This window comes from Lactuca virosa, chromosome 1, assembly GCF_052849685.1.
Source record: "Lactuca virosa cultivar CGN04683 chromosome 1, Lactuca_virosa_CGN04683_v6, whole genome shotgun sequence".
Taxonomy (NCBI): Eukaryota; Viridiplantae; Streptophyta; class Magnoliopsida; order Asterales; family Asteraceae; genus Lactuca; species Lactuca virosa.
Genome location: NC_136426.1, coordinates 43,492,116 through 43,564,204, shown reverse-complemented (window position 1 = coordinate 43,564,204; position 72,089 = coordinate 43,492,116). Strand labels below are relative to the sequence as shown.

General features: G+C 36.0%; 3 protein-coding genes, 1 long non-coding RNA gene and 1 pseudogene across 4 annotated transcripts; all 5 read right to left on the bottom strand.

The window, feature by feature from the left end:
• Nucleotides 1–15,250: 15,250 nt before the first annotated feature.
• On the bottom strand, nucleotides 15,251–16,428 carry LOC145115965 (uncharacterized). The gene is made up of 2 exons (XR_013711812.1): nucleotides 15,956–16,428; nucleotides 15,251–15,589 (listed from the first exon to the last, which is right to left on the bottom strand). It is a non-coding gene; the product is annotated as an uncharacterized LOC145115965 (long non-coding RNA).
• Nucleotides 16,429–19,654: 3,226 nt separating this feature from the next.
• Nucleotides 19,655–31,473, bottom strand: LOC145113406 (phospholipase A1-II 5 pseudogene; annotated as a pseudogene).
• Nucleotides 31,474–33,079: 1,606 nt separating this feature from the next.
• LOC145115881 (nucleic acid binding protein) lies at nucleotides 33,080–37,518 on the bottom strand. The gene is made up of 5 exons (XM_079052271.1): nucleotides 37,171–37,518; nucleotides 33,931–36,145; nucleotides 33,758–33,839; nucleotides 33,613–33,660; nucleotides 33,080–33,519 (listed from the first exon to the last, which is right to left on the bottom strand). Exons 1-5 carry the CDS (start codon nucleotides 37,460–37,462, stop codon nucleotides 33,316–33,318), a joined length of 2,841 nt encoding a protein of 946 aa, XP_078908397.1. The 5' UTR covers nucleotides 37,463–37,518; the 3' UTR covers nucleotides 33,080–33,315.
• Nucleotides 37,519–37,928: 410 nt separating this feature from the next.
• On the bottom strand, nucleotides 37,929–40,535 carry LOC145115792 (perakine reductase-like). The gene is made up of 7 exons (XM_079052179.1): nucleotides 40,299–40,535; nucleotides 39,527–39,697; nucleotides 39,205–39,408; nucleotides 38,958–39,130; nucleotides 38,778–38,874; nucleotides 38,548–38,701; nucleotides 37,929–38,418 (listed from the first exon to the last, which is right to left on the bottom strand). Exons 1-7 carry the CDS (start codon nucleotides 40,359–40,361, stop codon nucleotides 38,234–38,236), a joined length of 1,047 nt encoding a protein of 348 aa, XP_078908305.1. The 5' UTR covers nucleotides 40,362–40,535; the 3' UTR covers nucleotides 37,929–38,233.
• Nucleotides 40,536–69,427: 28,892 nt separating this feature from the next.
• Nucleotides 69,428–70,756, bottom strand: LOC145113393 (uncharacterized). The gene has a single exon (XM_079049497.1). It carries the CDS (start codon nucleotides 70,754–70,756, stop codon nucleotides 69,428–69,430), a length of 1,329 nt encoding a protein of 442 aa, XP_078905623.1.
• Nucleotides 70,757–72,089: the final 1,333 nt, after the last annotated feature.

Below are 72,089 nucleotides of genomic sequence, written 5' to 3'. Positions count from 1 at the left end.
ACCATTTCAACCCCTTGAAAATCACATTTTTCGCAATTTCTGGGCCTATGGGCCGAAAAGCCCAAAAATTGGCCCATTAAGCTACAAATCACATTTCTAGTCCTTTGAAGAGCATAATATTCATAAAAACATTTATTTTAACTGTTTTGACTCTTTTGGTCCTTAAGAAAACCGTGAATGACAATTTTTAACCCAACTTTTGTTTATTTGACAAATATAGTCCAAAAATGAGTTTTATGTTGCAATATGTTTATTATAACCTTAGAGGGTAATTTTCTTGACTTGTTTAGTGTAATATATCTTAGATCATGTTTATTTTCCTTCTTGTGCCATAGATCTCGAGATTTCTTTCATTTTTGTTACATATTTACCACATAAACACATGAAATCACACATAACATACACATACACATACACATACACATAGATCTACACATTTTACTTGCATTATCCACCATAAAACTTGTGAAAACCGAAAATAGAGGGGTATGAACTCACCTTTGCTTGTTGTTTTCGATTTCAAGAAGAAAGGGAAGAGTTTGATGCTATTTTTCGGCCCTAGCAAGCTTTCTTGGGTTGATTTCGAACTTAAGAAGTTTCTAAGAAGTAGATCACAAAAATGGTGTGAGTTAGGAAGAAGTTTTGATGAAATAAAGAGACTAGGTTATGGATCTAACCAATAACTTACCAATGATGATGATTATTATGGGATAACCTCCTTGAAGAGCCCTAACTCTCGAAAATTTTGAAGGAGAAGTGAAGAACTTGTTGTGAGTTCTTGAGAGGATTTAGAAGTGAAATAAGTGTGTGTGTGTGTGTGTTGATACTCTCGGCCGAGAGTAGTAGAAGGAGAAGAGAGAGAGGTGAAATGATGGATGCATGGAAGTATGTGACTTGATGCATGGATATCCCATGGATAATTATGAAGTGGCACCATGGAAAGTCAACCCTCCCTTATCCCTTCTTTTCCTATTTTTTTTTGTTTTGTTTAACTTGGGCCGAGAGAGAGAGAGAGAGGGAGAAGAAAAGATTTGGGCCTTGGTGTTAGAGTCCAAAATATGGAGCCCAATTTAATAGCTTTTGGCCCATTTGAGCCTTTGGAGTGGGTTAGGCCCAAATGTGCATGCAAGAATGGATTTGTGGTTTTAGGGCTTATTGGATTGTTATGGCCCAATAAGGCCCATTAAAGGTAACTAGTCCATTTTAGACTTATAAAGCCCAAAAAGGTTAAGTCTTATGATAGTGGGTCCAATTAGAGCCCATTTAAGAGTTCTAAGCCCAAGATAATCACATTGGAGGTTTATTGGCCCATTAGGCCCAATAAAGAAATCCTAGTCCATAATGGACTTAAACCGGGATTTCTAGGGTTTCCAACCTTTTGTTGACTATTTGAGTGTTTTGAATAGAGTGTTTGATGGAATTTGGTTGTCGTTGAATAAGCATTATACATTGCTTTCAAATTTTAGTTACAATGTTATCCTTGTTCAATGTTTACAAAGCATTAGAATTCCTAGTTGTGACAAGAAGTGGGTCTAAGGCACCAATGTCGGCCCATTAGTAAGTGATTATAGTAGAGATGATTGTCTGGTATGCCACTATATGCTATGCTTTATGCGCTAGTATGCTATGATATTATGTGATAGTGGTAGGAGGGGTAGGATCGACCCCGTTACCGGTCGAAAGGACCGAAGGGGTAGGCCAGCACCCTGATATGCTAGGCAGTATGTGACTTATGTGTTTATGTACTAGGATGATATATGGTAGTAATAGGGGGTGAAATAGTCCCCGTTACCGGTCGAAAGGACCGAAGGGGTAGGCCAACACCCTGATATGCTAGGCAGTTACCGGTCGAAAGGACCGAAGAGGTAGGCCAGCACACTGATATGCTAGGCGGTTACCGGTTGAAAGAGACCGAAGGCGTAGGCCAGCACCCTGATATGCTAGGCGGTTACCGGTTGAAAGAGATCGAAGTGGTAGGCCAACACCCAGATATGCTAGGCAGTATGTTATTGTATGGTGTGTGGTATGATGGGGGAACTCACTAAGCTTCGTGCTTACAGTTTTCAGTTTTGGTTTCATGTACTTCTTCTTCAAAAGGAAAGGAGCAGGGATGATCGCAGTGCATCACATTATGTTTTCCGCACATGAGATCTTTGGGATTATACTCTAATGCAATATTGGGACTTGGGGCTTAAATAGAATTGGAATTTGAGATTCCATTTCATCGAGTATTTTGTTGCCAAATGGTTGGAATTCGACTCAATTAGAATTCTTTAAATTGCAAGATTGACGATTTTCTCCATACCTTGGAGAGGGTGGAAATAGCCTTATTATATATATATATATTGAAAATTTACAATTATAAACATTTCAAATATATGTATTTAAAGTAAACAAAGAAGTATTTAGATATGAACAACTAGCATATTTCTTATTCATTAGTTATAACTTTGTGACAAAATTCGTATGAGGCTCTCAACAACTGCAATCTTGCATTATAGGTTCTTTTGCTCACATAAACTTCAAATACATGATCGTATAAAGAGGTGCAACCACTCTCTTACAACTGGATTAAAAATAGAGGTAAAATCTTTGGTCTAGGTTTGGAAGATTGGTGTTTGTCCCCACTTGCTGTTAGTAGTTCAATGTAACAAAAGGGGTGGGGGACTATTATGTTTCTTGATGTAGCTTTGGTGCTATATCCTTATTCACCATGCATGAAACATGCAGGAAAGAGATGGCAGCTAAAAGGAACCTTGAGCTGGTAGAAAAGACCATCACATTCACAAAGAGCTTACATGTACAGTTTATATTCTACAACTTTTACTTTTTGATTTTTTCTTTCTTCTACACTTTTATGGAACATTACTTAATAAAATGTTTATGTTTTTTCCTCTTTTTTTTTCCAAATGACTGATGCAAGAGATAGAAATGCTCAATAAAATCCAATAAAAACAGAGAAAATGGTTGTGACAGTGAACAAGATAGAAGTGCTGATGGATTCTCCATGTTTTTCCTAGTTGTAATTTTAACAAATGAAAGAAGAATTGGCTGAAATGAAAGAGAAAGTGTGTAACATCCCAAAAATCATGACCAAAATTTCGTTTTAAAATCATTAATCAAGTCATACATAATCCTTATATGAAATCAAGTATCATTTCAAACATATTTATTTTATCAGAGTAAACATCCCAGGCTAAAAACTTCTTGGTGTGTGCCATGCGCTCATCCCGAGCTCTTCCCTCCGCTACCAGAAGTACCTGAAACCAAAACTGAAAAACCGTAAGCACGAAGCTTAGTGAGTTCCCCAACCTACCACATACCACATACATAACCACATACTGGGCCCCCGCCCGCTGCATCGGGACTTGCCCGGCATCGGACTAGCTCCGGCATCGGGCCCCGCCCGGCATTAGGCCCTGCCTGCCATCGAGCCCCGCTCGGTATACAGATCTGTTTCTCTTAGGCCCCGCCTGTCTCTGGGCCTCGCCCGCTAAACACATACATGCATATAACATAACACATAACAAATAGCTAAACATAATCTATTATACTCCTGATCTAAGGCCTCGCCTAACTTGGGCCTCGCCCTGTTCTGCTACTGATGAGTCATAAAACCCCGTCCACAGCCCTATTGATAGTGAGATACGGGCCCCCGCCCACACTCACCTCCCTCCTAGAGATACGGAACCCCGTCCATACTCAGCTAGTGATGAGATGTGGTACCTCACCCACACTCACCTCCCTACAAGGCACATACAAGTATCACACAGACAACAAGTATAACTAGCATACTAACATACCTCGGGCCTCGCCCGACTTCGAATCGCACTCCGGAACATATATCATAATAATACCTAGGGATAACCCCCGAGTCATCCTACTATACACAACATAATGGGCCGGCATTGTGGTCGTAGACCCATGCACACAGTGAGGAGACTCACCTCGCACTGCTGAACCCTGCTGATACTCCTCTGGTTGCTCACAGGCAAATTCCCGAACTGCTGACCGTTCGGCTTCCCGAACTACCAATACCAAAGATCAGTTAGTCCAATACAATAATCCTTCTTAGGGTAAAATGACCATTCAACCCCTAGTCAAACTTGGTCCATATCTAAGGCCCAATACTAGGTAAGCTTCCCAAGCCCACTAATGGCCTAATTTGCTAAATCGGGCCCAATCCCTCTAATGGGACTTACCCTAAGCCCAAACATTTCCTTAGCCCATATTATCTGACTTCTGATGGCCCACTAAGGCCCAAGAACCCAAAGCATGGCCCAAACCAAGGCCCAAAAATGCAAAGCCCAAACTGACAGAGTACGGGGGGCGTACATTCACGTACGCTAAGCGTACTAGCCAATGGTGTGTACGCTGGGCGTACCTGTATGTACGCTGAGCGTACTCCCCCTGTTAACCCCTTTTCTTATTAAGTGCTTAATACTCCACTTCAGAAGCTACAATTACAGATCCTGGTCCTTTTCCACGTCTTAAACTATAAAGTCACTGACTTTGTGACTTTACTTGGCCTAAACAAGCCCAAACTCCCGAAATGATATTCCACTTCCATAAAGAGGGCTAGATCTCATGCATGAACCCATTAAGACATTCAAGATGGAGACTTTACTGCTTATGATACCCTTTTAGCTCTTAGGGTGGCAACCCTAAGCTCACAAACGAGATTTCATCATAAAGGTCCATTCTTTGGACTAAAAGAGTCCATAAACTCCTCCTAATAGAGATCTAAGAGAACAATCATCAAGCTCAGAACTTTATACCTTGAAATGGTCTGGAAAGAGGTAAAAGTCCCAGATCTACAACTTCTCCTTTGATCTACCACCTTGCTTTGCTCCTTCCTTGCTTGGAGAATGGTTTTATAACACCAAAATGCTCACTAATGGCCACCAAAGCTTCAAGAACACTCAAGGGAGGATTAGGGTTTCGTGGTGGCTGTCCAAGGGTGAAATGGAGGCTGACCCTTGAGGCTTATCATTCTTTTTATAGTGGCATGCCCTAAAATTTAGGGTTTCTGGACTCTGGACGTACGCTGGGCGTACGCCTAACGCACCCGCAACCTTATGACCTTATACGCTGGGCGTACTCGCGCGCTTACCACCTTGCATGCATGGTCCTTCTTTGTCATCTATTTCCATTAAGGGCCAATAACGTCAATAACTTCAAAGTGTCATAACTCCTTCATTCCAAGTCCGTTTCCGACGAATTTTATACCCACGAAAAGGTGGCGAGAAGCCCTACGCTTCTAGTGACACACCCTGGTCCGAAACCTCTCGAATAAAACTCAAAACCCATAAAAGACCAAAACGCCCCTAGTCTTGGCTTCTGAAATCCATAAACGGATACTTTCAGAATATGGTGTTACAACTCTCCCCCACTTAAACTAGACTTCGTCCTCGAAGTCTCTCCTTACTAACACCCATCTCCCCATGAACTGATCTGCGGAACGCAACCGATGATTCTACGCGCGAAACAACATTCCCAAGACACTGAAAGCCAACTCGGTCTTCCATTCTGAGGAAGACGAACTTCAAACTTCCGCAAACCCCAAGCTACTTCGACACAGGAACTATCATGATAGACACTTCTGACCGAACACCATGCTGCCTCTTGCCTTCTCTCCAAAAGAACGGGGACCTCCCAGGTCCGAACCTTTCTGTCCACCATCCGGAATACCGGTTTCCATTCGGTTACTGATCCTAAGCTCAAACTCTCAGTCACTCCCAGCGACCTCCGAAGAAAATTAGGCTAGCTAAAACTACTCCATCTACCTTGCCACTCTGGCTCCCTAAGTCATGGGATCCTCGATCCCCTAACTTGGCCCTACGGTCTCAACCAGGTCCCACCTACGCTACTATAATCATACGGGCTTCGCCCACGGGTCTCACCTAACTACATCTCAGAGTGGCCTCTCCCACATGTCTCACCTATCTTGGGCTATGCAAGCCCCACTCCATCCTAAAACTCAACGAACTACTCTCTCTATTGATCTTCATCATGCTAACTAGGAGATACGAGCCTCGCCCACACTCCGCTAACTAGGAGATACGGGCCCTCGCCCACACTCCTCTAACTAGCTGCCAACGAAATGCTACGGCTATCCTACAGCCTTACTACTCTTCCCGCTCAGACTAGCTACTGTAGATTGCTACGGCGACCCCCTAGTCTCACATCCTGACTAAACTCACATCCTGCCGAGAAAATCTCCCACCTGGTTCCCACCCAGGTATCATCTACCGCGAATACACAAACTCAATGTTGGGAAGTTTCCCAAACTCCCAACTCGCGCGCTCCTCTATCCCAACAGCCATTGGGGCTGCTTTCCTTTCCAACAAAGTTGCGAACTCATCCCAATTTGCACTTACTCCTACTCCTGACCTCTGAGATAGTTCTCCCCCACTTCGATTCGACTAGATCCATATAGTTCCCAGCTTGGGAAGGATTCCCAATCCTTCTCTCAATCTAAGGGGTCGATCTGCTGACATCCAACGCTTACCACTGCTAGCGCTCCAACCAACCAATACTAAATCTGAACCACTCTTGAAGACTAACAGAACACTTCCCGAGCCCCACTCACACCTGCTACAGTGACTGCATCTTGAGAACCGGTTCAAAAGAGGGTACTACTATGAACTACCGCCCGAAAATCCATGGTATGCAGATGGCATATGATCCGAACACGAACAAAAATAAAATTCTAATATACATTCACTAACATAGATGCAGTACCATAACAATATAATCATGAATAAAAATTGACAGGAAAGCAAAAGATACATACCTGCAACGTCCGGTGCTGCTCGCGCCTCTACTATAGACAACTGAAAAGCCCTCCTCCCCACCGCAGGCGCCTCTGCTCGGCCCTGACGGTTGTCGGTGATCCTCATGGTCGCAGGGGCAGGTACCATCACCTGTCCTGCTGGAAACAAACTCGGACACTGGGCCTTATTGTGGCCCCTCTGACTGCAATGGAAACATATCAGGTCTGATCCCTGGGTGGTGGTAGCAGTACAATCCCTGCTAAAATGGCCAGTCTGGCCGCACTTAAAGCAGCCATAATCACCACCACTACTACTCCTGCACGCACCCTCGTGTGTCCTGCCACACTTGCCACAATGACTGCGGCCCTGATAATACCTCGATCTCACGTACGACCCCTTGGGTCTCTTGCCTGAACCTGCGGCTACCTGAACCTCCTCCGGCTTCCTCTTCCTGAGGTGTTCCAGATCGATCTCCCTCTCCCTGGCCCGAGCAATCATATCCTCCAGCGTCTTGAAGCTAGACCTGCTCACAAACTCCCTGATGTCACTCCTCAGCATCTGGTGATATTGGGCCTTCTTCATCTCCTCGTCCGTGACATACTGTGGAACAAGAAGAGCCCTCTCCCTGAACTTGGCGGTAATCTCCGCCACTGTCTCTATAGTCTGCCGCAAATCCTGAAACTCTCATGCTAACTGTTGCACCTCAATCACTGGTGTAAACTCGGCCCTGAACCTGGTCGAGAAATTACTCCATGTCATCGCGTCCAACGCGACATCATCCCCAATGGCATGGCCAACCTCCTCCCACCAATCTCGTGCTCTGTCCTCCAGAAGACAGGAGGCAAGTCGGACCTTGTCCCCCTCAGGGCAGCGACTCGTACGGAAAGCGTTGGCGACATCAGCCAACCACTTGCTAGTAGCAATGGGGTCCCTAGCCCCATGATAATCCGGAGCTCCACAAGCTCTGAACTCTCGGAATGTCAGCGAACGCGCCCCCATCATGGCCATCATCTCAGTACGAAAAACTCCCAGCTTCTTATTCAGAAGCTCCAAAATACCCTCCTTGACCGAACCAAAGATCACAGGAGTCTGGTCTAGAATACTGCGTGTAACCTCAGCTGAAATAAACTCCCTCATCCGCTCCTCGAGCTGCTCGGCTCCTGAACCCGAGCCTGATCCCTCTCCGGTGCCTGATCCGCCCACTGGTCTCTCACACAACGTCACCATGCTGAAAACATGCCATAACAACCATCATAATACACATCACTACCGAGGGATCACACACGCACTACAAGTTTCCTGGTTTTATCTCAGCCCTTCTTGAATCGAGTACAGATCCTCTGCTTTCAGTAGTATGGGCCCCTACTACCTTCCACATCTATCCGTACTTTCCTCAAGAATTGCCTTGACTACACCAAGTCCCTTTCACTGCTACTAACACTGCTCCCACCACTAGTCTCATCCTAGGCTTGCCCTAGGGTATCCTCTAACTCGCTATCTGCCATCAGCTGCATAAGAAGTTCCTGTTATCTCCCCCTAACTAACTCGCGAATACCATTACATATCACTCAGACTAGATAATTCTTCGAATGAGTGGTCCTACCCTACAACGGTTGGACTCATACAAGAGTTGCGGAATAGGGCTAGACCAAACCTTCTGAAATTATTTGCAATATGTAACTTAACATATTCGTTTACTAGTTAATTAGAGATAACTAGAACTCCGAATAGCACAAAGCAAGCATCATTCAGGCATTGGGAAAACTAACCACATACTCCAATCAAGCTGTTCTATCCTCTAATCAGGAATATGTACTAGCATGCAATTCATAAAGCTCATATAATCAGGCATAACCTAAATAGGCTATCCTACCACTGACTCATCAATACTAGCATGCAGATCAATCAACACATATAACAGGCATACAAGGCATCCTTCCTAGATCCTTAGCCCTAAACTAGCATGATGATCACATAATCATATCATAACATAAACTTGTATGGGTAAGCTCGGCTGATTGCATGCACCACACCCTTTTCTCTTTTTCCCAAAATTCTTATCTTTTCTCAAAGTTCTTTTTTTTAATCTTTTTTCCAAAATTCTTATCTTTTTCTCAAAGTTCCTTTTTATAAAAACGATTTTCTTTGAAAATTTTCATACCAAGTCCTCAGTTTGAGTTCAGACACACCCGAAAGTGTATCCGAATCCCTCAAACCAGGGCTCTGATACCAACTTGTAACATCCCAAAAATCATGACCAAAATTTCGTTTTAAAATCATTAATCAAGTCATACATAATCCTTATATGAAATCAAGTATCATTTTAAACATATTTATTTTATCAGAGTAAACATCCCAGTCTAAAAACTTCTTGGTGTGTGCCATGCGATCATCCCGAGCTCTTCCCTCCGCTACCGGAAGTACCTAAAACCAAAACTGAAAACCGTAAGCACGAAGCTTAGTGAGTTCCCCAACCTACCACATACCACATACATAACCACATACTGGGCCCCCGCCCGCTGCATCGGGACTTGCCCGGCATCGGACTAGCTCCGGCATCGGGCCCCGCCCGGCATCAGGCCCCGCCTGTCTCTGGGCCTCGCCCGCTAAACACATACAAACATATAACATAACACATAACAAATAGCTAAACATAATCTATTATACTCCTGATCTAAGGCCTCGCCTAACTTGGGCCTCGCCCCTGTCCTGCTACTGATGAGTCATGCAACCCCGTCCACTGCCCTACTGATAGTGAGATATGGGCCCCCGCCCACAATCACCTCCCTCCTAACTCGGGCCTCGCCCCTGCTCTGCTAATAATGAGATACGGAACCTCGTCCATACTCAGCTAGTGATGAGATGCGGGACCCCGTCCACACTCACCTCCCTACTAGGCAGATACAAGTATCACACAGACAACAAGTATAACTAGCATACTAACATACCTCGGGCCTCGCCCGACTTCATATCGCAATCCGAAACATATATCATTATAATACGTCGGGCTAACCCCCGGGTCTTCCTACTATACACAACATAATGGGCCGGCATTGTGGCCGTAGACCCATGCACACATTAAGGAGACTCACCTCGCACTGATGAACCCTGCTGATACTCCTCTGGCTGCTGACAGGCAAATTCCCGAACTGCTGAGCCTTCGGCTTCCCGAACTACCAATATCAAACATCACTTAGTCCAATACAATAATCCTTCTTAGGGTAAAATGACCATTCTACCCCTAGTCCAACTTGGTCCATATCTAAGGCCCAAAATTAAGGCCCAATACTAGGTAAGCTTCCCAAGCCCACTAGTGGCCCACTAATGGCCCAATTTGCTAAATCGGGCCCAATCCCTCTAATGGGCCTTACCCAAAGCCTAAACATTTCCTTGGCCCATATTATCTGACTTCTGATGGCCCACTAAGGCCCAAGAACCCAAAGCATGGCCCAAACCGAGGCCCAAAAATGCAAAGCCCAAACTGACAGAGTACGGGGGGCGTACATTCACGTACGCTAAGCGTACTAGCCAATGGTGTGTATTCTGGGCGTACCTGCATGTACGCTCAACGTACTCCCCATGTTAAGCCCTTTTCTTATTAAGTGCTTAATACTCCACTTCAGAAGCTACAATTACAGATCCTGGTCCTTTTCCACGTCTTAAACTATAAAGTCACTGACTTTGTGACTTTACTTGGCCCAAACAAGCCCACACTCCCAAAATTATATTCCACTTCCATAAAGAGGGCTAGATCTCATGCATGAACCCATTAAGACATTCAAGATGGAGACTTTACTACTTATGGTACCCTTTTAGCTCTGAGGGTGGCAACCCTAAGCTCACAAACGAGATTTCATCATAAAGGTCCATTCTTTGGACTAAAAGAGTCCATAAACTCCTCCTAATAGAGATCTAAGAGAACAATCATCAAGCTCAGAACTTTATACCTTGAAAGGGTCTGGAAAGAGGCAAAAGTCCCAGATCTACAACTTCTCCTTTGATCTACCACCTTGATTTGTTCTTTCCTTGCTTGGAGAATGGTTTTATAACACCAAAATGCTCACTAATGGCCACCAAAGCTTCAAGAACACTCAAGGGAGGATTAGGGTTTCGTGGTGGCTGTCCAAGGGTGAAATGGAGGCTGACCCTTGAGGCTTATCATTCTTTTTATAGTGGCATGCCCTAAAATTTAGGGTTTCTGAACTCTGGACGTACGTTGGGCGTACGCCTAACGCACCCGCGACCTTATGACCTTATATGCTGGGCGTAACCCAGCCTTACGTTGGGCGACTCGCGCGCTTACCACCTTGCATGCATGGTCCTTCTTTGTCATCTATTTCCATTAAGGGCCAATAACGTCAATAACTTCAAAGTGTCATAACTCCTTCATTCAAAGTCCGTTTCCGACGAATTTTATACCCACGAAAAGGTGGCGAGAAGCCCTACGCTTCTAGCGACACACCCCGGTCCAAAACCTCTCGAATAAAACTCAAAACCCATAAAATACCAAAACGCCCCTAGCCTTGGCCTCTGAAATCCATAAACGGATACTTTCAGAACAGGGTGTTACAAAGTGGAAGATCTTAAAAAACATGTTGGAATAAGATAAAATCTTGAAGTAAGCAGGAGCTTTAAAAAATGAAATTGATTTTTTCATAACATACTTAATCAAATGAAAAAAATTGGTGGCTGAAAAGGACTTGCTACTATAGTCTACTAAGGCTAATTTATATCAAGGTACGTGTAATCATAATTTACAAAAGTTCATTCATTGGAGGTTTCAAGGTTTAACATCGTCTTTTTTCACAGATTAGACTTCCTAATAACCAAGTAGCTATAGAGACGTAACAGTGGGAAGCAATAACTTCCAAGAACAAGGCGGAAGAGCTTCAAGAATATGGTAATGCCTTTCAAGGAGAGATGTCATCATATACCGTTGCCTTTTAAGGGTATAGATTTGAAAGACATACTTTTTGTGTTGAGATTGAATATTGTTAAGGCAACCATGGTTTTGGTTATGGTTTTTGTAAGCTTTCGTTATTTCATCTCATAGATTTTCATACATATTATCTTTCCGGTATGAGGGTATTCTTTGGTTGTAGTTGCATACTTTTTTAGTTTTATTATGCGATACAAGTCATGGACAATTAAGAAACCGAAGCTGTCATATGCAAATAAAAAAAAAGTGTGAGAGAGAGTATTTTTCAATTCTACAACATATATAGAATTAATGTTAATATGCGATACAACATATATATAATTAATGTTAATTGGTTGATGTCGGTGGAAATAACTTATTTGTATTATCAATTCTACAAAAAATCTGTACTAATTATTTTAAATAAATAACGGTTCAACTTGGGAATTTAGCCATCATTGAAAAACATTTGTGAGACTGGAAATCATATAAGCCCCTAATGCAAATTTTAAATTACTTCGGATTTTTTTTAATTTAAAAAAAATAAAAAATTTATAGATGTCACTTAATGTAACCCAACAATAGCATGTTATGATGAAAATTTGTTTTTAATTTCACTCTTCTAAATTGTAATGGTTATTACAAATAAGATGGTGAGGTTCATGGGGATTTTTATTGACTTTGGATATCATAAAAGTTAACAATTTAATATTAACTAATGATATTGGTAACCCATGATCATTTCAGCACTATTATTAAAAACATATAATCACATTTGATTATATTCGATATATATTTTGAAATCTACTATGATTTTATCTAATTGATATTAGGAGAGATAGTTCGACAACATTGAACAATATACTTTTCTTTTGAACATCAAAAACAAAGTATTTTTTTAACTGAAATAACTTTTGGTCAACATATTGAAAAGAGAGTATTTTTCCAACAATTCTTCTATGTCCCTTTGAAGATAACATGTTTCCATTCAAACTAAATAGAAAACAATTTCCAATTCGATTATGTTTTGCGATAATAATCAAGGGAAAAAAATTCCAAATGCAAATATATACCTTCCAAAATCAATTTTCTCGCATGGCCAACTTTATGTGACATTGTCCAGAAGAATATCATGTGTCAATACAAAAGTATTAGTGAACTCTGAAGAACAATTCAACGCCAGTGAAATCTATACATCAAATCTAGTGTATAAAGAAGTGCTACACGTAATGTACAGTCAATCAGGTGTTCATGTATATTTGTAAAGAATTCAAACTATTTGTACAAAAGAACTAATCGCCTCTAGAAACAAATTTCTAAAAAAATTATTTGCACCCGTCGCTTGGCATATATATATATATATATATATATATATATGCTTAGGTTATTGTATTCTAACTAATTATTTTGTGGATGTAGGAATAATTGTGGGCCAATCATTTTACTTATTTTAAGAAAGTGATTAATACATATTATTAAATTAAAGATAATTGAAAAATATCATCTAATTTCATTGTAAGGGTATTTTAGTCAACTAGCATAAATTTAAAAAAGGAAAATTGTAGATTTTATGGAATAATTAATTCTGTTAACTTTTAAAATATGATTTTTTTGGATAATAAATATATTAATTCGGATATTCTAAAAGAATATGTTTATGATCATTTTGAAAAAAAAAACATTAAATTCTGACAGAATACTATAAACATATATTATCAAGATTAATAATTTTTAATGAATATATATTTTAAATATAAAGAATTTTAATATCTTAAAATCAGTAATTACATTCATTCTGCACAAATACAACTATGAACATACATAAATGACATTCATTCTGAAAGAATACAAGTAATAATTGTTAACAATTACATTTATTCTTAAAGAATAAAACTGAGAATGGTTAAAAATCAAATAAAAACATTGAAATCTAAGTAAAACACTAACACATTCTGATAGAATATTGTTGCTAATCCATTCTGATAGAAAAAATGCTAATTCATTCTGAACGAATATTGTTGCCTTACTTTCGCCTTACTTTCCATTCTTCAGCAAGCTTCAAACCGACATTTCAGTTGTCGCTGCCTTTACACATAGAATGTGTTTGTACTCATCATCTCCAAAATCAACGAAAATCACCAATTGCATCGCATTCAGATGCTTGAAACCACAGTCGCATTCCAAGTGATAACGCAATCAAACAACTTCTTATACATAATTTGATACCTCTTTTCTGAGCAAATCAACCTCATTTGATAAACCATTAATAAATTCAATCATAAAAAACTACTAGCAAAGACCGAAAACCATGATTCCCATTTAGAGGAACCAAAAATTCACACCATAAACATACCATATCAAGTTGTTTGATATCCTCTCTAAAACCAACATTCCAAAGGAAAACCAAAGAATGACTCACTTCATCAGCTACTTTTTTTTAGCAATGTTCACAAATAGCTGATCTGGGAGAATAAGATGAGGTGGGACCTGTTTAATAGGTTTGACCAGATAAACTGACCAATGATACAGATAACCAGAAAAGAGGAAGGAAATTGTTGTTGAGCAATTCAAAAACCACACACAAAAAAAAACACACCAGATATTCACATTAGTTATCAAAAGAAAAAAACCCCATCAATTAGCGTGTTATGTATCACCACAAAAAGGAGAAGAAGAACAACACAGATAAAGAGCTGAGAATATTGGAACGATGATTCGTTGCTATGAAGGCTTATGATATGATTATAAGAACACCACTTTAGTACAATTATTGTTTTTTGTAAAGAAATACCTTAAATGGTATTTTATTATATGAATGTTTGGTTAAATCTTTAATTTTTAGACAAATAATCAACATTAGAAGTTTATAATGGAGCTTTGAGTCCAAATTTGTAAAAAAAAATTATGTCACAATGTCATATATACAAGATTATAGATAAGTTGTATGAATATGTTTTTGGATGTATACAACATTATAGAGATATTGTATATGGTTTTGTTTCAAATATCCAAATTTGTAATGTGGGCATAAGTGAAGCTGCCATGGTAGCATGAGCCTAAATAAAAAGCAAAAGAAAAAAAGGAGTGAAAAAATGATAATGGAAGCCACTTTTATCAAAGCCAGGTTTCGATCCTAGGACCTATGGTTTATGGGCCCACCAAGCTTCCGCTGCGCCACTTTGATTGTTGATTTGTTTTGCCGATAGATTATTTTAATAGTATATAAAAGCTTTGGTTATTATTTAATTGGTGGATGTTTTACTCTCAAACTAACTATTTAACAAAATATAATTATTAAGCTGCTAATGTTAGAAACTCATTCACTCTATAAATTTCGATTTTATCTAACCAAATGCATCATATTTTTTAAGAGGTGATTATTTGAATTCCGAGTAAAGTTTTCTTTTGGTTATCATAATGCTTTGTATAACAAAAACATTCGTAGATGGTTATTACAATTTTAATCTTTAGAATCTCCTACAATTGTCCTTTTCGTCTTTCACTTTCAAACTTCAATTGGTGTTGTTAATCAGGCTTTGTTAAGTCAAACCCAAAATTGATGAAATACATACCAACGTAAAATTGTACCCATTCTATATGAACTTAAAATCTCTAAACGTATACATACAATGGCGGATTTATGTATGTACAAAACAAGAACACGTTGACATCCATTGTCCATTGAGTAGTAGCTAGGATTAGTTGGTTAATTACTATTATACCTATTCAAAATTGGTTTCTTTAGTGGTGTATCAGTGGCAATGGAGAGAAGAGAGCATGTCTCATGCGAGTAAGGAAGAACGAACACAAGTCTTGACAATATGGTTCTAGTAGTCCCAATCTTTATAACTCCAACACACTATCTTTGCTTCAGGTATGATATAAATTCTTGAAGCTGCAATCAAAACAAAATAAAAATAAATAAATAAATAAATAAAATAATAAACATAATACAGCTAAACATGGAAAGTTACAGTGGTAATAAGATCATAAGTTAGTTACCCCTTTTTGGTTAGCAACAAAAGTTGGGAGCAGTTGGCATACCTCTCTCTATATATCATATCGATTATCAAACAAAACACAACAAGTAATACTTATAAATAATCCCATAGATTGCCTTTAATCACAAATTAAATAATATTATATGACCTTGTGTGGTGGGGTGCTAGAAAATGTTGGCATAACATAAAATCAATACAAGTTAGCAATTTATGTATCCAAGTTTATAAAAACAGAATATATGGAATGAAAAAAAAATTACTTTGGCATTTGATCCGTTTCTTTGTTAGATGATCCAAAGCCATCTCAGATGATCTGTTCCTTTGTCACATGCTTCATAAGCCTCAAGTGTTCCATTTAGTTCTAAATGCTCCAAATGCTTCAAATGCTCGAATCACATTTAACACATATAATATCTCATCTTTCTCCAACTGGCTTTGAATGTTTCCAACATACACATGACAACTGCTCCCAACAGCTACAGTGTTGCTACGTTGGGTTTCGTATTGGTTATCCGGTTGTTGCTCTAGCTCGTCTGTCCGTTGGGTGTGCGTCATGGTTGATATCCGACTATAAAACCTCGACAACAGCAAGAAACAAGACCGTAGAACTTCCCCCAGGAAGAAGTTTGGACGATCAAGTTAAATCGCAAGTGTAAAAAGAGTCAACTCCACTTAGTGGGATGGAGCAAAATGTAGGAGACAAATATGTCTCCATAAAAGAGAGAAAGAAGTTTAAGTGAGTAAGAACACTTACCTGTAGTGCAGAACTGAGCTTCTATTTATAGGAAGAGAACGGAAGTCCATGAGAATATTATATTGGCTAGTATGCTAGTCTACCGATATAATATTAAGATATTGTGTCCTTTTCCAGATCTCATTTACTATACATGATCTTTTGAAGATATTTAATAATCTATCCGATTGTGCTTATATCCTTATCTTCTACTTTTCATTTTGGCATGGCCTTGGCAGGCTGGGTAAGCAATTGTTTTTGTGTCAGACTACTTTTGAGTACAGGCTGACACCATACACCATCACACACCATTTATATCGCCTCTTCTGCCTACCCATATATCTAAAAACTTTATCACCCACGGAGAATGCCCCCCTCATAATTTCCATACCCTTTATAGCACCCAAAATATTATTATCCTCAATAACTGCAGACCCTTTAAATGCTACATATATTATTATACTCAATAACTGCAGACCCTCTATGAAGCCAAATCTTTCAAATTGAAACCTTACATGTCCCTCTTATGAGCCGGGCCCACCGAATGACCCTTTCCAAAGCTGTCTCTCGAAGCTATGTAAACATCCATTGCAGTACGGTCCCCATTACCGAACCAACTCGGTTGACCAGTCAATGGATACAGTGAAATTAAATGATGTTTCTTACGTGATTTGAATGTCCTATTATTGCCACTTTGATTCATATAAATTGCTTTTTTAATTTTGTAATTTTTTATTGTCAATGATAAATAATTTTAAATATTTTAGTTTAATTTTAATTAATTTAATTTTAACTATGTAATTAATTTATTTTAATTTGTATAATTTTAATTATATAATACTTTATTAAAATACATATCTTATATTATATTATAAAGCATATTAGTCATATCTTGAATTTTAAGAGGTATAAGATACAAAACTTTTATACAAATAAATTATACATAACAAAATCATTAATACTTGCCAAAATTTTGAAGACTTGAATTAAGGAAGGTTATTAAAAAATTTAATTTGAAGCAAAATTATAATTTTAAAATATTAAATTCATCTATATAAATTAATTAACATTTCTTAAACTAGACAACGATAATAATTAATTTACATCTAATGTATAAACGGACAATATAAATATAAGTATTAAACATAAATATTTTAATTAAAAATGGTAAATTTTTTATTACATAATAAGTATAACTAATAATAAAATATATTAATTATTTCCCCGCAAGAAAACTATTCGCTAAAATAGCTATTTGTTAGGTGATTTGAATGTCCTATTATTGCCACTTTGATTCATATAAATTGTTTTTTTTAATTTTGTAATTTTTATTGTCAATGATAGATAATTTTAAATATTTTAGTTTAATTTTTAATTATATAATTAATTTGTTTTTAATTTATATAATTTTAATTATATAATTATATAATATTTTTTTTAAATACATAATAAATAAAAAGACAATGATGATGTGGAGTATTTCGTAAGTTTAGTAAGAATGTAATAGGTAATGTGTTACTAAGGTTAGCAACGAATCTAGCCCTTTAAGTGGGGTGCGTAGACTCCACTTGGAGGTGTGGCCCATAATTTTTACTAATAAATAGTCATTCAAAAATCTAAGTTTTATCAATGTTTTAAAAATCGGTTTTTTAGTTGAACCGGTATGATGACCGGTTTTCGGTTCAATCGGTTAACCGGTTTCTATAATTTTCATATTTTTCTTATTTTCCTATATATATATATATATATATATATATATATATATATATATATATATATATATATATATATATATATAATGAATTTGACATTACAAGTTCAAACATTAAAAATACATATAAAAATAAGTTGTGGATCAATCCAAATACATTAAAATAACATATAACTATAAGTTTTAGTGTTTTACATCAATCCATATACGTCAAAAAGAAAATAAAGTATAATAGCGAAACAAAATATAATTTTAGATGAATACAAACACATCAAAAAACTTTATAACACTTACCATATGTTTTTATTTAGAGAAAACTAATAGATTTGAAAAAAAAAATCACCAACGTTTATCATGCAAATGATTATTTTCCATGTATTTTTATTCGGTTTAATCGGTTTATTTTGACCGGTTCAACCGAATTTTTCTAAAACCAGTCGGTTCAATTCGGTTCAGAAATCGACGTAAAACCGGTGATAGTTGAACCGCTCCTTCTCCCGGTTACCGGTTCGACCGGCCGGTTCAAACCGGTTTTTAAAACATTGAGTTTGACTAAAAATCCATTTTACTTTTACATTAAATACCCACATTGACATTTTTTTACTTCAAAAACCCAAAAGTACGTTACATTTTCAGAATTTTATAATTTTTCCCGATTAGATTTGGTTCTCGATCCACCACTTACTAAGGTGACACTTTTTAAATAATAAAGTTATGGACCATTCCTTATAGCTTTAACTAATTAGAAGAGGTAAAAGCTAAAAGGAAAACAAGAACCAAAGAAGCCATTGTAGTGTGTATAGAGCTTGAATAGGATGGAGGAAAGAAGATCACGAGCTGGAAAAAAATGGAGAAGCAAGTGCGTCGACACAACCTAGAAGAAGATATAGGCATCGTAAGCCATGTTCGCTCGCTCGGTCAGGGCATCGATAACATTTGAACCGACCTTAGAATGATTACTCTTGGCCTTTAATTTATTGTTGCATTTGACTTCTTTATAATAATCTGGATGCTTTCCTTAAAGTATTTAACCTTTCAATCATCTAGCTAGTAAAAAAAAACTTTTGATAACGACTCTTTTTTGTCCCCTGTTACCATCTGTTTTCCCTTGTTTTTCCAATTTTCCAAGCCTCCATAATCAGTGTTTCTCTATTGCTTTGATCACTAAACTACAACATACATACTGATTATATAGTTCCAACAACGGTAAAGTTAGTAATACCAAGAGTTAGAATCACAACAAAAAAAATATTTGTTAAAACAGAAAACTAAACTACCCAAACTTACCTAGAAATGTGAAAATTTTAAACTTGAAATAACAATTTTAACTTTTTAATTCATATACTTATCTTTAAGTTCACACACTTGCACCACCATATATCTCTTTGGCCATATGCCAAGCAGAACATTTATTTAGTAAAATACAACATTATTAATCATTAAAAGGAGTTCAATTATAAAAATCCAGATATTGCACTAAAGACATTCGGTTTAGAGGGTAAAGATTGGAATTCGTTAGTACACTGGTAGATCTTGATCATCAAGATCTATTAGTGACAAAACCCAATGGCCATCGTCCTTAAGCACCATTCCTTTGTTCTTCGCAGCCCACCAAGTCCGTGTATCTTCAACTCTTCCTTCAGAAAATCAGTTGACATGTTGACCAAACCTAAATCCCTCTTCTCCAAACTCCAATCAAATTCTCCATTCATTCCAGTCCAACCACCCAAAGTATGCAAAACACCCTCCAAGTTATGGAAAACCAGAGGATGAAGCATGCCCTTCAACCCATTTTCCTGCTTCAAGTATGGTGACTTCTTGGTATCAATCAGTATCTCGATCCCAACATCAACGTAGTCCAACAAATCACTTGGCACACTCACCCAATGCTCATCGTCAACCCATTTCAGTAGCTTGCTGGGCCAAAACGGGATAATATCGGGAACATTTTTTACCCTCAACACTTTAAGGTTACCCATTTCCTTCATCTTTTCTTTGAAAGCCTCGTTACCCACTTGAGGAGACTGGAAAACAAACGCAGATACGTTGATACCAGGCGTTGCAACGTTGGCAGCAAGGTCAACAGCAGATAATGTTGCTAGGCATCCATTGTGCCCAGTGCATGTTATGCTTACCTTTTCATTATTATAATTGACTATCAAATCATTGATTCGTCCTAAGAGCTGCGTTCTAGCACTTGTTTTAAGGAATTTAGAATCTATTTTTTAACGTCGGTTAGTTGAGATTAAAAAATATTATTTAACAAGAAACAAACGTTAAGGATTATAATAGGATTTAACTGACCACAATAGGTTCCAATAACTCTTATGCTTTAAGACTATCATACCATTAAATTTCTAACAAAAAAAGATATATATATATATATATATATATATATATATATATATATATATATATATATATACACACACACACACTGAACTCCCAATATTTTCAACCATTTGATAAAAAAGTCTTAAACTTTATTTTTTTGACAGTAAAGTCGTAATTCACGATTTGACAAGAAAGTCTTAAGCTTTATTTTTTTAACAGTAAAGTCCTAATTACCGGCTAACCGGCAAAAAGGGTAAGCGTGTCAAAAACTGCCGGTAGTTAAGACTTTATTGTCAAAAAAAATAAAGTTTATGACATTCTTATCAAATCGTTGAAAATATCGGGACTTTAGTGTATAGATCCCTCAGAAAAAAGGATAAAACCGAACATTTCTATCAAACGTAAGGGATTTAATAAACCAGGGGTAAAATTGAAAAAAAAAGTTTTGAATTTGAGGCATTAATTGACATAAAATACGACTATATTAAAATCGACAAAAACTTGCAAACTTAAGGGTTTTTATGTCATTATCCCCATTGGTAAATACTAACTAATATATAAAAAACATACCATTTAAAATCTTTAAACTTTTTCTAATACACATAATCATATATACTTATAAAGCTAGCATTTTTTTTATTGAATTTCATGCATTTGAAACCCCCTTTTTTAACTTCCTTTCACCACATTCATTTGAAACTCACATGACTTTTCAATTTCTTTACAATAATATTATAAATAAGTTAAATAATGTTCTATAAACAATAAAGGGTGTTTTATTACAATGTCTTCATCCCACATCGATGGTGAGAGTAAACAAGAGAATGTTTCATCTTCTATAAATAGGAAAGGTTGTGAAATGTTTCAAAGGGACCAAACCATGAGAACTTCCTCGTGCCTACGTTTGTAGGATTTTGAAGGTATTATTTGGTGAGATTGTCTATATTGGCAAGTGTCCAGTTAACTTTTAGAATTCCAAAAATGGTTTTGAACCGAATTTTTTCAGGTTTAAACCGTGTTTCAGTTAGAAAAAAAATTATGTAGTTGGGTATATTGAGTTGAACCGGAGCTGGATCAATTTGGACCGATAAAGGAATAATTTTCCTTTCACAACAAACATTTGAAACTCCCATGATTTTTCAAATTATTTATAATAATATTATAAATAAGTTACATAATTTTATATAAATATAAAAAAGCATCTACCTAAACCTAAAATTATAACTGTTTGAAAAATCACTTTGATTCAAAAGCACGAAATATATACCAACCGGGTTTCACTAGAAAAAAAAATATGTAGTTTGGTATATTTAGTTGAATCGGTCCGAGTTTGATCTATTTGGACCATAAAAGAAGCATTTTCCTTTCACTACATACATTTGAAACTCCCATGATTTTTCAAATTGTTTCCAATGATATTTTAAAAAAGTTACATAATGTTATATAAATATAAAAAAACATCTACCTAAACATAAAATTATAATTGTTTGAAAATTCGATTTGATTAAAAGCACGAAATATATACGCAGATTATATTTTATAAATGAATTCTTTTTATAATGAACTTTTGAATCTTGAAAATACATATAAACAAACTTTCTATATTAAGTATCTAACTGAATTTATGATTTTAGAATTGAACAAAAAGTTATTAAATAAAAACTTACTTTTTTGGATAGCAACTTACGAGATTATAGAAAAATGGAACTATTGAACAATAAAGAAAGGGTAAACAAGAGAAAATGTGTTTTACTAAATAAGTTGAATAATGTTTTATAAACAAGAAAGCGTGTTTTATTACAATGTCTTCATCCCACATCGATGGTGAGAGTAAACAAGAGAACATTTCCTCTTCTATAAATAGGAAAGGTTGTGAAATGTTTCAAAGGGACCAAACCATGAGAGCTTCCTTATGCCTACCTTTTTAGGATGTTGAGGGTATTCTTTGGTGAGATTGTCTTTATTGGCAACTGTCCATTTAAGTTTTAGAATCCCGAAAATGGTTTTTAACAAGTTTTTTTAGGTTCAAACAGAGTTTCAGTTGAAAAACCGTTATGTAGTTTGGTATATTGAGTTGAATCGTTCTGAGTTTGATCAATTTGGACCGATAAAGGAAGCATTTTCCTTTCAGCACATACATTTGAAACTCCCATGATTTTTCAAATTGTTTCTAATAATATTATAAATATGTTACCTAAACATAAAATTATAATTGTTTGAAAAATAAATTTGATTCAAAAACACAAAATATAAACAAACCGGGTTTCAATAGAAAAAACGTTATGTAGTTTGGTATATTAAGCTGAATCGGTCTGAGTTTGATCAATTTGGACCGATAAATGAAACATTTTCCTTTCACCACATACATTTGAAACTCCCATGATTATTCAAAATTTTTATAATAATATTATAAGTTACATAATGTTATATAAATATAAAAAAATATACCTAAACATAAAATTATAATTGTTTGAAAAATCACTTTGATTCAAAAGCACGAAATATATACTCGATTATATTTTATAAATGAATTCATTTTATAATGACCTTTTGAATCATGAAAATACATATAAACAAACTTTCTATATTAAGTACCTAACTGAATTTATGATTTTAGGATTTAACAAAAAGTTATTCAATAAAAACTTAATTTTTTATAGCAACTTACGAGATTACTGAAAAATGGAACTATTGAACAATAAATTTTCTGGATAACGTTTTATTTTTATTATTTAATATTTTATTTAACAAAATGAAATTATTGGCAAATAAAGAAACGAGTTTAATTAAAATGTCTTCATCCCACATTGATCGTGAGAGTAAACAAGAGAATGTATTCTCCTCTATAAATAGGAAAGGTTGTGAAATATTTCAAAGGGACTAAGCCATGAGATCTTCCTTGCATCTAACTTTGTAGGACGTTGAGTGTATTCTTTGGTGAGATTGTCTTTGTCGACAAGTGACCAATTAAATTTCAGAATTTCGAAAATGATTTTGGACTGTATTTTTTAGATTTGGATCGAGTTTAATAAGGATCCGAGTGTCTTCTGGCTGAGTTAGGCAAACTCGCTTCCATTGGAGGCCGAGTTTAAGTAACATGCCGAGTATTTGGTTGTGTAGCCAAGTTTTACAACCCTGTATGTAATACAATTTAAAGTTTTAACCTTATAAAAGACGTCACTATTATCATATGTTCTACATAATTATGGTAATATTTATGATACAAAACATTTTTTTTACTATTTAAGATAAAAAGATGTCTCTATTATCATATGTTGTACAGAATGATAAAATTTAAGATAGATAAAAAGATGTCTATATTATCGTATTTTCTACATTATGATAATATTTAATATAAATGTTTTAATTTAATATGAAATTATTATTTAATAGATAACAATAACGATTTATTTTTTTTTCTATTTTAATCATATAACTTTGTATATGCAAAACAACTTCAAGTTCCAACCTTATCTCTTATAATATAGTTCAACATAATAACAATACTAAAAATCATTTTTTATGAAATTATTATTTAATTGTTAATAACAATGATTTAGTTATTTTTAATATAAAATATTTTTTTATATCGCACGCAATGCGCGGGCATTCGCCTAGTATTTATATACTTTTACTCGGCGGGACATAGTTAATCATCATCGGTGAAAGGTAAAGAGTTTTTCATTTAAACTTTTAGATTAAAATGAAAAAAGAATTTCCATAACAACAAAGTTCAATTATTTATTTTTTGTTAACAAAAATTTGCATACATAGTCGTTATTTAGTTGTGGAGACTAATTTTCTTTTGAAATCAATATTACTACTAAGACAAAGCATGAGGTGACAAGGTATGCGCTGCTGGTTCAAATTAATCGTTGATGTGTTGATGTGTTGGGTGGTTCAAATTAATCGTTGATGTGTTGGGCTTGTAGGCCCTAACCCGCGTATAGTTTTAAGTCAACATATGTTTATAAATAGATCTCCATGTATCTCTTGTAATCCGAAGCAAAAAACAAGTTTAGTCGACTACGATGAATAAAATTTTAGTTCGTCAACAGATTAGCCGATCGCTCTAATTATGTAAACCACGTTAATTCCTTAGTCTTTTATTTTATTTGCATCTTTATCTTGTGTTTGTGTGTTTTCTTGGTTCCTTATACCCAACAATCTCTACATCAACATAAATACTTTGTCACCAAAGAAGAATGAGAATTGATAAAGTTTTATTGGACTTTAATAGCAGAAGCAAAGAATTCAAATCAATGCAGCTTTCGTGCACAGCCTAAAGATCATATCCTCAAGCAGCTGGAGCTTTTGATGGCACGTTCAAGCAATTTTATGAATGAATGAAATCAGTTGAAGGATAGATATAGGCATTTTATTGAGAATGTAAAAATTCCGCCTTACCTTAAAAAATAGTGGACGGGGAAAAGCTAGCTATATAAACAAGACATGGATCGACTATTCGTAATGCTACCTTGGGGAGGGACCAGCTTATCATAGTGATTAGAGGAAACCTCTGACCGTTCACCTCTAATGAGACACGTTCCCTACCAATTTGATCAACAAGATTAGTCGGCTAGAGAGCAGGGATATTCTTCTTCCAAGGAGACAAAGCGGTCTTTTGTACTGACTGAACCCATAGTTATTTGTTTTCATCAGTTATTTTACAATATATAAACAAAATCTTAAACTTTATCAACATTGCATGTATAAAAAGTACTTTATGGATGTTAAAAAAAGATTTTTTTTAAATATAGTTGGTTGTTATTTAAACGTGTTAACTCTAAGAACAAACACTACTAGAAAACTCGGTATTACCATGATATTTTATTGATGAAAAAATCCGTCGAAAACAACGACGAAATACCGACGGATAAATAATTAGGATATTGGTGACGATATTGCAACGGTTTTGCAAAAAAAATAAATTTTGTTAGTGATCCGTTACAATATACCGACGGTTTACCGACAGAAATCAGTATATTTGCTAAAATTAATATTTCATTTTTTTACTATTATTTATAATTGTAAGGGCAATTTGGTAAATAACAAATTTAAGGGTTTAAGCCCACTGCACATCGACTTAAACTAATAGCTCAAAGTGGGGCTTCTTGTTTTCTCTGTGAACGACAGACCAACTCCATCATTTGTTTGAAGAACGATAGAACCCTAGCCCCCTTTCAACATTGTTCGTGTTTCAGTTTCGTCGAAACCAAAAACCTAGACGTTGTCGCTCACTGACATCGATTACACCGTCAATTCTCTTCCATCACTCGACTGAGTGATTGCCTTCTTTTTGCCTCCTATTTGACATTCCCCTATTCCAAATCCACTTTATGTCGTTGATGATTGCTTTCGTTTCACAAACACTCACATCCGAAAACAGTCAATCTTACCCTAACATATAGGGTTCATACTAGTCGTTTACCCTCTCTTCTCCCCTTCTGCCCTTTCCTTCCTCATACACCATGATGAGTTATTGGAGTAAAATCTTGTTTACGATGCATATACACAACAAAGTAGAGAGAAATAGGCTTGTAAAGGTTTTTTGTTCATCATATGAATCACTTGTATCGTGGTATAAAAATATATAAATATTTATTTGTATGTATTTCTTATATTTATACGGATTTTTTCGTATAAAAGGGTTTATATATATATATATATATATATATATATATATATATATATATATATATTTAATAACATTAATAATAACGAATCTAAAAATATATATATTTATTTACCTTTTTAATATAATAATAAAAATAATAAAAAATAATAAAAACATAAGGTTTTTTTCATAGAAATGTTTCAATATTTTGGGTGGGTTTACGAAATAGTCCCAAATTAATTGGTTACTGTTTCTAACCGGAAGAAAATGGTCAGAATGCAATATTTTACCAGTTTTTAATATTTTTTATAAAAAAATTATTTTATGACCAAAACGTAAACTGACCCAAAATTTTAGGATTTTACTGGAGATTTCTCTAAAAAAAGATCTTTGTAAATTTTACTATTTTATTATAAATTAGATGGACTTTGTATCTTGGACATAAATAAAAATTTATAGTAAAACATAGACAAATATATGTTATTAAAAATATGGTTAGTATTATAAAAGGTTTTAAATCTTTGTATTTTTTTATGTTAAACCTAACATTTTTCTTTTTTTTTCTATGCAAACATCCACCTAGTCTCACATATAATTATCAGTAACAAGGCGAATGTCCGCGCGTTGCGCAGAAACACTTATATAGTTGAAATCTTTACAAATATATGTTTTTTTTAATATAACAATAATGTTGTTAAATTTGATATAATAATTTGTATAATAAATTGATATATTATATGTTTTAACGTTATTTATAGTTGCTGTTATTGTTAATTAATTTTTTAGAATTTATTTGATTAACATTTTAATTTATATCATTATAATTATTTAAATTTTAAAACATCAAACATTCTTTTTTGATTTTAAAGGTAACAATATAATCATTTATATAGAGTTATTTTAACTATTGTTATTGTAAGTTATTTTAAGCTATTTATTTGAAAACTTTTAACGATTACAAAAATATCTTTAGGAAATATTTTAGTTAAATTGAGATTAAAATTTAGTTTTTGCATTTAGCACTACAATTTATCACTTTTAACTATTTACAAAATATTCTTTGGATTTTTTAACTGGAACTGAAATTTATATTTAAGTTGACACTGCAATATTATATTTAAATTAACAATTTAAGTATTTTTCAAACTGTTTAAAAGTTGTAGCTTTAAACTGATAATGGTTTACATACAACTACATATTTAATCTAATAAATTAGGTATAATATGTTAAAAGTTAAAGACATAACTTTATAAGTAAAAGTAAAGATATTATTTTAATATTAAAATTTACTTTATTTATGATTACACTTTAAGTTTGATATTTTTTTAACCTTATTAACCAACTTATAATCATTATTAGAAAGACACTACAATTTATCACTTTCAAATATTTACAAAATATTCTTTGGGTTGTTTAAGTTAAACTAAAATTTATATTTAAGTTGACCTTGTAATGTTATATTTAAATTAATAATTTAAGTATTTTATACAAATTGTTCAAAAATTATAGCTTTAAAATGATAATGGTTTACATCGAACAATATATTAAAAGTAATAAATTAAGTATAATATGTTAAAAGTTAAAAAACATAAGTTTATAAGTAGAAGTAAAATATATTGTTTTAATATTGAAATTTAGTTTATATATAATTACACATTAGGTTTGATATTTATTTAATTTTATTAACCAACTTATAATCATTATTCGAAAGAAATTAAAAAGTCATGAGAATTTCAAATGAATGTGGTGAAAGAAAAAATGCATGAGAGTTTCAAATGAATGTGGTGTCCGTGCGTTGCGCACAAACACCTATATAGTTGAAGTCTTTACAAATATATGTTTTTTTTAAATATAACAATAACGTTGTTGTTAAATTTGATGTAATAATTCGTATACTAAATTGATATAATATATTGATTATTTTGAATTATATGATACATCTATTATAACTATATAATCTCAATCGTTTGGATGATTTCTACCCGCGAGTTACACATGAATAAAATTAAATATAACATATGGTTTAATGTTATTTATAGTTTTTGTTATTGTTAATTAATTTTTTAAAATTTATTTGTTTAATGTTTTAATTTCTATCATTATAATTATTTAAAATATCAAACATTGTTTTTTGATTTTAAAGGTAACAATATAATCATTTATATAGAGTTATTATTAACTATTGTTATTGTAAGTTATTTTATGCTACTTATTTGAAAACTTTTAACGATTATAAAAATATCTTTAGGAAATATTTTAGTTAAATTGAGATTACAATTTAGTTTTTGCATTTATCACTACAATTTATCACTTTTAACTATTTACAAAATATTCTTTGGTTTTTAAGTAAAATTGAAATTTATATTTAAGTTGACACTGTAATGTTATATTTAAATTAACAATTTAAGTATTTTGTCCAAACCGTTCAAAAGTTGTAGCTTTAAACTGATAATGGTTTACATACAACAACATTTTAAATCTAATAAATTAAGTATAATATGTTAAAAGTTAAAGACGTAACTTTATAAGTAGAAGTAAATATATTATTTTAAAATTGAAATTTAGTTTATTTATGATTACACTTTAGGTTTGATATTTATTTAACCTTATTAACCAACTTATAATCATTATTAGAAAGACACTACAATTTATCACTTTTAACTATTTACAAAATATGTTTTGGATTGTTTAAGTTAAACTAAAATTTATATTTAAGTTGACCCTGTAATGTTCTATTTAAATTAATAATTTAAGTATTTTATACAAATTGTTCCAAAATTGTACCTTTAAAATGATAATGGTTTACATCGAACAATATATTAAAACTAATAAATTAAGTATAATATGTTAAAAGTTAAAAAACATAACTTTATAAGTAGAAGTAAACATATTATTTTAATATTGAAATTTAGTTTATATATGATTACACTTTAGGTTTGATATTTATTTAACCTTATTAACCAACTTATAATTATTATTAGAAAAAAAATTGAAATTTTATGGGAGTTTCAAATGAATGTGGTGAAAGGAAAAATACATGGGAGTTTCAAATGCATGAGGTTCAAAGAAAAATGCTAGCTTTATAAGATATATAGATATAGATAGATAGATAGATAGATAGATAGATGTAATTTGTTTATACCTTGCAAACTATTTCCAACACATAAAGCAAAATTTCAACATTTTAATTGCAACGAATGGTGTTCATCTCCTACCAATGCTTGTAACGTGTAATGATGTCCTCGTTATTAATCAAACTTATTCTTCTTATCAGGAGGATTTATTTTTCTTCTCATGGTAAACTTTGCATGTGTTAGGTGTTGTACCAGTTTCGCAAGGGAGTATCATATGTGTGCTTGGTGTGAGTCTTCTTTCTAGGGAAATATTAGTCTCGGTATGACAATTATTTTTGAAATCTGCAAAGGTTATCTGACAATGTTATTTTCCTTTTCGTGTCTTTACCCATTATGTGTATACAAGTGTTTTTGATGTTGTGCTCCTTTGAACCTTTCCTTATGTGTGGTTTCATGGTTGAAATTAAAGGATATCAAGAATTGATTACCTTTCTCGTTGATACAGGATACAATATACAAGTACAATACATAATAAACCTACCTTAAATACAATGGATAATACAGGAAATTATATACAACAATAATATAAAATATATCGTCTAATAGAAATGACTTCTTTATCAGATGGGTTGATGATAAGCTATGAGATTTTTATTTGGCAGGTCTTTCTTGACCCAATTAAGTTGCGGTTAGATGTTTACGGATACATGAACTACACCATAGTCGTTCAAGATAACCAGAAGTGTGTAGCTTTATTCGTTGTATAGATTATTGCTTTTTCTTCATATGCACATGAGGTCGCAAAAATCGTTAGGCATAGAGACTAATTGGTTTAGTCGGACTAGTTGGCGACTAGTCGGAGACTCTTAATGTAAAACAATTAACTATATATATATATATATATATATATATATATATATATATATATATATATATATATATATATATATATATATATATATATATATATATATAGGTTCTATGGAAAACAAAAAACCCTAAAAATCATAAAAATGCATAAAAAAATACTTAGAGATCACAAATCTTTTTTTTGACTTTTTATTCTTAAAATTCGCAACTTTTTATATAAACGCTGAAATTTTTTTTGAAAAAAAACTAAAAAAAAAAAAAATTGATTTTTTAATTTTTTTTTAGCGAAAATCTTGAAATAGCTGCGATTTTTGGATAAAAAAAGCCAAAAAAAAAAAATTTTGTTATCTCTAAGTATTTTTTTTATGCATTTTGATGATTTTTAGGGTTTTTTTTGTTTTCCATATCCCTTCCCTATATATATATATATATATATATATATATATATATATATATATATATATATATATATATATATATATATATATATATATATATATCATTACAAAATAAGTAAATATGACTAATACAACGATGATTATTTCTAAAAAAGTTTTTATTGATGTTAAACATTCATCTGCCACGTACAGCTTTATTAATTGCCTAATCAGCTTTTAAGTGCCTATATAACACCTAGTTGGCTGCCTACCACCTTACGAGTGATTAGAGACTAGTCACGATTTTGTACAACATTTTGTGAACATAGATGCGGCTTATTCACCAAGTTCTTATTCTTATAATATATCCTTGCCATTCCGAAATAACATTCGATTACAAACGCCCTAAATCAAAGGCAAAGAGGCTCAAAATTAAAAGCATGAAACCTCACGCTATTTTATAGTAAATGATCGGGTAAATTACACGAATCGTCCCTCGTGCAGGTGCCGAAAAACACGTTTAGCCCCTATTTTCAAAAATTAACTCGGACGGTCCCTCGTTTGGTTTAAAGTTGCATGTTTCATCCCTAAAAGACGATTTTGTTGGAGGTTTAGTCCATACCAGATTTAAAATGACAATAATGCCCCTGTGTATTTTTTTTCAATTAATCTAATATTATTTATCATTTAAAAAAGGAAATTGGGCCCACTTTCACCCATCCTCTACATTTCCCCTTTCTCTTTTCTTTCAGTATTGTAGAACCCGCCGGCAAAATCATATGCTTCTGACAAGCTTCAAGATACCCATGAAGTCGATATGCACCTCAAAAGCTACCATGAATTCGAAACCTAAATCAGACACCATAGGAGCAAGGTTACCTCCTCTCTATCTGATTTTGTGATGGGGGGAAGCCATCACCAGAAAGATATGAAGAATAATCAATCTCTTTCCCTCTTCTCCGTTCTCAATGTAGAACTGTCACTCTTTCTTAATTCTCTATTCGAATCAGAGGCGAAGGCATTATAATCGGAGGCGGAAGCGGACACTATCTCCGACGCCATGGTTATACAGGGTTGCAGATGGGTTGAAACCCATTTTAGATCCGTTCAAATCGGTACCAAGTGCCTTTCAGATATGGTCGAATTGGAATGCTGGTCTCTCTCTTTTTTTATTTTGTTTATAATTGTACTTGTTTATTAGAAAACAATCGATGTATGGGAAATTTTACAATCGATGATTGTCAGATTTTAACCTAGATTGATTTTTTGGATCTCTTTTACATCTGGATTTTTGGATGCACCATGTAAGGAAATCATACAAACCATAAGTCTGATTGAATGGAGAGCACACATGGATAATTGATGAAGAAGACGAGTGCAAGGTTGAGATCGAGGAAGAAGTTGTCGGCATATGTTTAGATTGATTTCCTTCTTCACATATGTCCAGATCGATTTCTGCTTAAGGTTTCAGATCAAGGAAGAAACCAGGTGCAAGGTTTTCAGATTATGATTTGGTTGGAGGAGGACATGGCAGTGATAGGTGGTGGTGTCAGAGGTGCTAGCGGTGATAGGTGGTGTTGGGCAATCTGTGGTAAATCTTGAGATGGGGAAACTCAAATGGTTCCATTTCCAAATCTGAAATTGGAGAGACGCAAGTATGAGATCAGAATAGGGGAAACAGGAGAAGAGAGTAAAATAGAGATTGGACTTGGCCGGTGTCTTGGAGTCGATCTCTTCTGTATGAAACCGGAGATGTCTAGGACTTTTCGAAGGAGTTGTCGGAGCATTGAAGTCGGTCGTTGTGGGTGGTAATGGTAGATATGAGATGCATTGAAGAAGAAGAAGAAGAAGGGGAGGGGGAGACGAGTGATTAAATGTACCGACCCATTTTTTTTTTTTAAATGCAATAATATTTATTTTGTATAATAAACAAATCAATAAATAATTAATAAATAACAAGTAAATAGAAAATAAACCAAAAAATAAATAAATAAGGGTAAAATGGTATTTTTATGTGCGGAGGGACTAAGCAAGCAAGAAAAAAACAAAACAAGGGACGGTCCGAGTTAATTTTTGAATATAGGGACTAAACACGCTTTCTGGCATATGTACGAGGGACGATTGGTGTAATTTACCCTAAATGATTTTTAGTCTCCAAATGCTTCATTAAATGGATACCACAATACGAACCGATTACTTTGTATACGACAAATTTCCAAATTTGTACCAATGTGGACTCCTAGAAACTAAAGCTGCAATGTGGGCATGAGACTAAAAAGCAAAAGAGAAAAAATTAATAATTACAACGTAAGCTTCTTTTTATCAAAGCCAGGTTTCGATCCTGGGACCTGTGGGTTATGGGCCCACCACGCTTCCGCTGCGCCACTTTGATTGATGATATTGTTTTTCACAGTAAAAGATATATAATACTGTTTAGACGATTTTGTTATTTTTTAAGTGCTGTATGCTTTACTCTCGTAATAACTGTTTAACAAGATACAATTATTAAGCTGCAATTGTTAAAAACTCATTCAATCTATAAATTTTGATTTTATTGCACTAAATACTAATGCTCTTATTTCTCTTACTTTAAAAGGTGATTATTTGAATTCCGATGCTTTGTATAACAAAAGCATTCTCTAAGTGGTTATTACAATTTTAATCTCTAGAATCTCTTACAACTGTCTTTTTTGTCTTTCACTTTCAAACTTCAGTAGGTGTTGTTAAGTCAAATTAACCCAAAATCGATAAAATACATACCAACGTAAAATTGTACCCATTCTATTTGAACTTAAAATCTCTAAACATATACATACAATGGCGGCTTTACCTATATACAAAACAAGAACATAATGACATCCATTGTCAATCGAGTAGTAGCTAGAATTTGTTGGTTAATTACTATTATACCCATTCAAAATTGGTTTCTTTAGGTAGAACAAGAGCAATGAGGCAGTCTGGTGTATCAGGGGCAATGGAGAGAAGAGAGCATGTCTCATGCGAGTAAGGGAGAATGAACACAAGTCTTGACCATATGGTTCTAGTAGTCCCAATCTTTATAACTCCTGCACACTCCCTTTGCTTCAGGTATGATATAAAATCTTGAAACTGCAATTTAAAAAAAAAAAAAAAAAAAATCATAAACATAATACAGATAAACATAGAAAGTTACAGTGGTAGTTAAGATCATAAGTTTGTTACCCCTTTTTGGTCAGCAGCAGAACTTGGGAGGAGTTGGCATACCTCTCTCTGTATATCACGTCAATCATCAAACAGCACACAAGTATTAATAAATAATTTTATAGCCTTTAATCAAAAGTTATATAGAATTATATAATATTATGACCTTGTGTGGTGGGGTGCTAGAAAATGTTGACATCACATGTCTAAAGTCAGTCCGCTTTGTTATATCTAATTTAGCAGGCCATCTAAAAACCACCAACATAAATCAATACAAGTTAGTAATTTATATATCCAAAAAGAGAATATATAGAAAGAAAAATAAATAAATAAAATTACTCTGTAGGCTCTGAGATATTATTATCGGAATAATTGCAGACGTCTGAATGCAGTTTACGTGCATGTATTGTAGAGTAATGAACCCCGCTTTTACTCAATGTCCCCTGCCAGTGATTTCCCATCATCGGAGACTCAACCGCTGGTGGTGGCGGAGGTGGTGGTTGAGACTCAAACGAAGGAGGTGGAGACGGCGGCAATGGTGGCGGTAATTCCGGATGAATAGGTAACGGAGGCGGCATATTTGGTTGTGGTGGTAATGGTAATGGTGGTGGCAAGGTTAACTGAGGTGGTCCCACTCCCACATCAGGCTGAGGTGGCACATAATACATCTGATCATGATGTGGCGGTGGCAATGCATTATGAGTGAGTGGAGTTACAGAAGCAGCAGGAGGCAAGAAAGGAGGAGGCGCTGCCACATGATGATGAATCATCCCGTGTGGCTGTGGGTCCCCCCACGAGCTATTCGGAGGAGGAGGAGGATAATACATAGGTCTCATTTGTATCGGCTGTGAGTGTGATGGTGGACCATAATGCCCCTGCATGTGTGATAGCAATACACTTTCCGGATTATTTCTATACGTCCAATTTTGGTATTGCATATTGTTTGATTGGAAAGAAACAGAATCCCTTTGGCTTTTATCTTTACGATAATGTCTAAGATGTCCAATAACTGTGGCAACCTCTTCAGGAGACCCAAATTCCATCAACAAAGCACCTTCACTCATAAGCTCATTAACTGCAAGTGGGCCCTTAAAAACTACTTTTCTTACTTCATACAATATCTCATCTTTCTCCAACTGGCTTTGAATGTTTCCAACATACACATGACAGCTACACCCAACAGCCACACCATTTATATCGCCTCTTGTGCCTATGCCTATATCTAAAAACTTTATCACCCAAGGAGAACGCCCCCTCATAACTTCCCTACCCTTTATAGCATCCAAAATGTTATTATACTCAATAACTGCAAACCCTTTAAATCCCACGTATAAAAACTTATCTATAGGGCCAAATCTTTCAAATTGAAACCTTACATGTCCCTCAGATGAGTCGGGCCCACCCAATGACCCCACCCAAAGCTGTCTTGAAGCTGTGTAAACATCCATTGCAGCTCGATCCCCGTCACCGAGCCAACTCGGTTGACCGGTCAACGGATACGGTGAAGTTAAATGATGTTTGTTAGGTGATTCGAATGTTCTATTATTGCCATTTTGATTTCTTCCAACGAATGGGTCCCGGGGAGTTGATGAGCTGGCATGGGGTAACTCTTTGTGATCTACAGAGTCTAGGTCCATAGATTTTGGGCCTCCACTGTTGTTAGAGCTTGTGTTGGATGTTATTGATCCTTCTCTAACAGAAGCTTCTGAGGTTCTAGGAACTAAAAACTGCCTAGGGGTAAATTTGGAAGAATTTGTATCGTCTCCATCGCTGTCCACTTGCTTTTCCCCTGACTTCACCTCTTCTAATATTTTCTCAAAAGCAGAGGTGATGTCAGACACAATGTGAGATGAAGCTGATTTACTAATGCTTTTGACTGTTGAAAGTATCCATTTTTTTAATGATGGGTCCTTCTCAAGAACCAGACTCAATAAGCAGTTTTTGTCTGTTGAAACTTTATCATCACATGTGTCAAGTCCAGCTGTCACCTGATTAAGAAAATACTGTCCCCCATTGGGAACAGGAACAGCATCTGTTGACATTAAACTAGAAGTACAGAGCTCAAAGCATGCTGCAAGTGAATTTCTAGGACACCTGAAGAAAATCCATAGCATACATAATGCACGAAACTTGGATAATATGACAGATGGAGCTTCATTTTCATTAGAAAACTTTTCTTTGAGCTCAGAGAATGTTTTTGGAGAATCAAAGATGTTTGTAACATCTTTGTTTACAATCTGGAAGATTCCTTGTCCCTCAAATGATGAAATAAAGAAGGTTAGAACATTGAGAAAGACAGCTGAACAGATGCCTTGAATAACAGAGGATGTTGGTGTCTCTGATGAAGCAGCTTGACAGATAGTAGATAGACCAAATATACAGATTTTAGCAGTTCCAAATGAAAAACCATCAGCATCTTCACCTCTGTTTATGATTGCCATGCTCCAGTTATGTACATTGATACAAACTTTTGCTGCTGCTTCAAGAGCAGTAGGACAACATGATGCATATTTGGGGACAAACTCTGCTACAAGCCGTTGAACACTCGTGCAACCTGTGTTAAAAACATTTTTTAAATGATAATCAAATGAGTTCTCTTACACTTCAAAACTGGTACCATTGGGATTTTGTAGAAGATTATTACAATAAAAAAAAAAACGAAGTGCTGTGGCTTTATCTTATGTAGAAGCAGAATACATGTCTTTGTTCATTGGTGGGTGTCAAGTTCTTTAAGGGCTATTCTAAAAAGAATTGAAGTGGCCTCAAGCAGCACCAACAAAGATATATTGTGATAATAAATCAATCATAGCTCTGACCAAAAATCCAGTATTTTATGGAGAAAGAAACACATCTGAAATGAATTATTAAAATTAAATATCATTTCATTCGAGAACTTGTCAAGTGTCAACAACGAATAGATTGAATTTGATTTCTGCAAGACTACAAACACCAAGGATCTAGTGGCTGATATGTTTATCAAAGCCTTACAAATTGGTAATTTCAATCAATTAAAGGAAGATTTGGGCATATTTAAAGTCTAGCTTAAGGGGGAATGTTAAGTATAAGCTAGACTAAGTAAATCGGTTTGATGGGTAGTTATAGTTATCGGTAGTTAAGGTAATTACTTCCTAACCATCATCTTGAAAGGGTACAATGGTTAGTGAAAATGTTTTATATATATGTTTGTAAATGTAAACCTCAAATTATTTTGTTGTCTTTGAATAAAACTAAGAGGTTATAAGATAACTTTGTTTGTCTTTCTTCTTTCTAAATCCAACAATATAAGTACCAAAACATCAATAAGGTTGGTGGTATACAGGTTCATTTGAAGAGTGCTAGGTGAAATGGATAAATCTTATTGCTTTCTTTGGATCAGAGGAGCACCTATTGCACATCAAATAAACAAATTCACGCACAGATTACATATACTGATAACTAGAATTTTTAGAGCCCGAGTAAATAACGAATCGGATAACTCTTGGTAGCAATTGTACCATGAATTATTAATATAGTCTCATTTTCATCATCTTAATAGTTAATTTTAGGGTTTATAAATAGTTTTCTGTAAGAAATGTGTACCTCTGGAGGCGGTGATGAGGGAGAGATAAGCCTGTTCAAGTTCGGGCATGAGACGAGCATCCTTCTGAGAAATACAATACTTAAGACGCTTGTAAGACTCGTAGAAGTTGGCAATCTCCTCTTGATTTCTCCGCTTTCGGGCAATTTCTTCCTGCGATAGGGTTGTAGTAGGTACATTCGCACTCGTCTGAGGCGCCGGTGGCTGTGGCTGTGGCTGTGGCTCCGCTGTTGATGGCGGTTGCGACAGGTCGTACAGTTTTCGTTTCTTCGGAGGCTGCTCCGTCGAAGCCATGGCAGTGGGGGGTGGACCTTCTTTCGTCAGACAGTTGCTTCTGGAACAGTACGAAAGTGTTGCATAAAAACAAAAGAATGGTCAAGATTTTCTTTCAGCACCTCCAACTTTCAACTAATGTCATTAAAACTTCACACTAAAAATTGGGTTGCAAATAACACCTTGGTTAATCGATAAAAATAACAACCTACTTTTTATTTATTTTTTCCTCTTTTTAAAAAGCCTGCTTTTTTTTTTTTTTTTTTTTTTTTTTTTTTATTAATCGTAGCAATATATGTATATCAAAGAGGGTAAATATGTATAGTAGGCCATGGCATTTAGAGGTTCATCACTCGTTCAAACGTAGTATTTTGTATTTGCAGGGCACATTTTGCGAGGGTTTAGACTTAAGAATTACAAAACACATTATTAAAGATGCAAAGAAAAATAATGAGCACAATAATTAATCTGGTTCACACAATCAAGATAACCGTGCTACATCCACATAAGAGATGTATTATTCATTTTCTCAACAATACAAAACTTTCTCCACACATATAACCATATTCTACAATTTAGGATCCACATATATCGAAACACCTTTGAAGAAAAACATAGCTTAAAACATGTGTTTACATAATACCGCTAACCAACCAATCTCACTGCCTGTTTACCACAACAACAACAATACCTAATTCCCACAACTGCTAACATGAGGAAGATAAATCACAATGTCCCCAGAGCACAGGGTCACAAAAAGGTATATAGTGGAGCATGGGTACATGAAGATGATCAAGTGTTGTTCTTAGGGGGCGAATTTGCAAATTTCCACGAGATACGTAGAAGAGCTTCACCAGTTCTACAACCAGCAACTTCATCGATAGGCACCGCATTAGAAATTTCTCCAACGTCTTCTTTTGTAAGTTTCACTTTAACTGTACCAACATTCTCATCAAGATTCTTAATCTTAGTTGTCCCTATGTCAAAAAAAGAACCAACAACCAACCAATCAGAAATAGTAACGTACTTTACTCAATATACTCTAATATATTTCTTCTTCTTTACAATGATAACAACTTTGAAAAAGCAAATTATTGTAAACTTACCAGGAATAGGCACTACATCCTCCCCCTGATGAAGAACCCACGCAAGAGCAAGCTGAATAGGGGTACATCTGTGATTTTTTGCCATTGCTTCTACACGATCATAAACAACCTTGTTCTTTGTAAAGTTTTCTCCAGTAAACCTCGGATGTGAACCCTAAGAGAGAATCTTTGATATCAAAAGCTTTTTATACTCCTAACTTTAATACAAAGATATGTAGTTGATCAATTACCAATATACTGTTTTCGGGTACACTTTCTTTAATTGCTTTGCCCCCAAAAAATCCACGCCCAACAGGACTGTATGGAACTATGCCTATTCCAAGTTCCCTTTGCAACAAACAAATTCAGGGCAACATACAAAAACCCAAATGGGAAATAAATCAATAGATTGAATAAAAATAGAAATACACCTGCACAATGGAATCAGTTCTTCCTCAATATCATGGGTCCAAAGGGAATATTCCATTTGTAAAGCAGTGATTGGATGAATGGCATGTGCTCTCCTGATTGTGTCTGCGTTAGCTTCAGATAGCCCGATGTACTTTATCTTACCTTCTTCCACCATCTTTTTAAGTTCTTCCATCTGTATTTCAAAAAAATATATGTAATGCCTGTATGTGAAACTCAAGAAATCAAGGTCCACAAGTGTAAACTTACAGTGTCTTCAATAGGAACAGTTGTGTCAATTCTATGTATATAATAAAGATCAATGTAGTCCACACCCAACCTCTTTAGGCTACCCTCACAACACAAACGGGCATATTCAGGGGTACCTTTGACTTTAATACCAGTGGTTTCAATCTTGAAAATACCAAATTTTGTGGCTAATTGGATCTTGTCTCGAGGTAATTCCTTTAATGCCTGCAGCATTCCAGTTTAATCAACTAGGATAAATGTTTGGCAATGTGATTACATTGGCAAGAATTTCATGAAGATTATGTATATAGCTTTGTTGTTTTGTATAAGGAAATCCAATTACCTTCCCAACTAGTATCTCATTAGCATGCTGAACCCCATATACATCAGCAGTATCAAAGAATGTAATTCCTCTATTAAAAGCTTCCTTGAGCACTTTGATGCCTTCTTTCTCAGGGAGAGGATTGTTATAGATACCTGTAAGCCCCATGCAGCCATACCCTAATCTTGAGACCTGTATAAAGGAAAATGCGGTTGAATGTCTAACAGATCCATATCTAATTTGCAACTTAGAACCATTCTCTCTGTCAGACAATCAGGGTTGATCTTTTGCAGAAAATGTTAAATCAAGGTACATGTTAAGTAGGCTAAGAGCTTATAGAGTTTTATGGATCATAGTTCCAGATTTAACATACTCTCTAGCAATGATCTGATCCGAAAAATGAGATTTGTTTAAAACAGATGAACAGGGTAGCGCTAGGGTTTGAATGTTTGATAGAAGTGTGTGTGTGTGTGTGTGTGTTTTTTTTTTCTCTAAATCGCTTCACAGGAATCTCTGCACCGAGGAGGCAGATCCTATTAATCAAACCAAACGATCACACAAGTTTGGGAATGCACGTAGCAACTAGATAGGAACTTAATCAGAGAATCGGATATGCAAGCAACATAATCCGACAAAATGCAAACAAGATAAATACCAATTAGAATTATGCTACGATCAATGAAAGAGACCAAACTATCGTTTCTGATTTGTGCCAATGAACTAGAATGTGGTGAAACAATGCTGGCTGATCATATATGAAACAGAAAAGGAAAAGATAAATCCAGACTCTGACCTCAAGCCCCTGATTCCCAAGCTTCACTCTAGGCATCTCGAAGGTTGAATTACGCTCCCCCATTCTTGCAATGCTCAAGTCGAGAGTCGAGACTATCGAATGTGGTAGGTGAACTCAGTGATCTTCACCACGTTTCATGGAAGCACGCGAGAGGATCGACTAAGGTAGGTGACCTCAATGCTCGCGTCGCGTCGATAGTCTAGACTGTGGTTGGTAAACTGTAGGAACTGAATTCACTCAATTTCTATGTTGGATTCTCTCTCGTCTGTCAAACGTGGAGTTTTTTTTTTTTTTTTTTTTTTTTTTTTTTTTTGAAAATAGGGTTATTGAAAAAACTATTTATTTATTAGTGTATTTGAAAAATATTTATTGAGATTGATTTTCTAACTCTCTCTTTTATTTTGTCTTTTTACCATTTTATTGGGTCATAGAGATTGATTTTCTGACTCTCTCTTTTATTTCGTCTTTTTACCATTTTATTGGGTCATAGAGATTGATTTTCTTCTTTTCTCTTTTATTTTACTTTTTTGTTGTTCTTTTTTTGTTTTTATAAATAGCAATTTTTTTTTATATTTTCTATCTCTAGAGAAAAAAAAAAACAAACATTTTGATGTTCGGTTCCTACTTGTTTTGCCATCACTTGTTGATGTTTCGGGAGAACTTCTTAAAAGTTAAAACACCAATTTCTATGGTTTTCGTTTGGTAGTATTCGATTTTCATTTATTATATTTAATAATTTTCTAACTTAACTATTAGGCTGAAAGGAGTGGAGGCTCGCTATCGGGTCGCTACTCTCGCTAAGAGGAAGAGAACACCGCCCCCTAGCGCTCGCTAGGGAGCTCGCTAAGGGATGCTCGTCGACTCCATGGCGAGAAGAAAGAGAAAGGGTTGGAAGGATGTGATTGGTGCAAACGATTTCTGGTTCTTCTCCTGCGATTTCATCAACATGAGGTACTGATTTCTCCTTCTTCTTGCTATAATTTCTTCTTTTCTTTTGTAAGTTTTAATGCTCTGTTACTATATTTTATTATGTGATTTACTATGTTTTAAGGTGTTTAAGGCCCTCAAAGTGGGTTTTTACGTTTTGTAAATAGATTAATTTCTCTTTAAAGTTGAAGGAACCGTGTGAACAAAGCTGATTTGCCTTCAAGTTTGTGTTAATGTTGAAGAATTACAATTATAGATTCTCACAGTGTTGTGTTTTTTGTAGCTAAGGTCATTGAAACAAACATGAAGACAAGGTGTTTGATGAAATGCTCAAATGAAAAAAAAAACATTTTATAGTGGTATTGAACTACATTTTCCAAATTTGTAATGCATTGGTATATTTGGACTAAATCCTCTTTGAAGTTTCTCCAAAAGACTTAATCCTTTCTGAATTTTGGAATCATATCTTTAATTTTGCATCTTTAATTTCTCATTTTTATATTCAGGTATATTTTTCTAATCTAATTTTTCTAAATATCTACAGACCAGGTATAATTTTTATGTATTGATATTTGATTTTCTATAATGTTTATGCTTCAGCTAGTAAGGCTTTTGATCCAATAATTTTATGTTTTGTGCTATCTTAATTGCTTATCTGATTGTTTCTTATCTCAAGTCTCCTATTCATGATTAGGATGCTCTTGGTTTGTATTTGGTCTATTGTAATGCACAAACGGATGTTGCATTTTTGTTATATGTGCTTCTAAATGTAAAATATATTGCAGTTTTGTTTTTTGTTTTTGTTTTTTTTTTGTATATGGGTTTGGTCTAAATGTGAAATATATTGCACTTTTGTTAATTAATCTTGAAAATGAAAAAAAAATAGAGTGTTAGGAGTGTTACCACTCTCTTCCAAATGCTAAGAATAAATTGTTAAGAGAGAAAAATGACGTGACACACAAAAAGATGATGTGGCAAGGTGTTAGGAGTGTTACCATTCCCCTTAGTCTTACAATAAAGTTAAAAGGAAATTTTACTTATAAAATAAATAGAAAAGGAAAAGATAGGAGTGTTACCATTCCCCTTAGTCTTACAATAAAGTTAAAAGGAAATTTTACTTATAAAATAAATAAAGGTGTTAGGAGTGTTACCATTCCCCTTAGTCTTACAATAAAGTTAAAAGGAAATTTTACTTATTAAATTTGAAAATGAAAAAAAAATGGAGTGTTAGGAGTGTTACCACTCTCTTCACTCTAGGCATCTCGAAGGTTGAATCCAGACTCTGACCTCAAGCCCCTGATTCCCAAAGATAAATCCAGACTCTGACCTCAAGCCCCTGATTCCCAAGCTTCACTCTAGGCATCTCGAAGGTTGAATTACGCTCCCCCATTGTTGCAATGCTCAAGTCGAGAGTCGAGACTATCGAATGTGGTAGGTGAACTCAGTGATCTTCACCACGTTTCATGGAAGCACGCGAGACGATCGACTAAGGTAGGTGACCTCAATGCTCGCGTCGCGTCGATAGTCTAGACTGTGGTAGGTAAACTGTAGGAACTGAATTCACTCAATTTCTATGTTGGATTCTCTCTCGTCTGTCAAACGTGGAGTTTTTTTTTTTTTTTTTTTTTTTTTTTTTTTTTTTTTTAAAAATAGGGTTATTGAAAAAACTATTTATTTATTAGTGTATTTGAAAAATATTTATTGAGATTGATTTTCTCACTTTCTCTTTTATTTCGTCTTTTTACCATTTTATTGGGTCATAGAGATTGATTTTCTTCTTTTCTCTTTTATTTTACTTTTTTGTTGTTCTTTTTTTGTTTTTATAAATAGCAATTTTTTTTATATTTTCTATCTCTAGAGAAAAAAAAACAAACATTTTGATGTTCGGTTCCTACTTGTTTTGCCATCACTTGTTGATGTTTCGGGAGAACTTCTTAAAAGTTAAAACACCAATTTCTATGGTTTTCGTTTGGTAGTATTCGATTTTCATTTATTATATTTAATAATTTTCTAACTTAACTATTAGGCTGAAAGGAGTGGAGGCTCGCTACCGGGTCACTACTCTCGCTAAGAGGAAGAGAACACCGCCCCCTAGCGCTCGCTAGGGAGCTCGCTAAGGGATGCTCGTCGACTCCATGGCGAGAAGAAAGAGAAAGGGTTGGAAGGATGTGATTGGTGCAAACGATTTCTGGTTCTTCTCCTGCGATTTCATCAACATGAGGTACTGATTTCTCCTTCTTCTTGCTATAATTTCTTCTTTTCTTTTGTAAGTTTTAATGCTCTGTTACTATATTTTATTATGTGATTTACTATATTTTAAGGTGTTTAAGGCCCTCAAAGTGGGTTTTTACGTTTTGTAAATAGATTAATTTCTTTTTAAAGTTGAAGGAACCGTGTGAACAAAGCTGATTTGCCTTCAAGTTTGTGTTAATGTTGAAGAATTACAATTATAGATTCTCACAGTGTTGTGTTTTTTGTAGCTAAGGTCATTGAAACAAACATGAAGACAAGGTGTTTGATGAAATGCTCAAATGAAAAAAAAAACATTTTATAGTGGTATTGAACTACATTTTCCAAATTTGTAATGCATTGGTATATTTGGACTAAATCCTCTTTGAAGTTTCTCCAAAAGACTTAATCCTTTCTGAATTTTGGAATCATATCTTTAATTTTGCATCTTTAATTTCTCATTTTTATGTTCAGGTATATTTTTCTAATCTAATTTTTCTAAATATCTACAGACCAATGGTATAATTTTTATGTATTGATATTTGATTTTCTATAATGTTTATGCTTCAGCTAGTAAGGCTTTTGATCCAATAATTTTATGTTTTGTGCTATCTTAATTGCTTATCTGATTGTTTCTTATCTCAAGTCTCCTATTCATGATTAGGATGCTCTTGGTTTGTATTTGGTCTATTGTAATGCACAAACGGATGTTGCATTTTTGTTATATGTGCTTCTAAATGTAAAATATATTGCAGTTTTGTTTTTTGTTTTTGTTTTTTTTTTTTGTATATGGGTTTGGTCTAAATGTGAAATATATTGCACTTTTGTTAATTAAATTTGAAAATGAAAAAAAAATGGAGTGTTAGGAGTGTTACCACTCTCTTCCAAATGCTAAGAATAAATTGTTAAGAGAGAAAAATGACGTGACACACAAAAAGATGATGTGGCAAGGTGTTAGGAGTGTTACCATTCCCCTTAATCTTACAATAAAGTTAAAAGAAAATTTTACTTATAAAATAAATAGATAATTAAAACCACATGCATGTTGCAAAATTACAATTTCAAAATCCAAAAAAGACACCAAATAAACATCACATAGGTCTAGTTGCCACAATGTGTTACCAAATTCATACACCTTAATACAACACTTTTATACAATTAAAATGTATTTCAGTATTTTTGTGACAGCAACAAAGTGTCACAAATGTAACAAATCAGCAACAATATAAATAAGATAAATACTCATTAGCTTTAACAACAACTTCAAAGTGTCTCTATAACCCAGTAAACACTATTTTAGCTTTTTAATAAACTTCATCGTCATGTTGTGTCATAAAAACATATTTTTTTAACAATGTTTTGATTAAGATCAATTTCATACACTTTGACACTTTAAAATTGATATTTATTATACATGTTATATTGTCATTAAAAAACTAATTTGACAAAATATTAACATATTAAATATAATTATTTTTATAGTTTTCATATCAAAACCGTCTAAACAATATATTTAATAATGAATCTAATTAAGCATCGGTTTTTATTTTTACTAAAATCAAACTATTTAATTTAAATTGATTTAAGAATAATATTTAAATATACTATATACATATATGTTTATCTTGATAAAAAGAATTTTGGACACCTTTTTTCCGTCCAATTCTTGAACAATAAAAAAGTTTACCTCCCTTTTTTTATGTGAATAATAACAGATTAAGATGTTGAAAAAGAAAATCTTTTATTGTGTCGAAATGATGATATCCAAAAAAAAACGGACAAAAGAATATTGTTATTTAAAAAAAACAGCACACAAAAAATGTTATTTAAAATTAAAAAAAACAATAAAAATGTGAAATAAAAGAGAAAGACAGAAAAAACAGATATTTAAAATAGGAAAACATTAAGAAAAACTAAAAAATAAAGAAAAAATGTTATGCTATTGGACTTTTGATATGGTTAGTCCATATTGTTTTCTTTTGTTGGATTCGTAGTTCCTCGTCATATGAAAAGATCTAGGGGTGAGCAAAAACCGATCCGACAAAAGAAAAACCGACAAAACCGCAATAAACCGCAACCGAAAAACCGAAACCGATGCAAAAACCATTGGTGCGGATTTAATTTTTGCAAAAACCGAAAGTCAACGGTGCGGTGCGGTTTTTATCCAAAAAACCGGTCCACCAAAACCGAACCGCACCGCAAGCGTGTATAGTAATAAATCAATTAATATATTATAATGTAAAATACTTATAAACGATAATATACTTTTATATGTATACTGGGGTGCAAAAAAAATTTCTATTGTTAGCCAAATGTACTAATCGACATGTGTAATAAGCTTGTAACAAATTAAGTCATATTCAACCAACCTTCGATTATTAATTATTTTAAGCTACTTATAATTTTTGATTATGTATTTTTGTTTTAGGCTGGAAATGAATGGTTTCAAAAATGAAAAAAAATCACAATACAAGCTTACATGCTCATGGTTTTCAGTTCTTACGCTTTTAGAAAACCGCTCCAATAAACATAAAAAACTGCACCAAAGTCTAGACACTATTTAAAACCGAAACCGCACCAATACAAACCGAAACCGCATTTAAAAACCGTAAAACCGAACCGTTGCAAAACCGCACCCAACGGTTTTAAGAATGAAAAAACCGCACCATACGGTTTGCGGTTTGGTTTGGCCTTAAAACCGCACCAAACCGCACCATGCTCACCCCTAAAAATATCATCTTCCCTTTTAATATGTTTTTCTTTTTCCTTTTTAGTTATTAATATATTCTAATAATAATATAAAAAAATACCCCATACCTTATCCTCTCTCCCTTTCTCTCAAACGTATGGTGGTGGCTTAGTGTTTTAGTTTTAGTTGCTCCGGTGATGATGGAAGGATGAAAGATATTGGTAGCTCTGGTCTCCATGTCATCTCGGGACGGTGTTTCATGGTGTTCGTTTGCCGTCTCATCATGTCAGTTGTCGGGGCTACTTACATATTTATTATATACTCTAGGGACATCAAATCCTCCCTTGGGTATGATCAAAGCACCCTTAATCTCCTTAGCACTTTCAAAGACTAGGTGGCAATATCGGTATCATCTTCGGGTTAATTAATGAAATCTCACCAACATGGGTGGTCCTCCTCCTTGGCATCGACATGAACTTCTTTGGGTACTTTCATGATTTGGATGGTAGTAACCATAAATATTGCACAACTACATGTTTGAAAAATGTTTTTGTTCATTTTCATAGGTGCAAATTCACAAATGTTTGCTAATACATGTGTAACACCCATAAAAAATCAAGCAAATTTAAAACTTTTCAACCATTCAAAACCATTAAGTTATTACAAAGCGTTTTCAAAATAGTTTAGACATCAGAGTATCCCAGAAATCAAGATCATAAAAATGTGAGGAGGTGCACGATCACGCCTTCACCTTCCCGCGGTCATCTGAGGTACCTGAAACAAATCCAACAACTGTAAGCCTGAAGCTTAATGAGTTTCCCCCAACATACCCGCACAACAAGTAACACACATATAATAACAGCATACTATGGGCCCAATCAACCATCGGGTTGGAATGCCCCAGGCCCTTAACCATCAGGTTGGAATGCCAACATACTACGGGTCCAATCATCCTCGGGATGGTATACCCTCGGCCCATAACCATCGGGTTAGAATGCCCACATACTATGAGTCCAATCATCCTCGGGATGGAATACTCCCGGCCCACAACCATCGGGTTGGAATGCCCTGGTCTGTTGGCCCTCGCACAAAGTAGATAAGCCTCAACCCACAATCAATCATGTGCACATATATCAGATAATCACATAACAGTCTACAGACAGACAAACCGATCTACAGATCACTAAGCATAGCAACATCCTATCTACCAGGATACCAATCTAACTGATCATAACCACATATAACATCCTATCTACCAGGATATCGATCTAACAGATCACACTAGCAATAAAGCAGGATAACAATCCAAATGGCCGACCTTGGTGCCTTCGACCCTTGAGTATAGTGAGGAAAACTCACCTCACAAGTAGCTCGGGATGATAATGTCAAACTCCCCAAATACAACTCCAAACTCAAAAACCTACATCCACCAATAGTCTGTTGGATTAGTGTCTAAGTCCATAACTATAATTGGTATGACTTGACCCGACCTGGCATGGTTCATTTGGGTTGCACTTCACCAGAACAATTTGTATGGATAGACTTATGAGAAAAGGATATTTATGATTTATTAATATATTATAAGTTATAATATATTAATATGAAATCATATTATTTAATTAGTAATTGATCAAGAATTAATTTGGAATTAATTTAGTGATCAAAAGAGACTAATTAAATATGGACTCTTATATATATATATATATATATATATATATATATATATATATATATATATATATATATATATATATATATGGAATGGGCCAAGGTTTATTTAGGATGGGCTAAAAGTGTATGGAAGTCCATGGATAGTCCATGGAGCTTTTAACTCATGGATCCTATGTAAATGAAAGGTCATGGGTATTAGGGTTTACATGGATGTAACTCTAATCCTCCATAATATATAAAGGGGTTATTGGCTCACAAAATTGGCACTAGAGTGTGTGAAAGAAAAGGTGGCCGATTTTAGTGAGCTCCATATTCTCTCAAGTTCTTCCAAGTTATATTCTCTCAAGTTCTTCCAAGTTGTTGATGGTGATTTGTGATTCCACTTGAGGCTTCCACACTATTGGGGCTAAACTCTTAAGGCCAAATGCATCAAGACTTCCAGCCATATGATAAGGTATGCATTCTATCTAGTTTTGTTAACCTAGTATATATGATTGTATGCTAGTTAGTGCAATACCTTGGAAAAATGATATTTGCATGTATAATTAGTGAAAACATAGATCCAAGGTATTTAGGGTTGCATGAACACCTTAGGAGTGTTAGAATGCTCAAAACCCAACAGTGGTATCGGAGCCTAGGCTTGTTTTCAATTATACTTGATGCAAATTGCTGAAAAAGCTGAAAAAAAAAACGATTTTCTGGCTGTCTGGGCACTGGACTCGCCGAGTCCATGAAGAAAATCATCCTACTCGTCGAGTAGGTTCATACACTCGACGAGTAGGAGCCCCTGACAGCATATTTTCAACTTTCAAGGCTGGAATTGGTCTAGAATCATTACCTTAAACTGTTTTGGACTTATAAAACCTGTTTTTGATGTGGTAATGATCATTCTAATCCAATTCAAAAGATAATTGTCAAAAGTTTCATGTTTTGTATTAGTTTAATGATTAGGCTAATTACATGAAAAATTGTTTGATTTGAATTGTCTTGTTCATATGAGTTTAATCAAAATTATGAATATTGCTAGACATGTTTGTGATAGTTGTTTTCAATCCAAATTAATCTAAAAGTTATTCATAATATGTGTTTTTGTAACTTGTCCTCAAGTTATATGAAAAGTCACATTAAAAAGGTTATTAAAACCATAGGTTAAGAAACTTGAAGAGTCTTTTCCTCATAAATAGTTTTATGAACTCCATAACTTGTCCTCAAGTTATGGATGTTCAAGAGTCTCTTCATTAAAAGTTTTAAAATCCTACATTAAACTCATATGTTATGAAAATGAAAGGTTTTGAATAGTTTCAAAACTTTCCCTCAAGTTTTGGAATTTGTAAGGTCTCACACACATTAATGCTTTAATTCCAAACCCTAGAATTTTAAAAGTTAAAATTCAAACTTTATGGACTTCGTTAAATTAATTAAAGTGTTTAATTAAAAAAGTTAATAGTTCCATAATGACATGGTTTAAGTTTAATTAAATTAAGAGTATAGTTTAATTAATAAGATTAAACCACCAAGTATTTTAAATGTGTAAAATACACTCTTATACTATTATAATATTAAAAGTTAATACTTATATATATGTATAAGAGTAAAGTCAATCTTACCGTTAGTAGGCCTCATTCACGAAGCCAATCTCTAAGGGGAGTATAAGGTTACTGCCTATAAAATGGCAGTTTAATGGGTTTCCACTCTCACCCACCGCTTCCTTGACTGGTGGAGGGTCGTTAGCCGAACGGGTAGGAAAGGACTATAATTCTCCCTTCATTAAAAGTATAATGATAAATACTAAGTAACTAAACACTTATAAATTCCCAATCTTAGTTACTTAGGAAAATGTGAAATGGTGCTAACCCATGAAATTACACTTTGCACTTTTGTTAAGTCGTTAGTGGAGCGTGTGTGGTTAACCGGCACACTAACATGGGACTGACAATGTGTGGTAAAGGGCGACTTAAGTTTTATCATAGATCGGTGGAGCGTGTGTGGTTAACCGGCACATCGATTAGGTGATAAAATTAAGGGTACCAAGTCAATTTGCACGGTATTTCACACCTTGTTTGTGATCCTCGGCATCCCAGTCACAAACTTGAGAGGGCACAATCGAGATTCAAACATGCCATTGAAAGTTCAATGTATCTCAAAAGATCTAGGAGTTTCAATCCAATTAAAACTTAATTATATTTTGTTTTTCATGGTGGAAATTGGTAAATCGTCATTTACCTACCTTCAAATATTTTGTAGCTTGGATTACGGCATCCCCCTTCCAAGTTATAAAATAGTTTGTTGGGTCCTAGCCTTAATATTTCATATTGGGTGTTATGTTAAGGACTTAAATCAACTGAAACTTGAATTTCTCCCATTATAGATGTCTAGTTAAGACAACTATGGTCTTCCTAAATCTTTAGGAACAAGCCTTCCTAATGAAGATGATATCCCACATGGGAATCAAGGTGAAAGATTAATCCCTTTGTTGTGCATTAATGGGATTGGAAATCATGCTTCACTTCCTCCACCTCCTCCAATTATTCTCCCTATCCCACAAGTTCAAATACTTGAAAAGTTCATGGTCACTCAATCCCTATTGGCAAGCCGGGAGAGTCGGGTGTCGAAGTCTCGAGGTAGCTGGCTGTTGACTTGGTTCTTCAGTCACACCCTGATGACAGATCGGACATGACCCTTAATGATCTTACATATTTGCTTGATGCTGCTAAATCAACAATGATTTGGAGCAATGGTAAAGCAAATTTGATTGGAATATCTACTTCCCATGCTTCCATGGACATTGGTAATGGTAATATTGAAAGTGCATAAAAACTTTCTCTTCCCAATGGAAAGGGATTAGCCATGGTCAAGTAATTTGACCTAATGGTAAAGAGAAAGGCTAAGTCTGAGATAGTCTCGTGTACCATTTCCAAAAGAGTCCATATATTTAGTTTGCCAAAAGAAGGGCATTGGTTGCGAAGCTGCCAGATTTACCTAAAAGATATGGTAAAGTCCATTATCTAACTCTATTAAGTATCTTTTGGAAGATTCTTAATACATAATGTAATCTAATTACAGTTTGATGTGTTAGAGAATCGAAGGAAGCTTAAAGAAAGAGTATGTTGATTCTGATCGCGAAGATGGTTCGGTGATCAGAATTTTGAGCAACTGCTTAAGAGTTACGCTAGATTGCTTAGGAATAGATATCAACATAGTTTTCATATGTATTTGCATTGTAACGATAAGATTTTTCCGCAAGTTTTAAAATAAAAGAAAAAGAAAAATTTTGATTTATTTTAAGTATCCTTACAATGGCATTTGTGAAAAATTGTTGTTTATATGTTTCCATTGATAGCAATATTGGAAAAATGGATTTGATTCTTTCATTTGTGGTAATGTCATAATTTATCAAATAAGGAAAGGTTCTCATCACCCAAGTTTCAGTTAGACAGAAACTTGGAATCATGCAAGTTGTATTGTGTGTTGAATGAGAATTTTCATATTTGGGAAATTAAGACTAAGTCCTTGTTCACATGTATGTGTGAGTCAAGTGAAGGACTAAAGGATTGGGTACACTTGGTTGTGCGCTGGTCAAGTCCACCACAAGGAATGATAAGATTATTCGTCATGATTTACTAAAGTTTAGTAAATACAGTTATGCTTACAAGTTTAAGTATAATTTTGAACATTGGAAAAGTTTCAATGTATGGCAGGACGAATAAGAAGAATCAAATTAGGCAGAAAGATAAAAGTTTCTCCATTCTGAAAAGATGGGAGAGTACTTGAGTATCTTGTTTTATGATTATCTTAGTGATTATGAAACCATATCACAATTGTTTCTCTAAGGACACCTTAGTGCATTTGTTTGGCTAAGGAGTGGAATCATGTATTGTTGAAATGGTTAAATCAAAAGATAAATCATACTTCGTTCCAAAAAATCAAGTCTTAGAGTCATACTCTAAGATTGTGACTTGAGTGACATAATCTTTAGAAAGTTTATAACACTTATCAAATGTAGAGTAACATGGTTCTTACTCTTGTACATTTGAAATTGGTAAGTTGTGATGTTTTAGATAAGACAAAGACCAACTAAGACCAATTGTAAGAAGTGTTTAACTTGATAAGAATCCACACTAACTCTTGAATATTTGTTTTGTCAAGGAATGGTTCTTGACAAAAATAATCTTATATGTCAAGAGGACAGTGGGAGTCTTAAAGATCTTGAATAGTTTCAAGAACTAATCAAGAGTAAACCTATTGTTAATCACTAGCACACAACTTGAGGTTTGTAACCCATTGTCTTGACATATTTATGTTTATGTGCCCATTCCAGTTTAAGTTGACTATGCTTGTGAGTTCTGTAAGTTCTCAATTGTTTGCATAACAACCTGGAAGGGATGGTAGGCCCTTGTGCTGCCGGGTGGCAAGAAAAATGAGATTGAATAAGTTCAGTCCATATGAGTTTGGATTTGTCACTAACCTTGTCTTGTGATTAAGGTTATGACAAATTCACATGGATAGGAACACTTACACCATAAAAAAAATCTAAGTGTCATAAGGTTTCTCTCCGATTCATGAAAATGATGGTGAGGAAACTCTTTCACTAAGTAGATTTTAAGTAGATAGCAATTGTGATATTTGCATTCTCAAAGTCATTAGTGGAGCGCGTGTGGTTAACCGACACACTAGCATGGACTTGTGAGAATGGAAGAAGTTCTAAACATTATGATTACGGCATCCCTCTTGTTTAGACAAACATGTGAGCTATCCAAGGAAAGGTGTATGATTTTGATAAAGTTTTATCAAAGCATCTCGTATCAGAAATCAGAATTTTGGTAAGAAAGTCAATAAAGTATTGATTTCAAGAAGTCCAACTGATTTCTGGATACATGTCAGAGTTAGTGGGATCATAAGTGTTATGCTAATAATCATCATGTTAGTGGGAGCATGATTATTATGTTAAGTGTTGCAAGTTATCAATGTTAATTATAGAAAACAAAAGTTTCAATTCGGGTTTGAAAAGTTGTTTTGCTATAATTAAGGGAGAGGATTTTATACTTCATTCCAATTCTACAAGCTTAGATTGAGATTTTAATCAGCTTTAGTCAAGGATATATATGAATGTTATGTTGGAATGGTTCAACATAAGGAAATTCTATATATGTGGCGTTTTCAAAATTCAATTATGATTACGGCATCCCTCTTCATAGTTCGAATTGTGAGAACATGGCAAATAAAATTTTTATAGCATGAATCGTGTCCCATATGCTTCGGGTATAGGATCGATTACATCCATTCTAAAATTTCAAAATGATTAGGGCATTAAGAGGGAAAAAGGAATAGAACCGGATATGACTAAAATGATTAAGCAATTGTCGAGGACAATCTGAGGTTTACCAAAGATTGGCTGCTCGTGGACAATTGGAAGTATAGTGTTAAACTTTGGAAAGGACCATATTAACATATTCTGAAAAGAGGCAACTCTTGTTTAGAAGTGATAGTCACAATGGTAATATGGAATTATTTCCATAGGTGGAAGTTATTCTCTGAATCTGTGTAAGATTAGAAAACTTAATGCAAAGAAGGATGTTCAAAGGAATGTACTTTTAATATGAGACTTCGTTTCATGGAATTGATCTCCATTGGAATACTTTGTAATGTCTGTTGCCAAGTCTTTGTGACTTTTGTGCATAGTCATTACAAGATAATCATTGCATATAAGTTTAGGATCTAACAGATTACGGTAAATGGCAAGAATTTGATATTCTTACATTTACAAAGTAAGGATTGGGATTGTGAAATGAGAATCATTGAAATATTGTCAATCGATATGTTTCATAAAGTAAGGATCATAGACAAACATAGTGTGCATACTTGGAGTATGACATAACTATTGTCTGGACAAACATAGTGTGCATGCTTGGAGCATGGCATAACTATTGTTTTAATTCAAGTATTAAGTTGATGAATCAAAACATTGAATAATGAGTAATCAATATGGTGCTTAGATAAAAGGTGTTTTATTTACTCTCAAAGTGTTGGGGCCATATAGTATTAGTATTATTCTTGTGTTTCACTTTGCATGTTTTGACTTCCAGAATAACTAGGTCGTTCTTCCCGAATGACTAAGTTATTCAAACCATCCACAGTCGGTCATATGTTGGAAGTAGATATGAATCAAGACTGTCATGAATCTGGCTTGTAAGATTTGTCTAAGGTGCATTAGACATAGCAATGGTTGCTACAACATTCATGAGTGCTCATAAGTTCTGAGTATTGGATTAAACCCACGCTCATTTGACTCACTTCATGGATTTTATCACGAGTGAATCATGAGACGATAATATCTTATATTCTTCAAACCTAGAGATATGAGTTGTTGACTATGAGTTGGTTATATATTGATTGTACGAAAACGCATCAGTAACTTGATGTTATAAAACGTGCCTTTGTGTATGATTCAACAAGTAGTTAGTATAAGCATATGAGTCAAAGTTTATCCATTCCTTTTAACTCATAAGGATAAAAGCGATATCTGTGGGCCCCTCGATGATTTAGTGATGACACCCTAAGTGCTTGGCCAAGCCTGGACTGATTTGATTTGTTCAATTAGTCAGTTGTCATAAATCGAAAATCAGGAAACAACAAATGGACAGAGAGAATGATTATAATCCATGTCTCAGTCCATATGATATCTAGAATGGAGGAATATATGATCACTTATCAAATGGACGCGTCATTTGATTTGTTCAGAGTTCGACAGCGGCTTTAAGAGCTACAATTTCTAGTCAGATTATGAAGTCGTACTTACAATAATAGTTATTAGACTTATCCAAGTGGGAGATTGTTGGATTAGTGTCTAAGTCCATAACTATAATTGGTATGACTTGACCCGACCCGGCATGGTCCATTTGGGTTGCACTTCACCAGAACAATTTGTATGGATAGACTTATGAGAAAAGGATATTTATGATTTATTAATATATTATAAGTTATAATATATTAATAAGAAATCATATTATTTAATTAGTAATTGATCAAGAATTAATTTGGAATTAATTTAGTGATCAAAAGAGGCTAATTAAATATGGACTCTTATATATATATATATATATATATATATATATATATATATATATATATATATATATATATATATATATATGGAATGGGCCAAGGTTTATTTAGGATGAGCTAAAAGTGTATGGAAGTCCATGGATAGTCCATGGAGCTTTTAACCTATGGATCTTATGTAAATGAAAGGTCATGGGTATTAGAGTTTACATGGATGTAACCCTAATCCTCCATAATATATAAAGGGGTTCTTGGCTCACAAAATTGGCACTAGAGTGTGTGAAAGAAAAGGTGGCCGATTTTAGTGAGCTCCATATTCTCTCAAGTTCTTCCAAGTTGTTGATGGTGATTTGTGATTCCACTTGAGGCTTCCACACTATTGGGGCTAAGCTCTTAAGGCCAAATGCATCAAGACTTCCAGCCATATGATAAGGTATGTATTCTATCTAGTTTTGTTAACCTAGTACAAATGATTGTATGCTAGTTAGTGCAATACCTTGGAAAAATGATATTTGCATGTATAATTAGTGAAAACATAGATCCAAGGTATTTAGGGTTGCATGAACACCTTAGGAGTGTTAGAATGCTCAAAACCCAACATAGTCCACTTCCATAAATTTCCAAATTACTAAAATACCCCCAGAAGTCAAACTGGTCAACCCTTGGTCAAAGTCAAAGTCAACGATCAAGGTCAACAGTCCATGCTGACCCAACTCATCGAGTGTAGCTAACTGACTCGTCGAGTTCCTTCAGAACTCAATAAGTCGTGAAAAACCTAGTCGACTCGCCGAGTTTCCAGACAACTCGTCGAGTCCATGTGGTGTCCAAATGTCGGGAAAAACCCTGACTAACTCGTCGAGTCATCTTACTGACTTGCCGAGTCCGTGCAGAAACCAAAAACGGTCAATCTTCATCCTACTCGTCGAGTTGACCATGCAACTCATCGAGTTCCTTCAGTCCATTTCTCATTCAGATGCTTTTACGTAAAACCAAAGCTCCAAACTGTAGATCTAGGTTCCTAGGGTGTTGTTATTGTTGGGTTTTAGGTACTATAACACTCTTATGGTGCACATACAACCCTAGTAGCTTTGGATCTAAGTTTTCTCTAGTTATACATGCAACAATAATTTCAAAAGCATAAAGCCTACAACTAGCATACAGTTTGACATATGAATCACAAAAGTAAGTTAGAAGATTACCTCTTGTTGTAGCTTGTTGAATTTGGCCTTTCAAGAGCTTAGCACCCCAAGTGTTGTGCCTCAAACAAGTCACAAACATCATGAACAATTGGAGAATATTGAGAGAGAGGTTAGGCACCAAGAAATCCTCCACACTCTTGTAATGTCACTCTTAGGACCGATTTTGGCTAAAGGGGTTACACATATATAGTGTAGAATTCCAAGAGTTATGTGTAACCCTAATTCTTACACTTAGGCTTATGATCCATAACCTACATGGACTAATAATTTATGGACTTTCACATAAGCTTAGCCCATTACAAATTAATCATGGATCACTAGCCCAAACCATATGTCTCACTGATTTACATAATCAGCCCCCGCTAATTTAATTAGTCTCTTTTGACCACTAAATTAATTCCAAATTAATTCTTGATCAATACTAATTAAATAATATGATTTCTCAATTAATATATTATACTTATAATATATTAATAAATCACAAATAACCTCTTACTCAAATATCCATCCTATCAAATTGTCCTGATGAAGGCAACCCGAAATGGATCATGCTACTATCGGGTCAAGTACATACCAATTATAGTTATGGGCTTAGACACCTAATCCAACAGTCTCCCACTTGGATAAGTCTAATAACTATTATTGCAAGTACGACTCCAAAATCCGATTAGCAATCGTAACTCTCAAAAGTCGTTGTCGAACTCTGATCTTATTAGATAAGGGATCATATATTCCTCCATTCTAGATATCGTATGAACTGAGACATGGATTATAATCATTCTCTCTGTTCATGTGTTGTTTCCCGATTTCCGATTTATGACGACTGACTAATTGAACAAATCAAATCAGTCCAGGCTTGGCCAAGCGCTTAGGGTGTCATCACTAAATCATCAAGGGGCCCATAGATATCGTTTTTATCCCTCTTAGGGTAAAAGGAATGGATAAATTCGACTCATGTGCTTGGTCTATTTACTTATCAAATCACACACAATAATATGTTTTATAACACCAAGTTACTGGTGTGTTTACATATGTCAATGTGTAACCGAATTGTAAACTACAACTCATATCTCTCAGTTTCAAGAATATAAGATATTATCGTCTCACAATCACTCGTGATAAAATCCATGAAGTGATTCACATGAGCGTGAGTTTAATCCAATACTCAAATCTTATTACAGGAGTACTCATGAATACTGCAGCAAACTTGTGCTATGTCTAACACTTTAGACAATCTACAGACGGATTCATGACAGTGTAGCTTCAATACCTACTTCCAAAGTATGATCGATTGTGGATAGTTTGAATAATCTTATTATTCGGGAAGTCAAAACATGCGAAGTGAAACACAAGAATAATCGAATCCAATATGGTCTCAAAACTTTTGAATATAAATAAAACACTTTTTATTTAATCACCATATTGATTACACATTATTCATTGTATAATGTTTCGATTAATCAACTTAATACTTGAATCAAAACAATAGTTATCCCATGCTCCAAGCATGCACACTATGTTTACCTATGGTCCTTACTTTGTGAAATAAATCAATTGTAAACATTTCCAATGACACTCATTTCACAATTCCAAATCCTTATCGTAAGTGTGAGAATACCAAGTCCTTGCCACGTACTTACTTTAATCTATTAGATTCTAAGCTTATATGCAGTGATCCTTTTGTAATGACTATGTACACAAGTAACAGAGACTTTGCCAATTACAAAACTTTCCATTGGAGATTGTTACAGGACAATTCCATAGATACGGAGTACCATATTCAAAGTACATTTCTTTGAACATTTCTTGCATAAAAGTTTCTAACTTACTCATAGATTCTTGATATCCAACTCCCATTATGGAAATTTTCCCATAATTGCCATATGACTATCGATTCTTAATAGAATCACATCTATTCAAAATCATATTAATATGGTCCATTCATTACTATACTTCCAACTATCCTTAAGCAACCAATCCTTAGCGAACCTCAGATCGTCCTTGACAGTTGTTTAGTAACTTTAGTCATATACAGTTCTGGTCCATTTTCCCCCTTAATACCCTATGCATTTGGAAAATTCAGAACACATGAATATTATAGCACATGTAATCGATCCTATACCTGAAGCATATGGGATACGATACATAATGTTTTACATAAAGACGCGATACTTTAGCAGTCTCTTGCTATAACATTCCCATATATAGAATTTCCTTATGTCGAATCTTTTCAACATAACATTCATATATGTCCTTGACTAAATTTGATTAAAATCTCAATCTAAACTTTTAGAATTGAAATAAAGTATAAGTTCCTCTCCCTTAATTATAGCAAAACAACTTTTCAAACCCTGCAACTTTGCGAATTGAAACCTTTGTTTTCTATAATTAATATTGCTAACTCGCAACACTTACCATAATAATTATGCTCCCACTAGCATAATAATTATTATCTTACTAGAATAACACTTATGCTCCCACTAGCTTTGACATGTACCCAGAAATAAGTTGGACTTCTAGAAATCAATACTTTATTGACTTTCTTACCAAAGTTCAGCTTTCTGATACAAGATGCTTCGATAAGCCTTTATCTAGGCTTCTCAAACTCATACACCTTTCCTTAGATAGCTCACATGTGTGTCTAAACAATTTTAGAACTTACAACAATAAGTCTCAAATGTTTAGACCTTTTGCCATTTCTCACAATTCGAACTATGAAGAGGGATGTCGTAATCATAATCGAATTTGAGAATGCAAATATCACAATTGCTATTTCCTTAAAATCTACTTAGTGAAAGCGTTTCCTCAAAATCATTTTCATGAATTGGAGAGAAACCTTATGACACTTAGATTTTATGGTGTATGTGTTCCTATCCATGTGAATTTGTCATAACCATAATCACAAGACATGGTTAGTGACACATCCAAACTCATATGGACTGAACTTGTTCAATCTTAATTTCTTGCCATTTGGAATGGTCACAAAAACAAGAATATGTCAACACGATAGGTTACAAACCTCAAGTCGTGCGCTAGTGATTAACAATATGTTTACTCTTGATTAGTTCTTGAAACTTTTCAAGATCTTTAAGACTCCCACTAACCTATTGACATATAAGATTCTCTTTGTCAAGAAACCTTACTTGACAAAAAAATATTCAAGAGTTAGTGCGGTTTCTTATCAAGACAAACACTTCTGACAATTGGTATTAGTTGGTCTTTGTTTTATCCAAAACATCACAACTTACCAATTTCAAATGTACAAGAGTAAGTAGCATTTTACTCTACATTTGATGAGTGTTATAAACCTATTTAAGATATGTCACTCAAGTTACAATCTTGGAGTACGACTCTAAGACTCGATTTTGGAACGAAGTATGATTCACCTTTTGATTTAACCATTTCAACAATTCACGATTCCTCTTTTTAGCCATACAAATGCACTAATATGTCCTTAGATGATCAATTGTGATAAGGTTCCATAATCACTAAGATGATCATAAAACACGATACTCAAGTACTCTCTCTTCCTTTCAGATTGGAGAAACTTTTATCTTTCTGCCTAATTTGATTCTTCTTATTCGTTTTGCCACACATTGAAACTTTTACAATGATTCAAGATTACACTTAATCTTGTAAGTATAACCATGTTTACTAAACTTTTAGTAAATCATAACGAATAGTTTTGTCGTTCTTTGTGGTGGACCTGACCTGTGCACAACCAGGTGTACCCGATCCCCTAGTCCTTCACTTGACTCACATATACATGTGAACAAGGAATTAGTCTTAATTTCCCAAAGACGAAGGTTCTCATTCATCATACAATACAAGTTGCATGATTCCAAGTTTCTATCCAATTGAGACTTGGTGATGAGACTCTTTCCTTATTTGGTAAATTTAGACACTACCACAAATGAAAGAATCAAATCCATATCGCTAAAAATAGAAACATAAAAACATCAATTTTCACAAATGCCATTGCAAGGAAATATAAATAAGATAAAATCAAAATTCTTTATTTATTTATAAAACGCGGAAAATCTTGTCCTTACAATGCAAGTACATATGAAAACTATGTCGCTACATATTTCTAAGCAATCTATCATAACTCCTAAGCAGCAGCTCAAAATTCTGAACATCGAACTATGCGATCGAAATCCATCTCTTCGCGATCAGAATCAGCTTACTCTTCTGTCAAGCTTCCTTTCTCTTCTTTGATCCTTCAAAACATCAAAATGCAATCTTATCACATCATGTATTAAGAATCTATAAGTAGGAACTTAATAGAGTTAGATAGTGAACTTACCTAAAACAGAGTCATAGACTTTGACTTTACCATCTCTTAGATCTCTCAGGTAGTCTAGGCATCTTTGCAACCAATGCCCCTTCTCTTGGCAATAGAAACAAACAAACTCTTTTGGAATGGTACACGGGACAATCTCAGACTTAGCCTTTACTTTTCCCAATGAAAGACAAATCTTTTCTGGAGTTACAATGTTTCCATTGTCAATGTCCATGGAAGTTTGGGAAGTAGATCTTCCAATCAAAATTGCATTACCAGTGCGCCAAATCATTGCTGATTCAACAGCAATTAGCAAATAGGTAAGATCAATAAGGGACATGTTGTGGTCTGTCATATAGTAGTATTTAATGAACTCACCATATGACTTAGGAAGTGATTGAATAACCAAGTCAACAACCAACTTCCTTGACACAACGACTCCTAACATTCCCAGACTGTTAATGTGTGACTTCATCTCCAAGACTGTACACACACAGATCTTCAATCTTGGTGTTTGCTAGCCAATAGGGACCTTGAACTTTTCAAGTCGACGAACATGTGGGTTAGGGAGAATTATTGGAGGAGGTGGAGGAAGTGAAGTATGATTTCTGGGAACATCATCTTCATGAGAAAAGCTTTTTCCAAATGGTTCGGGAGGACCATAGTTGTCAACACTAGACATCTACAAGGGAGAAATTAAAGTTAGTTGATTTAGTCCTTAATATAACACCCAAATGAAATATTAAGGCTAGGAACCAACACAATATTCTACAATTCGGAAGAGGGATGCCGTAATCCAATTGTAAAATATTTGAAGGTAGGTAAATGACGATTTACCAATTTCCACCATGAAAAACAAAAATGAATTTTAGGTTTTAAATTAATTGAAATTACTAGATTCTTTGAGATTTATTGAACTTTTCAATGGCACGTTTAAATCTCGATTCCGCCCTTCAAGTTTGTGACTGAGATGCCGAGGATCACAAACAAGGTGTGAATAACCATGCAAATTAGCTTGGTACTCTCGATGTTACATATCACCTAATCAATGTGCCGGTTAACCACACACGCTCCATTGATCCATGATTAACACCAAGCTACCCTTTTCCACACATTGTTAGTCCCAAATTAGTGTGTCGGTTAACCACACACGCTCCACTAACGACTTAACAAGGTGCAAAGGGCAATTTCATGGGTTAGCACCAAATTCACATTTTTCCTAAGTAACTAATATTGGGAATTTATAATTGTTTAGTTACTTTGTATTTCATTATACTTATAGTGGGAGGTTGTGTCCTATCCTACCCGTTCGGCTAACGACCATCCACCAATCAAGGAAGCGGTGGGTGAGAGTGGACACCCATTCAACTACCATTTTATAGGTAGTTTCCTTATACCCCCTTATAGATTGGCTTCGTGAATGAGGCCTACTAACGGTAAAACTGACCTTTTAATTATACATATATAATATAGTAGACTTTTAATTTTATATAGTATAAGGGTGTATTTTAAACTTTTAAAATACTTGATGGTTTAATCTATTAATAAATTGTACTCTTAATTTAATTAAACTTAAACCATATGATTATTGATTTAATAATACTCTTTTAATTAAACATTTAATTAACTATTAATAAAGTCCATAAGAGTTAATTGAACTATTCAAAGAACATCAAGATGCTAAATCAAATTAAAATTATTTAATTAATTTTCAGTTATGAACCCACGAGTTACATTTTTGAAAACTTTTCAAATTAGTAGGGTTTCTATGAATTCAATGTTTCTTAATTGAGACTTTTCAACTTTTAAAACTTGAGGGCAAGTTTTGTAATTCTTGAAAAACTTTTGAACTTCATAACTTAATGAGTTAATTTGTTTTATGAAGATGAGATTTTTCAAGTTCCATAAATTATGGAACTCTTCAAAAACATTAAGATCAATTTAACTAATATTTATTTGGAACTCCTTAAAAAACATTGTGAGTTCCAAATTTGATGACAAAATTTGTAACTCCTTACAAAACCTTTTAGAATTCCAAAACTTAAAACAAGTATTCTAACTCTCCAAAAAAACATTTAGATCAAATTTTAAACTTAAAAAATAACAATTTTTATCTTTTACCAATTTGATCATTATACAATTCTTGTAGAAAGATAATTTCAAATAAAAAATTACAAATAATTAGCTTTATCATTTAAACTAGTAATTATCTTAAAATTTGACAATTTATCTTTTAATTGGATGAGAATAATCACTATCATATCAGAAAAACAAATTTTATGATACAAAACAGTTTGTGTTAATGATTCTAATCCAATTGAGGCCAAAAAAAACCCGAAAAACTGCCAACAGATGATCCAACTCGTCGAGTCGGATAATGGACTCGACAAGTTCATCATTTATGAGCATAGACTCGACGAGTTCATGTATGGACTCGTCGATTCCTCCTGTCAGAGTGTAGTTTTTCGACTTTTCCAACTTTGAACAATTAGGTATGCATCAATATAACAGAAAACTACACATGGCTCTGATACCACTGTTGGGTTTTAGGTACTATAACACTCCTATGGTGCGCATACAACCCTAATAGCTTTGGATCTAAGTTCTCTCTAGTTATACATGCAACCAAAATTTCCAAAGCATAAAGACCACAACTAGCATACAATTTGACATATGAATCACAAAAGTAAGTTAGAAGATTACCTCTTGCTGTAGCTTGTTGAATTTGGCCTTTCAAGAGCTTAGCACCCCAAGTGTTGTGCCTCAAACAAGTAACAAACATCATGAACAATTGGAGAATATTAAGAGAGAGGTTAGGCACCAAGAAATCGTCCATACTCTTGTAATGTCACTCTTAGGACCGATTTTGGCTAAAAGGGTTACACATATATAGTGTAGAATTCCAAGAGTTATGTGTAACCCTAATTCTTACACTTAGGCTTATGATCCATAACCTACATGGACTAATAATTTATGGACTTTCACATAAGCTTAGCCCATTACAAATTAATCATGGATCACTAACCCAAACCATATGTCTCACTGATTTACATAATCAGTCCCCGCTAATTTAATTAGTCTCTTTTGACCACTAAATTAATTCTTGATCAATACTAATTAAATAATATGATTTCTCAATTAATATATTATACTTATAATATATTAATAAATCACAAATAACCTCTTACTCAAATATCCATCCTATCAAATTGTCCTGATGAAGGCAACCCGAAATGGACCATGCTACTATCGGGTCAAGTACATACCAATTATAGTTATGGGCTTAGACATCTAATCCAACAGTTATCACGTAAAGTTGCTAACTTTACGTGCATGCATGGCTCTATGAAGCTAAAACACTCATAACTAGCATTAAAAGAAGGTTTTGGACATGAAGGAGAGCCAAAGCTTCATAAAGCTTGAGGCCTTATGTCCATAAGGGCCTAGAGGAGTCCAGATCTGAAACTATGCCCTTGTGACAAGCTCAAATCCGAAAGTAACTCCATTTTTGCACCAAAATGCCCATATTCTCACTTAAGAAGAGATCTAACAAATAGAAGGCCAAGGTAAAGGCTTTTTCACCTTCAAATGCAAGCCAAGACAATATAGATACTGGATCTACCCTCTTCTTTTCGTTCCAAGCTTCTAAAACTCCAAGCTTCTTCAACAAAAGCACCAAAAACACACTTTAGCCTCTCAAACACTCAAGAATAAGGTTTAGACTGATTAAGGTTTCTTATGGCCGTCAAAAGCTGGTAAGGGGCTGGAGGAAAGGACTTAAGGTCCTTTAAATAGGGTGCAAACCCTAAAAATTAGGGTTTCCATGCACAACCTCTACTCGTCAAGTCGGGGTCCTCTGACTCATCGAGTAGGAGTCAAAAACCATGCGGGCTAACTAGGTTCGACATGACGAGTTAGGGCCTCTAACTCGTCAAGTTCCCTCAATAAAATGAACATCAAGCTTTCGAAAATTATACCTGGGAGTCGGGATGTTACAATTCTCCCCCACTTGAACTAGACTTCATGCTCGAAGTCTGCTGTGGTAAATAACTCGGGGTAATGCTCCCGCATCTCTGCCTTCGGCTCCCAAGTCCACTCGGATCCCCTCCGATGGTGCCATTGTACCTTTACCAAAGGTACTTTCTTGTTCCGTAGAACCTTCACTTTCCTCTCCAGAACGGCCACTGGCCTCTCCACGTAATTCAGGCGCTCGTCGACCTGTATATCGTCCAATGACACCACTGCCTCCTCATCTAATATGCATTTTCGCAACTGTGACACATGGAAAGTGTTGTGGATCTGACTAAGCTCCTACGGGAGATCTAGTCTATACGCCACTTTGCCAACTGATGTGACCTGACTTTTTCGTGGATTAACACTAATGGATCAGGTTACTCATTATCCCTGCAAGATCACAAGAAAGAGAAGCCGTCAGCCGCTTCCCGGGAGGGTGCTCCCGGAAGAACGCTCCGACGGTCAAGTTAGGAGATATCTAGGGTTTTTGGTGTCTTCTTTTAGGAGAGAAGAGCTTACCTCGTGAGTCCGAGGGTGCATGCTTTTATACCTAGCGCTCCTGCCCAGTCCGTACCAGACAGGATCGCTTTTTGGGGAGACAGGATCAGAGGCGCTGATTGGAGGATTGTGCGCCTTCAACCGTCAGGGCGCTCCTATTGGCTCTGGCGGTAATGGTCTGATCCACTGTTTTTCCCCTGATTGTCTCTTTTGTCTTGGAGCTGGGAGCGTTCTTCAGCGGACGCGAGCCCTTCGCCTGGGCATCCTGTCCCCAGAGGCGCTGGCGGGCGCTGAGCCCGCTGGGCTTAGCCCGACTGGAACACTTAGCGTTTTGGCTAGGCGCGATTCTGTCGTGCCGTCTTAGGCACGCCATCAAGTCCCCCAGTCTGGTAGCCGTAGCGTTGCAGCGCTAGTTACGGCGTTCCGGGCTTAACTAGCTTACACGTGTTGGTTTTTCTTTACCCGCCGTTCCGCTCTTAATGGCGACGTGACTGCGCATGATGGCTGGCAGTTATGTCATCGTGTCAGACATTTTAAATGCCCCGCCCTTTCTGTTCCTTTATAAAAACACTTATAGGGTTTCCTTTTCGCCCTCACCCTTCCTTTATCCTTCTTCGTCTTCCTTTCTCTGAGTTTTCTTTTCTTCTTCTTTATGGCGAGTCTTCCTGGTATCGTTCCCTCTGCCGCTGAATACCGCCAGCTTGAAATTTCGTATGGCTTGTCATCTGTGGAGGGTGTGAAATTTCCTTCTCCGGGTTCCAACATCTCATCCCCCCTCCTGGCAAAATCGGGGTTTATTTGAAAACCCTAGACGCCGGCATCCGCTTCCCGTTGACGTACTTTCAGGAAGAGGTTCTGCAGAAAGATGGCTGTAGTTTGCAGATGCTGACCCCGAATGCCATTAACAAAGTGGTAGCATTCGAGATGATCTATAGGGCCAATGTCTATCTTCCCGATTACTTTGTGTTTAAGTATTTCTTCAGATTCTGCGTCACCGGAGATAAATGCACCTTTTCAGTCCGGCGGGGGGGGGGGGGGATGCCTTAGTTCCCGACGGACGGACCCCCAAGAACTGGCAGGATAAGTGGCTATGGGTGAATCAAGAACTGGTTGGGAGTGGTCGGTATCGTGCGAATACTTTTGCTGATACCATCCCTAAGCTTTTCCCCCACAACCAGGGCGTTGCTGATTACCTTAAGAGTGTCCAAGTATCTCCTGAGGACTACTCTGAGGCCCTCCTTTCTGGTGTAGGGATGAGTCCCTCTTGGAGGCGACGTGGCAAAATGGCGGCGTTCTTCTGCATTGTTGACGGTAAGTGCTTTGCTTGGCTTTCTTCTTTCCTCTTTTTGTTCCCCCTCTTCTCTTTTTTTTTTCTTTGATACTTCGTTCTGTCCTTCCCATGTGCTGAGTCTTCTTTGTCTATGGATGAGGTTCTTCGGAAACGTTACCGGGGCAAGTTGGAGTACCACGAGGTGGATCTGGTTGACCGGCTCCCTCCACCTCACCGGTTGGTCCAGTTTGCTTTGACTGCTACTCCTTCTACTTCCCCTACATGCGAGTCGGCGTCGGAGACGAATCCCTTCCATGCTCGCCCTATTTCTACTGTCATGTATCTGGGTAGTACTCTCTCCTCTTCCATGGAGAGTAGCGAGGATAGCAAAGAGGGTATCATTGCTGATGTTCGGCGTATGCAGGCGAAAAGGAAAGTCGTCTTGGCCATGGGTGAGCCGATTTTCGGCGCACCTACTGTTGCCAAAAGAATTCAGACCAGGCGTAGCTTTTCCCGCCTGTTGAGTTCTATGGCTTCCATGCCAACCAGCGTGGTTGTGATCCCCGATGACGACGCACAACAGTCCGAGGGGATCCATGGGGGGCGTGATCAGCCTGTTGTTTCGTCTATCGCTCCTTTACCTGTTCCGAGTGTTCCGTTTCTCCCTCCGAAGCTTTCTCCTGTCAAGGACTCTAGTGATCCCGGCCAGGCGTCACTCCCTCTGGGTGGTGTTACTGGGGAGAGTTCTGTTAGGCCCCCTGTCTTTGCTCCTTCGTGGAGTCTCCACGATGATTCCCGGTTATCTAGTTCGTGCCAACGCTCTGGAGTTCTCTCGCCATGCTTTTCCTCCTGCTGCAGTTAGTGACATGGAGGCTATGGGTAACGCTGCTCTTGCTCACAATATGGCTTACGCCGCCGCGCAAGCTATGTTTTACCTTGTTGCCGACTCCCGACGCGTCCACTCCCTTAGCGAGGTGGAGGCCACCCATGCCACATGCGAGTCGCGCGTGGTAGGGCTGGAGCGTCGCATTGGTGAGCTTGGTGAAGACCTCCAACTAGCTGAACAAAAGTGTCAGCTCCTTGTATCTGAGAAGGCTATCCTTGACGAAGCTAGGGCCGCTTTGGAGGCCAAGGTCGACTCCCTTACTCAAGTGAATGAAGGCTTAATGATTTAAGTGGAAAGTCTTGAGCACGATGTTGTTGATCGTGACAAGTTAATCTCTTCTTTGCAAGCAGATGCGGGTGATTCTCGCCAGGATTTGGATTGGTTAGTGCGTGTGGGTGTCGTTCGTATTGTGGATAAGTTGATTGAGCATCCGGATTTCACGAATGCTATAAGTCTCATTCGACATGCTGCTTTTGTGGCTGGGATTGAATCCGTTCAGAAGGTAACCGCTGGAGCTGGGTCTGATGATGTTGGTGTTCGTCTTCCTTCTACTGGTCCGGTGGTTAGCGTGAATGATGCTCTTTTATCGTTTGCGAGTATGGATCATGCATCTTTGTTGGGTTTGGGAGATTTGGATATTGGGGGCCTCCGGGAGTTGTGTTCTTTCTCTGGTTCAGAAGGTACCCCTGAGGGTATGGTGGTTCGAGGCGATGAAATTACGCAGGTGATCGAAGGTGATGCTGGTCAGGGTGGGCAGGGTATTGAGGATGATGGTGACCGTGACATTGGGGTGGGTAATGAGAATGTGGTGGTGAAGATGGTCGTTGGCGATGGGCACAATGGTGATGAAAACAAAGATGCTCCGGCATCGTGTGCTACCCCTCCTGGGGCGTGAAAATATTCTCTTTGGTTGTTTTAGTTTCCTTTTTTTTTGTTTTGATCTGGACACGTGATGTATGGATTTTGCTAGAAATTCTCTCTTTTGATTGTATGTAAAAACATTTTGGTGTACCGGGTGTCCCGTTGCATGCTCTAAGCATTGCTTTCTTCTAATGGTATTTTGATGCGCTAAGCACTTTATTTTGCCCACATTAGTATTGACACGCTAAGTGTCACGGCTGGGTTCTTTAAGCACCCAACAATAAAATTCAATGTTTTAGGTATTCAGTCACTTCAAGATTTAATACACTGAGTATTAAGATTTAGCATATCAATCATTCGATTACATTAACTATGGGCTCCATTACACTAAGTATGAGAATCATGTCTCTGAGCATGAAATCAAGTACACTAAGTACTTAAAAATGTGGTATGCTAAGTACGACGGTGAACAGCTAGGGCTATTTGCCATTTTGCTCTTAAAAGAAAATTTTCTTCAAGTTTCTGGCGTTCCATGTTCTTGGTATCCGCCTCCCTTCCGCTGTTTCCAATACATATGCGCCGCTCCTATTTGCTTCTATAATCTTGTACGGGCCCTCCCATACTGGGCCCAGCTTGCCTTGGGGTTGGGCTCGGCTTGCCTCATTTTTTCTCAGCACATACTCGCCTACTCTGAATGCCTTCTCCTTCACCCTCTGATTGTAATATCTTTCTGTTACGCGTTTGTACGCAGCTTGGCGTATCTCCGACTTCTCGCGTCTCTCTTCGAGGACGTCCAGATTCAATCTTAGGTCTTGGGCGTTGCTTTCTTCATCCGCATTGACCGCTCTCAGCGTGCCAACATCTATTTCTAATGGAAGCACAGCCTCTGTCCCGTATGTTAAGCCGAACGGGGTCTCGTGTGTGCTTGTTCGTGGAGTGGTTCTGTACGACCAGAGTACTGCCGGTAACTCCTCTGCCCAATTCCCCTTGGCCTTACCCAACCGTTTCTTGATGCCATTCACAATGGTTCGATTGGACACTTCTGTTTGTCCATTAGCCTGTGGGTGCGCTACTGATGTGAACCGCTGATTTATCCCTTTACCGGTGCACCATTCTCTGAAAGGATTTTCAGCAAATTATAGGCCATTGTCACTGACGAGCACCTTAGGTGTTCCGAACCTTGTCATGATATTTTTCCATACAAACTTTATCATGTGTCTTCCTGATATACACGCTAGCGGTTCTGCTTCAATCCACTTTGTGAAGTAGTCCACCGCCACCACCATGTACTTCAGCTTTCCAGGTGCCTCTGGGAATGGGCCTACAATGTCTATGCCCCATTGGTAGAATGGCCACGGGCTGGATATGTTCTGCAATACTGCCGAGTTTTCTTGGACTGGAGCGTAAGACTGGCATTCCCCACACTTCCTAGTCACTCCGAGTGCGTCTTGGTGTACAGTGGGCCAATATATCCCCATCCGGAGCACTTTACCCATTAAAGCCCTGGCTCCCTCGTGCGCGCCCGCCTGACCTGTGTGCGCCTCCTATAGCGCATCCATCCCTCTAGCCTGATCTACGCATTTCAACCATGGTGCCGTGAACCCTTTTCGATACAACTCCCCGTTTATCAATGCATATGAGGGTGCCTTTATTCGTATCTTCCTGGCTTCACTGTGGTCGTCTGGTAACACTCCTCTTTGCAAATATTCCATAAATGGTGTCATCCATGTGGGCCCAGTAGTTGTCAAGGTATTCACCTGCTGCTCATCTGTACTCCTTTCCCTGAGTACTTCTACCAAAACCTTCTTCGACAGATGATCGAAACGTGTGGATGCCAACTTGCTTAAAGCGTCTGCCCTTTTATTCTCGCTCCGAGGTATTTGCTTGATTGTGAACTTTCTGAAGGACTGGATCAGTTGTCTCACCATTCTCACATATCTCTCCATTCTCTTATCTCTTGCCTCAAAACTTCCGTTAATTTGGTTCGCGGCTAACCTCGAATCTGTCAGGGCTGTCACAGCCTTCGCCCCTATTTGCTTGGCTAAGCGCAACCCTGCGAGCAAAGCTTCGTACTCCGCCTCGTTATTCGAGGTGTGGAAGTCGAACCGAAGAGCGTAGGTCACTTCTTCTCCCTCTGGGCTAGTCAAGATTAAGCCTGCACCCGAGCCTTCCCTGCTGGACGCCCCATCGGTGTATAGCGTCCACGAGTGGTCGTTGGCTGGGACTTCCTCTACCGCCCAGATTCCTTCCTTGGCTAAGTTTCCTTCATCCGGAATTTCGAGCAAGAAATCAGCCAGTGCTTGTCCCTTAATGCTTGTCCTTGGACGATAGCTTATATCATGCTCCCCCAGCTCGATCGCCCATTTTGCTAGCCGGCCCGATGCTTCTGGCTTGAGCAATATCTGCTTGATGGGGCAATTTGTTAGCACTTCTATTTGGTGCGCCTGGAAGTAGCGCCTCAAACGACGCGCCGCGTAAATGAGTGCCAGGACCAGTTTTTCCAGGGTGCGATAATTGAGTTCAGGACCCTGTAATGCCCTACTCACAAAATATACTGGCTTCTGCTCTCCTTCCCTTTCTACGGTCAACACCGAGGATATCGCCTCGTTTGAGGTCGAGAGGTACATTTGCAGTGTTTCCCCCGGGACGGGGCTGGCCAGCGTAGGTAGCTTGTGTAGTGCTTCCTTAATCTTCTGGAGCGCTTCTTCCGTCGTGGCTGTCCATTGAAAGTTGTTCTTTTCAATACAACCCTTCAGTGTATGAAATAGTGGCATGGCCTTGTCAGCGGATTTCGAGATGAATCTACTCAGAGCCGTGATCTTCCCATTCAAACCCTGTGCGTCCCTGAGAGTGCCTGGGGGTGGTGTCTCCATAAACTCGTCCACTTTAACTGGGCTAGGCTAGATGTCCTGTTTGGTAACATAGTATCCCAAGAACTGTCCTTCTTCTACCCCGAATGTGCATTTAGCCAGATTCAATTTCATTTTGACCCTTTCTAGTGTACGAAAAGTCTCCTCGATGTCCTGCAACATTTTGTTTTCATGGGAGCTCCTAATCACCATATCGTCGACACACACTTCGATATTCCTCCCAATTTGCTCAGCGAAGATCGAATCGACCAGGCGCTAGTACGTGGCACCCGCGTTCTTCAAACCAAAAGGCATCTTGGTGTAACAAAAGGTGTCATGATCCGTGTAGAAAGTCGTTTTCTCTTCGTCCTGCTCGCTCATCAGAATCTGATGATACCCCTTATATGCATCTAGGAAACACTTCAGCTTGAACCCTTGTAGCGATTCCACTTTCTGGTCGATCTCCGGGAGGGGGTAGCAGTCCTTGGGACACGCTTTGTTCAAGTCTGAGAAGTCAATACACATACGCCATGACCCGTCCTGCTTGCGCACCATAACCGGATTAGCGATCCAAGTTGGGAAAACCGCTTCCCTTACTATTCCGGCCTCCGCCAGCTTAGCCACCTCTGCATTAATTGCCCTGTTACGGTCCCCTCCTTGTACCCTTATCTTCTGCTTCACTTCCTTTGTCCCTGGCTTGATTGCCAGTTTATGCTCAATGACCTTCCTATCTACCCCCACCATGTCTGTGGGAGTCCATGCAAATATGTGTTTGTACCGTTTGAGTAGGTCGACTACTGCTTCCCTCACGTGACTTGGGAGGTTATGACCAATGCTGATCGGCTGATCCGGGTATTACTCGTTGATTATTTCCTTTCCTTTCGCCAGATCTCGTCGTGGCTTCTTTGTTTCTTTAGTTATATCTGTTGGCTTCATTATCGTAATGCACTGCAATTCTCTGGGAGGGGTGGCGAGTACTGTGGCTGGACCTGCCGGAGTGTCGAATTTCAAGATTCCATGCATAGTCGACGGGACCGCTCCTAGCTTCAGGAGGACCGTTCTACCCAAAATGATGTTGTGCTCTGCCGAATGTCGGATGTGTTGGATAAGGTGTCTAAGTCCATAACTTATTTGGTATATACTTGACCCGACCCGGCATGGTCCATTTGGGTTGCACTTCACCCGAACTATTTATATGGATAACATTATGAGAAGAGTATATTTGCGGCCTACTAATATATTATAAGTTATAATATATTAATATGAAATTGTATTATTTAATTAGTATTGATCTTAAATTAATTATGAATTAATTTAGTGATCATAAGGTGACTAATTAAATAATGGGCTATTGTAC

Excerpts from the sequence above, each read along its gene's own strand:
- LOC145115881 (XM_079052271.1), bottom strand. The coding sequence starts at position 37,462 with ATGGCTTCGACGGAGCAGCCTCCGAAGAAACGAAAACTGTACGACCTG. Across the intron at positions 33,840-33,930 it reads AATATCTCAGAGCCTACAGA|ATGGCCTGCTAAATTAGATA; the intron begins GTAATTTTATTT and ends GGTGGTTTTTAG. Across the intron at positions 33,661-33,757 it reads CTAGCACCCCACCACACAAG|AGAGAGGTATGCCAACTCCT; the intron begins GTCATAATATTA and ends CGTGATATACAG.
- LOC145115792 (XM_079052179.1), bottom strand. The coding sequence starts at position 40,361 with ATGGGGGAGCGTAATTCAACCTTCGAGATGCCTAGAGTGAAGCTTGGG. Across the intron at positions 39,698-40,298 it reads TTGGGAATCAGGGGCTTGAG|GTCTCAAGATTAGGGTATGG; the intron begins GTCAGAGTCTGG and ends TCCTTTATACAG. Across the intron at positions 39,409-39,526 it reads ATGAGATACTAGTTGGGAAG|GCATTAAAGGAATTACCTCG; the intron begins GTAATTGGATTT and ends GGAATGCTGCAG.
- LOC145113393 (XM_079049497.1), bottom strand. The coding sequence starts at position 70,756 with ATGGAGACACCACCCCCAGGCACTCTCAGGGACGCACAGGGTTTGAAT.